The sequence below is a fragment of the Schistocerca gregaria genome, chromosome 9 (assembly GCF_023897955.1).
Source record: "Schistocerca gregaria isolate iqSchGreg1 chromosome 9, iqSchGreg1.2, whole genome shotgun sequence".
Taxonomy (NCBI): domain Eukaryota; kingdom Metazoa; phylum Arthropoda; class Insecta; order Orthoptera; family Acrididae; genus Schistocerca; species Schistocerca gregaria.
Genome location: NC_064928.1, coordinates 179,756,556 through 179,828,644, shown reverse-complemented (window position 1 = coordinate 179,828,644; position 72,089 = coordinate 179,756,556). Strand labels below are relative to the sequence as shown.

At 45.0% G+C, this 72,089-nt stretch overlaps 1 protein-coding gene across 1 annotated transcript; it reads left to right on the top strand.

Annotated features, from left to right (window-relative positions):
* The first annotated feature begins 20,897 nt into the window (after positions 1-20,897).
* On the top strand, positions 20,898-70,698 carry LOC126291740 (myogenesis-regulating glycosidase-like). The gene is made up of 5 exons (XM_049985415.1): positions 20,898-21,004; positions 26,452-27,434; positions 42,566-43,000; positions 53,321-53,477; positions 70,397-70,698. The coding sequence occupies exons 1-5, from the start codon at positions 20,899-20,901 to the stop codon at positions 70,594-70,596; spliced, it is 1,881 nt and encodes a 626-aa protein (XP_049841372.1). The 5' UTR covers position 20,898; the 3' UTR covers positions 70,597-70,698.
* Positions 70,699-72,089: the final 1,391 nt, after the last annotated feature.

The window sequence follows — 72,089 nt, the reverse complement described above, 5'->3', positions numbered from 1 at the left end:
CAAAAAGCTCCGTGCCTTGTAACCTACCGATGCAGAGTGTGTTATACTGGTACAGATGCAAAGTAGCCCACATGTGAGACTGGACATACAGGATGTGCCGGACCCCACAAGAAATCAGAACAGCGATCGAAGCTACGCAGGGAAATAAATCACCTGGAGTGGATGGACGTCCAATAGAATTTTAGTTTTGATTCTTATTGGAAACGTGTATCCTCGAAACATGTGACAAAGTTAAAAAAGGACACAATGGCGGCTTTAAGCAAGACATCATAGTCTTCGCCCCAAAACATGACTTGAACAAAATTCGTCCCAGTTCATTGTTCAACACAGACTGCGAGATTGTAGTGTTCATCATGGCAGCAAGAATCAAAAAAGTGCTTCATAAAATAACACGCACTAGTCAGACAGCGGCGGTTCCCGGACGCACGACCCTTAAAAGCTTGACCGACTGCAGAGCCATCATAGGCTTCAGCTCTGCCGGAAGTGAAGCAGCACTCTCAGTAACGTGTCTACGCCGAGCGCCTGCAACACCCGCCACCCGCGGAACGGGCCTGTAAAGCGGGTCCCGGACTGAGTAGGGGTTAGCTTTACCGCTCCCCCGGTGTACGAAAATTCTCATTCGCGGCCACTAGTCGGTCTCACGTGCCTCAGCAGAGGTCGCGATATGTAAGGTTCTACTTTCTTCCGCACACCACGTAACGGGACGTAGTCAGCAATGCATTTTGAAGCGAGTGTACGATGTAGGCCGGCGCTGAGGCACGGGAAGTGTTGACATCGTGTGAGCCGCTTCTGGTAGCAGCCGAGGCGCCGTCACGTCTACCACCTGGAAGTCTTCACCTCATCGGCATCGAGACGGTGCCCATCCAGGCTTACTCCCGTAACTGTTTTGTTGATGTGCGGCAATGTCGAACCTCCGTCTTGTGTAACTCGTCTGTGAACTGGAACAATTTTTTGACTTAATTTCTTTATTGAGGGCCTCAGAATTGGCCAGTCGAACGATGTCTATGTGTGACTGAAGAAGCGTTTTGATTTGCTATTAGAATTGAAATAAAATCGTTGTAAGTGACTTGGAACTCTCTTTTCCTGTCCACAGTCAGTGAACATAGCACTTGACGCCAGATCTTAACAAGGCCTTTGACAGGGTCAGACACTATAACCTGTTTGAATTAATCACCCATCTAGGATTTGGGGACAAATTCGTGCAGATGATTAAAAATCTACCCCAGAAAGTACATCGAAGATCAACGTAAATTAATATCTCGCAAAACCAGTTCCGGTAGAGAAATCTGTTCGTCAAGGGTGTCCAATGTCGCCGGCCGCTGTGGCCGAGCGGTTCTTCAGTCCGGAACCACGCGGCTGCTGCGGTCGCAGGTTCGAATCCTGCCTCGGGCATGGACGTGTGTGATGTCCTTAGGTTAGTTATGTTTAAGTAGTTCTAAGTCTAGGGGACTGATGACTTCAGATGTCAAGTCCCATAGTGCTTAGACCCATTCGAACCATCTGTCCAATTTCCATCACGATTTTTGTCCTTGCCATGGAGCCACTAGTGACGAGGCATAACGGAAATCTCCCTGGAGTAAATATATACGACAGTCCTATCAAATGTATCGCATATGACGACGACGTGGACGCAATGCTTAACAATTACAGCACGGTGCCCGTACGCCATACTGGTGCGGCCGCCCTGACGTTGGCGACGGCGCCCGTATACCGTACGGGCGAGCCTTCATTTGGCTCCGTAAGCGTGTTTAGCGGGTCTCCGAAGCTGTTTCGTCAACTAATGTGGAGGTATTTCATTCTTCTTCCGCAAGAGGCAAGCACTTGTCGGCTATCTCATTCTGGGAGCGGTTGTGAGCACTGCAAAGACGAAGTTACCTGCAGTTCATTCACAGGTGTTTACGATAATGAAAATACACTCCTGGAAATTGAAATAAGAATACCGTGAATTCATTGTCCCAGGAAGAGGAAACTTTATTGACACATTCCTGGGGTCAGATACATCACATGATCACACTGACAGAACCACAGGCACATAGACACAGGCAACAGAGCATGCACAATGTCGGCACTAGCACAGTGTATGTCCACCTTTCGCAGCAATGCAGGCTGCTATTCTCCCATGAAGACGATCGTAGAGATGCTGGATGTAGTCCTGTGGAACGGCTTGCCATGCCATTTCCACCTGGCGCCTCAGTTGGACCAGCGTTCGTGCTGGACGTGCAGACCGCGTGAGACGACGCTTCATCCAGTCCCAAACATGCTCAATGGGGGACAGATCCGGAGATCTTGCTGGCCAGGGTAGTTGACTTACACCTTGTAGAGCACGTTGGGTGGCACGGGATACATGCGGACGTGCATTGTCCTGTTGGAACAGCAAGTTCCCTTGCCGGTCTAGGAATGGTAGAACGATGGGTTCGATGACGGTTTGGATGTACCGTGCACTATTCAGTGTCCCCTCGACGATCACCAGAGGTGTACGGCCAGTGTAGGAGATCGCTACCCACACCATGATGCCAGGTGTTGGCCCTGTGTGCCTCGGTCGTATGCAGTCCTGATTGTGGCGCTCACTTGCACGGCGCCAAACACGCATACGACCATCATTGGCACCAAGGCAGAAGCGACTCTCATCGCTGAAGACGACACGTCTCCATTCGTCCCTCCATTCACGCCTGTCGCGACACCACTGGAGGCGGGCTGCACGATGTTGGGGCGTGAGCGGAAGACGGCCTAACGGTGTGCGGGACCGTAGCCCAGCTTCATGGAGACAGTTGCGAATGGTCGTCGCCGATACCCCATGAGCAACAGTGTCCCTAATTTGCTGGGAAGTGGCGGTGCGGTCCCCTACGGCACTGCGTAGGATCCTACGGTCTTGGCGTGCAACCGTGTGTCGCTGCGGTCTGGTCCCAGGTCGACGGGCATGTGCACCTTCCGCCGACCACTGGCGACAACATCGATGTACTGTGGAGACCTTACGCCCCACGTGTTGAGCAATTCGGCGGTACGTCCACCCGGCCTCCCGCATGCCCACTATACGCCCTCGCTCAAAGTCCGTCAACTGCACATACGGTTCACGTCCACGCTGTCGCGGCATGCTACCAGTGTTAAAGACTGCGATGGAGCTCCGTATGCCACGGCAAACTGGCTGACACTGAAGGCGGCGGTGCACAAATGCTGCGCAGCTAGCGCCATTCGACGGCCAACACCGCGGTTCCTGGTGTGTCCGCTGTGCCGTGCGTGTGATCATTGCTTGTACAGCCCTCTCGCAGTGTCCGGAGCAAGTATGGTGGGTCTGACACACCGGTGTCAATGTGTTCTTTTTTACATTTCCAGGAGTGTATGACGGAGGCAGAGATCTTAGATATTCTTTATGGAGATGCAGGATCTGAAATTGACCATTCTGACAAAGAGGATTCGTACTCTCCAGACGAAAGTACAAGTGATGATTCAGGTATGTATATGTCTCTATTGTTCATAAAGTGAAGAGTTCATAACTGCATTTTGTATTGTGAGTAATGTTCATTACTTCACTTGCATTTAGTACCTTTTAGTACCAATCTTAGCATTACTTTTTTTCTATGACGACAATGGTACAGACTATCAGTCACCATCTGTGGTACCTGGTCGTGTGCGTCTCACTGAGCGCAGAGAGCAAGATTGGTCGGAACTGGACGATAGGCCAGCACTGCCGGATTTCCAGGAAGTAGTCGGTGTAGCATCGCGCTTTTCAGATGCCACTGAGGAGCTTCGATATTTTAGTTATTTCTTTGATGACGACCATATTCAGCTCATCAAAAGTCAAACGAATCTGTACGCTGCTGAAGTTATTACGACAATGAAACGCAAAGGTAGCCTGAAAATAAACTCTGTTTGGCATAAGTGATCTGCAGTAAAATTTCAAGAGATTTATTGGTCTCTCAGTATTATTTTGCATATGTGCGTAGTCAAATTGCCGAAAATCAGTGATTATTGGTCAACAGACCCGTTTCCGCAGACAGGATTTGCGAATAAATTGTTGAGCCGCGATCGATTTAGCGCTACATTGTCGATGTTACACTTGAATGACAATGCTACGTTCATTAGCAGAGGCGAAGAAAAGCACGACACACTTCAAAAAGTGAGGCCTTTGTTTGATTTTTTTGCGAATAAAAGCAAAATTAGTTTTCGTCCAGGCATGAATCTGACAATAGATGAGGCAATGTGTACCTTTCGTGGTAGAACAAGTTTCAGAGTATACATGAAAAACAAACCCAATAAATAGGGAATAAAATTGTATGATCTTTGCGATTCATCAACCCTGTTATATGCTATACTGTAATGTATATACAGGTTCTGCAGGCAGTGTTGACAATAATATGCAGGGCCTTGTAAAAAGGTTGTGTTCACAGTACTTTGGCAAAGGACATTGCATTTATGTGGATAGGTACTACACCAGTCCATCTCTTTTGGACATGTTGTGGGAAAATAAAGCTCTTGGAGTGGGAACTGTAATGATAAACAGGAAAGGTTTGCGACGAATATTCAGAACACTAAAACTAAAAAAAAGACAGTTTTTCAACGGAAACACCATCTCTTGGCAGTGAAGTGGAAGTCAACACGACATGTTTTTTTGTCTTTCCACCAGCACTAGTATTCAAATGAGGACCAAAGGTGGAACAGCAGAAATTGTAGAGCCAGACGTTGTTATTGATTACAATAAGAATAAAGCTGGGGCTGACAGAGCAGGTCAGTTCTCCAACCATTATCCGTTTGCCCGAAAAACTTTGAAGTGGTGGTAAGAGCTGTTTTTCCACTTGTTTATCGTGTCAACTGTAGCGGGCGTGGGTCGTGCTTCGGTAGCTCAGATGGTAGAGCACTTTCCCGCGAAAGGCAAAGGTCCCGAGTTCGAGTCTCGGTCCGGCACACAGTTTTAATCTGCCAGGAAGTTTCATATCAGCGCACACTCCGCTGCAGAGTGAAAATCTCATTCTGGAATATTTAATTAATGTTCATATTCTTACGACACTGAGTGATTGTCGGAAAGGAAAGGGACCCTGCTTGGTAATAATGACTGAGGACAATGACAACACAGGTGCCCTACAAGTTTTAACTACTGCAAGTTATTATTCAAGTTATTCATACTTTGTGAAAGAAATGTTGCTGAGCATAGCCTCTACATTACTATATTTATCAGTTAACAGTCTTTCGATGACGTAGCTGTGCGGACGACGAAGAATGTAGCCCACGACAATGCTGAGCTGCCGATGTTGCTGCCGGCGCTGCTCGATGAGAGGAACACTAAGTCGTCTCCAGAGCCACTGATGATTATGGGACAGGCAACAGTTAGAATTGCAGCTTCCTCCAGCTGTCCACTCCGGCCGTGCTCTCAATACTAGCGGGTTAACGATTCAGGCGCGCCTACACTGGCGCGAGCACAGCTGCACTTCCGCTCTCTTTCATAACTCAAGCTGCTCTGCTTCCTCTCTGCTCGCAACGCGACAGAGACTCTCCATACGCAAAGATAAACAACGGCACATCTACTAACATTTTGTCGTTGCTATCGATACATTTCAATAAAGTTATCTTCTCTATTACCCAGGAATTTACAATACAGGGCGAGTCAAAAGTCCTTGGACACCTTCGTAAGTTGAAAGATGAAAGGGAAAATTCAAATGTGGTGACGGGAACATAGGTTTGATGCGGGGCTGCAACTTTTGGAGTGAATGTCATTCATGGCCACCATCTTGAAATCCGCCATATTGGATTCAAGTCTTTTTTTTTTAATGGGAAGGGGGATGTATGATACATCAAATAACACTCGGTTGAGCTCTGGAATTTATTGGTGTAATTTGTTTTTTGTCTATATTGTACAGTTAAGAGGTTATTAATATTCAAAGTTGGAAAATTACCTTCATACCGACTGCTACAACACATGTTCTACGTGTTGTCCATCCCATGCAATGCACAACTGTAGTCGCCGCAACCACTCAGACCACACACGGAGGAGAGTGTCTCCTGCAATTTGGTCACAGGCGTGTTGTATGCGTTCCTCCTGGTGTCTCAAATCACGGATGCTCTCAGCATACACTATCTGCTTAAGATGTCCCCATAGATAAAAGTCAAGGGGCGTTAAGTCAGGGGATCTGGGCGGCCACTCCACGGGACCACGGCGACCACTTCCCTGGCAGTTGTTCCTCCAACCATTCACGGACACCAATCCCAAAGTGTGGAGGGGCTCCATCGTGCTGAAAATAAGATGGGAAAATGCCGCCAGCGTTCAGTGTGGAAGGGAACACAAGGTCATGCAACAGCATTAGATACTGTGGTGCAGTTAAGGTGTTGTAAATAAAAATGGCCCAATGATGCGGATGTCCCATATGCCACACCACACCATCACCATCGCTGGGCTATGTTCCCGAATTGGGGCAACCCAGTTCGGATTGCGTCACTCCAGTATCTACAATTATGTCGATTAACCTCCCCATTCAAAGTGAAATACGCCTCGTCGCTGAAGAGTATGCCCTTGGCAAACGAAGGATCCAGTTCGTGTTGTTCAGTAGCCCACATGCAGAACTCCAACCGGCGATCAGGGTCATCCTCGTTAAGTCGATGTTGCGTCTGCAGCCTGTAAGGATGTCACTTACTGGTGTGCAATATCCAGACAACGGAGGTTTGGCTTATTCCACATGCTAGGGCCACACGACGGGTACTTCGTTTAGGACTTTTCACAAACGACGCAACAACAGCAGTTGCAATTTCCTCATTGGTGCCCTATCGTGAACAGAGGCCGTCTCCCGGAATTTGGAGATCACGTGAGCCACCGTGCTAGGCGATACTGGTTCTCTGCCTGGGTGCCGTCTATTGTAGTCAACTGCTATTGTTTGGTAGCTGCGTTCCCCTGACATAAAGATGATTTCGATCTTCTGTTCACGTGTCAGACCCAATTTAGATCACCTGGAACAAAGAGAGACATGAGTCGGCATCAAGGTAAATTTGAACATTAATAACTTCTAAACTGTACAAGATAGACAAAAATAAACTACACCACTCAATTCCAGAACTCAAGCGAGTGTTATTTGATATGTCCTACACCTCCCTTCCCATTTAAAAAAAAATTACTTCAATCCAAAATGGCGGATTTCAAGATGGCAGCCATGAATGACATTCACTCCAAAAGTTGCGACCCCACATCAAACCTATATTCCCATCATCACATTTGAAATTTCCCTTTAATCTTTCAACTTACGAAGGTGTCCAAGGACTTTTGACTCGCCTCATTATAATTACAATCAACTACAGATAGTCAAAATTAAATACACTGATACATCGATTATGTATTATACATAGTTCCTGTAATACAACTTACAGTTTCAGAATCAAAAATACAGTGCAAGTTATCTATGGATATTAAACGACAAAAATTTTGGATGGTGTACAAGGTATTTTAGCTGCATTTCTGGTTTTACAAAACCAAGACATGAAACATTTGACAATTATCCAAACGCACTACAATTAACAAAGGTTTGATCAAAAAGGTGGAAAGGAATAACACAACACGGAAATCTCGTCGCTTGGCAATGACGGAGTTAAGAGAAGAAGCATCCAGGAAACATACCCCGGATCAACGATATACAAATCACGTTGTGATCAGCAAAGGGAAAAAAAGCAAATCGACAAGACGAGCTAAACTACCAAGAAGTCTCTGACTGATTTACTTATATTTATAATTATTTAAATTTCCTATTATCAAATAAAATGGTTCAAATGGCTCTGAGCACTATGGAACTTAACATCTGAGGTCATGAGTCCCCTAGAACTTAGAACTACTTAAACTCAATTAACCTTAGGATATCACACACATAGGTGCCCGAGGCACGAGTCGAACCTGCGACCGTAGCGGTCGCGCGTTTCCAGACTGAAGCGCCTAGAACGGCTTGGCCATCACGGCCGGTTTTCTTATTATCAAATAAACTAATTTTCGTTTAGTTTTCTCTTTTTGGGCAAGTAGCCAGTTTAATTCTACAGGACGAAGTTCCATTGGCGAGGAAGGGATAGCAGCGGGCACCCGTTGAGGTGAAAAATCAAACATATTTAAAATGCATGGATGTTTAATGCCGTAGAAAGGCAGGCCTAGAGAAGCCGCCGAAACTGAATGGGCTGCCAATCAATTACTCAAAATGACATTCACAATCGCATTATTTATTTTACCGCCAACCAGTTTCAACCCGCGATGGGGTCATCTTCAGGGCAATTTACAGTATAAAGTTATAGTATTAGTAAGAAATTATGTACGTAATCTACAAGCAATTAGTCAAAGTTACATAAATAAACAGATTTTTATACCCATTTGATCGCTCGCTGGAGTCGTCACCCTGCCTGTGCACGGTTGGTAACTCTGCATGGTTGGCTCTCTGCATGAGCTTAAATAACGGCCAACAACACGTTGGCAGACGGTAACGCTCACCACCAACTGCACTTATGACAAACCAATCTGCAAACATAGGAACGGAGAGTGATTTCATTATACGAGTACAAGTGAAATGTCAGTTACATTACACTAGCAGAAAAGAAATTAGTACATGTGGAAAGACGACGTCGGTTTTGATCCAGTGACGGCATATGCCAGCTAGAGGGATAGTAGATGTACTGTTATGACTTCTACACCACTTGTTAGCAGCGGACACAGTGGCTGCGCCAAAGACTGAGAAGGCGTGGAGTTTTACAATTATTTATTGAACTTTCTTTACAATTTCTCCCTCGTTGTCACTGCCCAGCCCTGCAGATCCCTCCGCCTGTTTTCTGCTGTGTAGATTCTCCGACAATGCGCGCAACGCGTGCTGCTCATCGCACTCGGGAGCCTCAGGCCACCAGTGCTCTGCCAAAGCCAGGATGCCCTGTGGTTGAGATGAACTCGTCGCCGCTCGGCGCCCCAGTATGGGTACGCCCACGGAGCCGAGTCGCCTGCTGCACCAGCGGCTGGGAAGCCGTCAGTTGCGATGTCCTCGAGGTCCTGTCATGGACGGACCACTAGCCGTGGGGCCAGGTTGCCGTGAAGTCCGGGCGTCAGTCCCCGGCGGTGCCTGTGACCGAGACCACGCTGCGGCCGGTCCTGCTGGAAGTTCTCACTGTAGTTAGTCAGCCATGGTGCCGACCGAACTCTGGCCGACCTCCAGAGCTGAAGTTGACATCTGGCGGCGAACGAATGACTCCTGCGAGCTGGAACAGTCTTCCGGAATCGTCACCTACGAAGATTGAACATTTGGACACAGATCACGTCCTTCCTCAGATCCGATCTGCTTCCTAATGGCTTCTGCCTGTTGCTGCCTGCGGTCCACTATTTATATCCGGCAGGAGGACTTTTTTTACCCTCGGTGGTAGCTTTTTGTTATTACTCCCGCCGTATATTGCAGCATAACTTACCGTGCTGGCCTCACTTCCCCTTACTCAAAACTCTCCAGGCTTGGCTCGGCGCTCGGTCTGTGTGCGTCCTTCAGCCTGCTGGTAGACTGCTGCTGACAGCAAGGCTATCTGTGCCTGCCTACTTCGCAACGCCTCGGTCGCCGGCCTGCCTCTGTTTTGCCATTCTCCACTGCGTGAAGCAACACTTACTACATGTGGCCGCAACAGTACTGATAGTGGTTTCAAGGTCGTCCGCTGACAGATAGCGCTGTGGTATAGCTACCAGACCGGCATCTGTTTGTACTCTTTAATAGGGAATCTTCGTAGTCAGAAGGCTCATTGTGCTGCAGACGTGTGAAGCGAGCAGCCAGCCGTGCCCCGGAGACACACTTGTGCTTCCTACAGCCAATTGAGGGTCAAACTGCGGCTTTCCGAGTGGCGGGATAGTTGCTTCAAGGAATTAAAACAAAAGTAGAATGTGCCGCGTCAGTTGTGCAACGATGCCGATATCAGTGGCCGCGTAAACATTCTCAGATCCGTAGATGAGGTTCAAGATGTTCACGCAGCACAGACGCCCTCCGGAATGGTCGTATTGTAAGGTCACCAGTGGCAGATCTTACAGCTGCCTCGGCACAGATAAAGAGGGCATGTGAACCCAGGCGTGTCAACATGAACTGTGGCGAACCGGTCATTAGCTGTGGGACTACTGCCACGCACACATCTAGCCCAGCTTCCACTTACGCCACAGTACACAGCTCGACTGGTGCCGTCAGAGGATCACTGGAGTAACGCGCCATGGTCTTAGCGACGAAAGCACATGCTGCCTGCACGTAAGTGATGGACAAATGCACTTTACGAGACACCGCTCATCAGGTTTATGTGGTACGTACAAAGGGCCGTGACACACTGGCCCCACACCAAGAGTTATGATCTGCAGTGCAATAAGCTACAGCTCTCGTTCATCTTTGATGTTTCTGGAGGGGACGCTAACCAGCGCTCGAACGTGCTGAATGTTGTTAGACCCATTCAAATAGTGCAAATGGCTCTGAGCGCTATGGGACAACATCTGGGGTCATCAATCCCCTAGAACTTAGAACTACTTAAACCTAACTAACCTAAGGACATCACACACATCCATGCCCGAGGCAGGATTAGAACCTGCGACCGTAGCGGTCTCGCGCTTCCAGACTAAAGCGCCTAGAACCGCTGGGCCACTACGTCCGGCTAGACCCATTCTTTTACTGTTCTTGCAACGGGAAGGTGATGTGTTGTTCCGAAAGGAAAATGCTTCCCCACACACTGTCCGTGAAACTCAACGTGCTCTGAAATACGTCCAGCAACTTCCCAGGCCAGCATGATTTCCAGACTGGTCTCCAGTCGAGCATGTGTGGGATATGATGGAACGAGAAGTGACCTGTGCGACTTGTCAACCAATAACTCTTACAGAATTACGTGAACCGATCGAGCAGGCGTGGCATAACGTAGCCCAGGACAGTAACGTACTAATGTGGGTGTTTCAGCATGGGTCGACTCATGATAACTCAGAACGCTTGTGCTATTGATCTGTGACGTCATCATTTCATCTATTAAAAAAAATGGCTCTGAGCACTATGGGACTTCAACATCTGAGGTCATCAGTCCCCTAGAACTTAGAACTACTAACCTAAGGACATCACACGCATCCGTGCTCGATGCAGGATTCGAACCTGCGACTGTAGCGGTCGCGCAGTTCCAGACTGAATCGCCTAGAACCGCTCTGCCACACTGGCCGGCTCATGTATTCCATATGTACTGTTGCAACAATAAAACGTGAGCGAATTGAAAGCATCTAAGATGGTGTACTGATTTTTTCCGGCGGTGTATTATATTTGTTGCCAACGACCTTGCCGCAGTGGTAACACCTGTTCCCGTTAGATCACCAACGTTAAGCACTATCGGTCTGGGATAGCACTTGGATGGGTAATCACCCGGTCTGTCGAGCGCTGTTGACAAGAGGGTTGCACTCAGCCCTTGTGAGGTACACCGAGGAGCTACTTGATAGAGAAGTAGCGGCTCCGGTCTCGTAAACTGACATACGGCCAGGAGAGCAGTGTGCTGACCACATGTCCCTCTATAACCGCATCCGGTGACGGCTGTGGCCTGAGGATGACTCGGCGGCCGGTCGGTACCGTTGGGTCTTCATGGTCTGTCCGGGAAGAGTTTAGTTTTACTGCATATTTACTCTTCTTCTAATATTTTTTTGTGCAAGCGATAATATGAAAAAAAAGTATCTACTTAAGAATAATTTGATTCTAAATATGATACATTTCAACTCAATAGCATTGATAAGATTGAAATTGTCTGCCACTACTGTTTCTTCTAGTAACACATAAAATTCTGACACCAACGCTATTGTTAACTTCTTCCAAAGATGTAGATATGATGACTTCTATTACAACTGCACTATCGAGAATACCCTGAATACATTTTACGTTGTGTAATCGTCTGGCAGTAAAAGAATTGAGAGCAGAATTCAAGACAAGTTTTTGTAACTTCTTTTCTGTTAGTCAACTAAATGCGGCAATAGTTGTACCAGTTTAATTATTTCAGCATAGAAATTTCAAAAATTTAATGAAGAACATAATATTTCATTGTATCGTATAGATGTTAAATAAGTGGCGAAGGGTGGGAAAATGAAAGCAGTTGAGTGCCTAGTCAAATGTAAATAAGAAAAAGGAAATTCGTGAAAAATGTGAGGAACAGTAAGCAGTAGTTACATAACACTGCCAGCTTTGATTCAGAAAACATGAAAACAAATGTTTTAAAAGTTTGCAGTAGATTTACAAAATTCCAGTTCCTAAATTTTAACCCAGTTCACTTGAAGATGCATTACTGTTAATGAAGGTGTATACATTGTGTTCTAGAACCTTGTGGTCAGAGACAACAGGGTAAGTATTTGTTAATGATACCAAGAGAGAAATTATTTTAAAAATGTTTCTTAAATGTGAAAAGTAGATCAACTGCCCATGTTACAAGAAGCGTAGTTAACATTTGGCTGGAACTGTGGACAAGAAATATGGCAATTTCCAATATTTGCTCATGCACGACGAGAAATTTTATAGCTTCTGCAAATTTTACTATTTTCATTTGTGTACATTGTCCTTCCTATTTTTCAGTGTATGAACTTCAATTTCAAACAATGGAGGACTATCACCAACAATGATCACATTTTCTTGTGGCACTTACAACGAATTTTGATCTAGGCCTATGTCTTGGGTGGGTATAAAATGTTAAGGCTGACAGAGGACCGGACATAGCACTCACAGTACAACCATGTCTAGAGAAACGTTGACTGTTTTATAATCACACTTAAATTTACTTACAGGTCATGTTACAACTCACGTACTTAACAGGCCTCTCCATAGATTGCTATGTTCATGTAGTGTGTCTTCAAGTTATCTTTAGTTTTTTTAATCAGAGTCTAGTTGTATTTATTACTTACTGCTTGCAAACGCTCATTAAACTGTGCGTTCACGACAATTTCGTTTTCAGGAATCAAACTGAAACTCAATTGTGCTCCCTATTCACTCAGATTAAACAATTCTTTGAAGACAATTTTACAACTGCGTTTTTATAAAACTTTTAAATCAGGTAAATAGATTTCTTTTGTTTTCATAGATAACGTAATGCGACAAAGCTGTCCTTCGTTAATAAGTTTAGTGGGTAATTTCACACTTTTTTTTCCCACAGTCAGTGTCGTTAGATCCGTTAACGCACTTACGACTACAAGAACTTACGGCTTTTTATCAGCTCTCGTGCAACTTTCTAGCTGTAATTTGTTGCAAACTGTTTTAGAGCAAATAACGCAGATTCAAACCAAATTTTATCGATCACTTGAAAGCTTTCTTAACTTTATAAAGCATTGGAGTCGCCGAGCTCTATTTATACACACATCAAAAAAAGTTATGCATCACCTCGCTTTCGAGAGTTCCAGAACCTATACAGAAAATTGGAATAGAGATCAAGATAAACATCATTTCCGCCCTTTTTATTCCTCATGAAAACCACACATTGCATGTTGTACCGCCATACAGCGAGACCTTCAGAGGTGGTGGTCCAGACTGCTGTACACACCGGTACCTCTAATACCCAGCAGCCCGTCCTCTTGCATTGATGCATGCCTGCATTCGTTGTGGCATACTATCCGCAAGTTCATCAAGGCACTGTTGGTCCAGATTGACCCACTCATCTACGGTGATTCGGCGTAGATCCCTCAGAATGGTTGGTGGGTCACGTCGTACATAAACAGTCTTTTTCAATCTATCCAAGGCATGATCGATAGGGTTCATGTCTGGAGAACATACTGGCCGCTGTAGTTGAGTGATGTCGTTATCCTGAAGGGAGCCATTCACAAGATGTGCAAGATGGGGGCGCCAATTGTCGTCCATGAAGACGAATGCCTCGCCAATATGCTGCCGATATGGTTGCACTATCGGTAGGAGGATGGCATTCACGTATCGTACAGCCGTTACGGCGCCTTCCATAACCAGCGACGGCTCATGTCGGCCCCACATAACGCCACACAAAAACAGCAGGGAATCTCCACCTTAGTGCCCTCGCTGGACAGTGTGTCTAAGCCGTTCAGCCTTACCGTGTTGCCTCCAAACACGTCTCAGACGATTATCCGTTTGAGGACATATGCGACACTCATCGGTGAAGAGAACGAGATGCCAATCCTGAGCGGTCCATTCGGCATGTCGTTGGGCCCATCTATACCGCAATGCATGGTATGGTTGCAAAGATGGATCTCGCCATGGACGTCGGGAGTGAAGTTGCGCATCATGCAGCCAATTGTGCACAGTTTGAGTTTAACACGACGACCTGTGTCTGCAGGAAAAGCATAATTCAACATGGTGGCATTGCTATCAGGGTTCCTCCGAGCCATAATCCGTAAGTAGCGGCCATCCACTGCAGTAGTAGCCCTTGGGCGGCCTGAGCGAGGCATGTCATCGACAATTCCTGTGTCTCTCTGTATCTCCTCCATGTCCGAACAACATCGCTTTGTTTCACTCCGAGACGCCTTGACACTTCCCTTGTTGAGAACCCTTCCTGGCACAAAGTAACAATGCGGACACGATCGAACCGCGGTATTGACCGTCTAGGCATGGTTGAACTACAGATGAAACGAGTCGTGTACCTCTTTCCTGGTAAAATGATCTTATCGGCTGTTGCGCCCCCTCCGTCTAATAGGCACTGCTCGTGCATGGTTGTTTACATCTTTGGGCTGGTTTAGTGACATCTCTGAACAGTCAAAGGGACTATGTCTGTGGTACAATACCCACAATCAACGCCTATCTTCAGGTGTTCTGGGAACCGGGGTGATGCAGAACTTTTTTTGATATGTCTATATTAGTCGAACCGGAACTAGACTGAATAGGTATCAGAGTGACAGGCTGTAATAGGTCGCCTGAAATGTCCAAGTCGTATAAGATTGAATACAGAGAAATACGATATGGTCACGAAACAGTAGCAAACGACAAGACTTAAATTATCTAGTATAAACGCAGCTTTCCAAACGGATCACTGAAGTTGAATTACGATAAGTCAAGTGGGTTTCTTGTAGTTGATACAGCTCCCGTGGAAGTATCTGATAGCAGTCATGATAAGATTCACTGATACGTGAGTGCTGCTTATAAAAAGAGGTGAGATTGAAAACTTATCGCATTATCCGTGCCTCATTGATCACCAATTGGAAGAGACAAAGGTGAGCTACGATACTAAGCACATTATGAAGAAATTGACACGTTTCTTTTGAGGAAACTATCGAATTTTAGTTTTCAATATGAATTTAAGAGATATATATTGCTTTTTAGTTTTAGTCAGGAGGTGTAATGTTGTAGCCGTGTTACGCCTGAAAGCACTATGTAGAGCGACAACGTTTGCAATAGCGCTAGCATCTGCTTCGATTTCGAAACAGAGAAAAAATGGCAGAGATTTTTGACATTTTTCTTTATCAAAAGTATGCGGGAAGCATGTTCACTTCAGCATAACACCGATTCACTGGACGTGGTGTTGCTGAAGATGATACGTTATTCTGCATTTACGTATTCATCGTGTTCTGTAGATCCCACGAAGCAGGAGGGCAGTCACGAATATGGGATGAAGAAGAAATTCAGCGGCGTGAGGTCTGGAGAGCGTGTAGGAAACTCGATTGGTCCCCTGCGTTCTATCCACTGGCCTGGCACATTGTGTTCCAGGTATGCTCGTACGTCCCTATTCGTTCACAAAAGACAGGTAAATCATAGGAAAGTGATGCACTGAGGTGACAAAAGTCATGGGGTAACTTCCTAATGTCGTTTCGGATCTCCTATTGCCCGGCGTAGTACAGCAACTCGACGTGGCACAGTCCCACGCAGATATATATATATATATATATATATATATATATATATATATATATATATATATATATATATATATAGGGTGCGTCAAAAATATGTATACACGCTTTGAAGCGTCATAGGAAATTTATTTCCCCTTTCTACAATATTAAATTTCTGGAAATGGAAAGCTTAAAGTCCAACTGGAAAAATAAATGTACTTTGCAAATGTGATTAATGTTCAAACTGGTGGCCTTCAGCATCAATACATTTCTGAGTACGAGTCACCACTGATTCCGTACATCGTACCAATGTGTCCAATGAGATTTCTGCGCACACCGCCTGAATCTCATTCCCAAGTGTGTCCAGGTTACATGGTTTACGTTTGTACACCTCATCTTTTACTGTGCCCCCTAAGAAGAAATTCAGCGGCGTGAGGTCTGGAGAGCGTGTAGGAAACTCGATTGGTCCCCTGCATTCTATCCACTGGCCTAGCACATTGTGTTCCAGGTATGCTCGTACGTCCCTATGATAGTGCGGCAGGGCGCCATCTTGTTGGAGATTATCATTACCGTATAATGCACGAATGGCAGGGAGTATGGAGTCAGCAAGCATTGTTAGGTACGTTTCTCCAGTAACAGTACCTTCAAAGCGGAAAGGCCCAATGAGTCCCCTTGCAGACAAACCACACCACACATTTACTCCAGGCGAATTTACAGCCTTTTCAGCTGTAATGTGAGTACACACAATTGTGCCTATTGACAGTTCCATTGAGTTTGAATTGGGCTTCATCCAACCAAATTTATGCTACCCAAAAAACCCGGTTCACGTCTAACCATCTCCTGAACCCATTCACAAAATTCTGACCTTCGATCTGGATCGTCGTCACTTAGCTGTTGCACCAGCCTCGGAATGTACACACGAAACTTGCTTTTCTTCAGAATGCGTAGCACAGTACTAGCACTTACATTACTCTCACGTGCCGCTTGCCTCCCAAGATTTTTGAGACGAACGCTGGAACAGTTCCAAGACCGCAGTTGTGTAATCATCACTTGTAGCCGTACGAGGTGGCCCTGATCGAACTTTATGCACATCACACACTGTGTCATGAATTTCGAATTTGTCCTGTAGACGTATAATTGTTAACCTTGAAGGTGTTTCTGTACCATACTCACTTCTTCCAGCCGCAGCTACATTCTCAAACTTCCAGTACCACTTAATTATCTTATTCCGCGCTTCAAAGCTCAAACGCACGTCCGCCATGTTACAGTTACTTCCTTGCCACTGCTGCTACCTGTTGAAAAAAACGTAACATTACTTTCTCACAGATATTTAACCTTGTAGAATGGGAAGTAAATTGTCTATGACAGTTCAAAGTGTGTGCACATTTTTTTGACGCACTATATAAGTGCGAAAGTGTTGCCAATGCAGAATTCTGTGCACAAATTGAAATCTCGATTACGTCCTATATCGGGCGATCTGGATGGCCAAATCATTCGCTCGAACTGTCCAGAATGTTCTTGAAAATGATAGTGAGCAATTGTGGCCTTGTAAGATGGCGCATTGTCATCCATAAAAGTCCCATCATTGTTTGGAAATATGAAGTCCATGAATGGCCGCATATGGTCTCCAAGTACCCAAACAAAACTATTTCCAGTAAAGGATCGGTTAAGTTAGATCAGAGCACCCGGTCCATTCTACGCAAACGCAGCCCACGCTATTAGGAAGCAACCACCAGCTTATAGAGTGCCTTCTTAACAACTTCGTGGGGTCTGCACCACACTCAAACCCTACCACTAAATCTTACAAACTGAAATGTGGATTCATCTGACAAGGCAACGGTTTTAGAGTTGTCTAGGGTGCAACCGATATAGTCACGAGTCCAGGAGAGGCGCAGCAGGCGATGTTGTGCTGTTAACAGAAGCATTCGTGTCGGTCTTTTTCTGACGTAGTCCATCTATGCCAAATTTCGCTGCACAGTCCTGACGAATACGTTTGCCCCTCGGGCCACATTCATATCAGCTGTTATATAATACAGTGTTGCTTGTCTGTTAGCACTGACAGCTCTACAGAAACGCCGCGCTGCTCTCGGTCGTTAAGTGAAGGCCCTCGGCCACAGCGTTGTCCGCGGTGAGAGGTAACGCCTGAAATTCGGTATCCTCCACACACTCTTGACACTCTGCATTTCGGGTTACTGAATTCATTAACGGTTTCCTAAATGTAATGTCCTATCGAATAGGCTCCCAACTACCATTTGGAGTTCAAAGTCTGTTAAGTCCCATCGTGCGGCCGTAATCACGTAAGAAAGCTTTTCACAGGAATGACCGGTGTACAAAAGACGGCACCGCCCTTTTATATCTTGTGTAGGTGGTACTACCGCCATCTGTTTATGCGCATATGGCTATCCCATGGCTTTTGCACCTCAGTGTATGTATTCTGTATTTATCACCGAAACATCACTGTAACGCTTGTTGCTATTCGCGCTTATGACACCTACATTTAATTTCAAGTGGTGTTCAAGTAGATAAAGTCATGAAAGAAGAAATAGCTAGTGTACTGGGTGAAGTAAACGTGGAAATGATGGGAGCAGTTGGTATTTGGTCACTCCAAATGAAATGCACAGTTTTTTTTTTAAATCCATCTTTTATTCTACATGTTTGAAAGTTTTACAGTGTGTAGATACGTCCTTTAGGAACAATATTTTCATTTCTCCACATAATTTCCATCCCTCTCGACTGCCTTACGCCATCTTGGAACCAGCGCCTGTATACCCGCATGGTAAAATTCTGGACCAACCTGTTGGAGCCACTGTTTGGCAGAGTGCATAAGGGAGTCATCGTCTTCAAACCTTGTTCCACGAAGAGAGTCTTTCAGTTTTCCAAAGAGACCAATTTATCCCTTCCCAACATCAAGAAGTCATCAGAAAACACCATTTCTTTTCGTAGTTTTATCTCCTATTCGCACTTTCACACATATCACTATGTCATGCACAACGGTGATGAGACGTAGAGACGATACTGTACTCCCTTGGTTCAGCCCATTTTTTTCTGTTTTAACCAGTCCGTCTTCCCTCCTAATACCTTCGCACAACTTACACTTCCTTTTAGCACACCCTTTATTCGTCTCATAGTCAGGCTTTCAGTCCCCCTTTTATGAAGATATTTCTAGATCTTGTTTCGTTTCACGATACTTCTCACTATACAGGAACACTATGAATAAATCCTTAGAATATTTGTAGTCTGTCTGTTTGAAGTGCTTAACACTAAAAATTAGTTCCACTGTCGACTCTTCTGATCAAAACCCATATTGTTCCTCTCTGTCATCCTCCTACTATCTTTCGTACTTTTTTTCCAGGTTTTTGCTGAAATACCTTCATAGCACGACACATTAAAGCCGCTATGATTCTGTCATAGTTCCCTGCAGCTCGTTTTAAAATTCACACTATGATTCCCCTTTTCCAATCTTCAGGTGTCCTCCTTTCTTTACATACTGTTCTCATAAAAGGATGAAGCCACTGCACTAAGCATACCAACTGCTCCCATCATTTCCACGTTTACTTCACCCAGTACACTAGCTATTTCTTCTTTCATGACTTTATCTACTTGAACACTGACGAGCCAAAATATTATGGCCACGTCTTAAATAGCTTTTATTCCCGTCTTCGGAACGAAATACATCACTGATGCTGCGTATCAGGGATCCAACAGTTTTTCGGTAGATTTGTGGAGCTATGTGGCACGAGAAGTCTACGCATAGGTCACGTAATTCGAGCAAATACTAGGATGCTGATTTGTGTACGCGATGTAGGCGTCCAATAGCGATGGGTTCGGTCGTCGATACATCAACGTGAGTTCACTATTGCTGCAGCATGGTTCTGGCTCCGAGACACGGACAATTATACTGCTGAAAGATGACACCTCCATAGAGGAAACATCAAGCGTGAAGGGATGCAGGTGGTTCGCAGCTGTCAGCGTGTCTATCCCTAGACAGCGCAGGAGAATGTCTCCCATAGCATAACACTGCCCCCACCTGCCTGAGTCCTGGCGCGCTGCGCGTTTCTTGCCGTCGTTAACCTCGATGACGCCGTTTGTGGAGACGACCATCAACCTACCCCTTTCAGATCCACTGGATACAATTGGGTACATTAAATTTTACTGTCTCTTAGTTGGAACAGAAATATTTTTCTCCGTGAAAACTTCATGTACACATCTGTGAATGTTTCGTCTTTTTATCATGTGCAAGTGCAGCCAACTGTTGGGCTTCGCTATAAAAATATCAACAAGTCAATGTATCAATACGCAGTGAATTGTGACCACCAGATTATGCGGAAGTGGTTGGTTAGTTATATTTCTCTGTATTGGCGAATATTATTATTTTTTGTTATAATGCACGGTAATTATTGAATGACCAGTTTATTCATTATAACAGTGAATATTTGAAAATTAATTATTATAGTCCATAAAAAGAAGCCTAGCGTACGAAGTAAATTTTGAAAAGGGCACATTTTTTGTACAAATATTGCATCTAAAAGCATAAAAAATCACCTAAAATCATTACAGCGTGAAAGAAAAGTTTTCTTCCTCCAGAAACAATTCAGGTCTGAAAGCGCTAATGTAGCAAAAATATGATTCACCCGAAGAGCCGACACGTTTCCATTGATCGACGGTCGAATGCCGATGGTCGCCCACATACCGCTGTTGTAACCCAACATGCTCAACACTGTGTCCACATGTTCCCTCGGCTTGCTCGATCAACGGATCTCTCTCCTCTCGAGCACATATGCGACATCATCGGACGACAACTTCAGCGTCATCCACAAACAGCACTAACGGCCTCTTTGTTGCCCGACCAAGTGCATTAGGCATGGAATTCCAACGCACAAACTGACATCCGGCACCTGTACAACAAAATGCATGCACATTTGCATGCTTGCGCTCAACATTCTGGCGGTTACACCGGTTATTAATTACCAGCATTTCACATTTGTAATGACTTAACTCGCACTTTCATTAATCACTTAACTATTGTACCTAGACAAATATATTTCCAAATTTCATCACTTACATTAATTATTTTTGTTACTGCGACTATGTTTTTCTATCAGTGCATGCACACATATGCATTCAGGTCATGATGTTTGCTGTTTTTTTTCTGCAGAATGGGGATGCCGACATTGCTGTCACAACTGGTGCTGCTGACGACAGTGGCGGGTGACGTCATCACTCGATACGACGAGAATACCGGCCGCACTGCCCTCTCCATCGAAAGAGGTGACGTCATTCCTCCACTGCAGCTATAGAAATGATTCAACCCTGCTACTGCTTGAACAATATTTAGAGTCACACACTAGGTTTAAATAACACTGCATAGTGCAGATCACAGGGAGTTGCTACCTGCTCCGATTAGGAAATTTCAAAATTAGACCCCTACGTACATACATTCAGATGTACCTGTAGTTTCACAGTGAACTACCACAACTAGCTGTCTGCCAGTGAAACTGCACGATGTTACGACTGCTTTGTTATTCACTATTTCGCTCTAACGCAAAAGATTTATTTTTAATAAAGGACAATAAATATACACTCATGCTCATAAATTAAGGATAATGCTGATACATGGTGAAACAACGCTCTGGTGGGCGGTTTGCGAGGTTGAAATCACCTCGGAGTATGAACATGTGGTGCATTTCACGTGCGGTCGTCGCACGGTGGCGCTGGCAGCAGTCCACACACGCAGAGGTGTGTTGGTGCATGTCAGAGTACGGTGCAGCGAGTAAGTGTGCAGACGTTTTCAGACGTTCTAATGGTGACTGTGTGTTGAAAATGTATTGATGACGTTGTGAGGGGTAGAATACTAGGGCGACTGGAGGCTGGTCAAACACAGCAGGTCGTAGCCCGGGCCCTCCGTGTGTCACAAAGTGTGATCTCAAGATTATGGCAACGATTCCAGCAGACAGGAAATGTGTCCAGGCCCTACAGTACGGGACGTCCACAGTGTTCAATATCACAAGAAGACGGATATCTCACCATCAGCGCCCGCAGACGGCCACAGAGTACTGCAGGTAGCCTTGCTCGGGACCTTACCACAGCCACTGGAAAAGTTGTCTCCAGACACACAGTCTACAGACGACTGAACAGACACGGTTTATTCGCCCGGAGACCTGCAAGTTCACTTCACTGACTCCTGTCACAGGAGAGTCCGTAAAGGCTACTGTCAAGAACACAGTACATGATCATTGGAACAGTCATCCTAGGTTATGTTCACAGACGAGTCCAGGTATAGTGTGAACACTGATTCTCGTCGGGTTTTCATCTGGCGTGAACAAGGAACCAGATACCAACCCCTTAATGTCCTTGAAAGGGACCTGTATGGAGGTCGTGGTTTGATGGTGTGGGGTGGGATTATGATTGGTGCACGTACACCCCTGCATCTCTTTGACAGAGGAACTGTAACATGTCAGGTGTATCAGGACATCATTTTGCACCAATACGTCCGCCTTTTCAGGGGTGCAATGGGTCCCACCTTCCTCCTGCAGATGATTCCGCACGGCCCCACCGAGCTGCCATCGTGGAGGAGTACCTTGAAACAGAAGCTATCAGGCGAGTGGAGTGTCCTACCTGTTCTCCAGACCATCGAGCTAGTCTGGGATGCTCTCGGTCGACGTATCGCTGCTCGTCTTCAAACCCCTAGGACACTTCAGGAGCTCCGACAGGCACTGGTGGAAGAATGGGAGGCTATACCCCAGCAGCTGCTCGACCACCTGATCCAGAGTATGCCAATCTGTTGTGCGGCCTGTGTGCGTGTGCATGGTGATCATATCCCATAGTGATGTCGGGTACAGGACACAGTGGCGTTTTGTAGCACAAGTGTTTCGGGACAGTTTTCTAAAATTATCACCAATACCGTGGACTTACAGATCTGTGGCGTGTGTGTCACCTATGTGCCTATGCTATTAGCGAGAGTTCTGTGTAGTGCGACGTTATGTGGTTCCACATTCTGCAATTATCCTTAATTTATGAGTATGAGTGTAGCTGCCTCTCGTAGTGGCCTCTTATTGTTAGAGGGCCCGCGGAGAGAAACATCGCCGGCGGACAGAAACAGTAACAACAGACTTTCAAAACAAACACGGAACTACTTCACCAGACTGCATCTGACAGTGTTCCACCAGTCGGATCTCATATGACTTTCAGTTCTTTCCTGCCGACCGCAGGACACTACACTGTTTGAGGGTTATAAATAATTTAGTTGTGGCAGTAAAATCAAATGCAAGTGACTTATGTCAACCATAGGATCATCACACCGCCAAATCCATTAACGTTTAACAGTTATAAATAACTGTCAGTTATTTTTAGTACCGGTTTCCCAGACGGGGGTTCGGTTAATTCAGAACGCACGAGTAACAGGGGCCACAAGATTTCCGTACCTCGGAATCGGAATAATTTCTTCTAATGTATTTCTTATGGACAGTCAATAACCAAAAAAACTCTACACGTTATGATCAGTTCTAGTAGTGCATATAAGGCCGGAGAGATGGCATGAGCGGTATTTGCCGGTACCCTGGTGAGGCTAAAGCAGACTAAGTGGCACACAGCTTCGTAATATTGTTCGCAGCGTGTGACAGCACAGGTTTAGTCCATACTGAAAAAACGTAAGAGGCTAGAAAAATGTCAGAGTATTACGTGCCTAAGGACCGTGCAAAACGTATAGAGAATTCGGCAGCTAACCATCTATTTCTGGTTACTATGCTCCAGCCTGCACACCTTTTTATTTTTAAAAAAAGCAGCCGCCACACTAACGAAAATAAATATTTCCAAATGTAGTTGGATTCAAATGAAAGAAATTGGACCTGCTGTCTTAAAGACTAGATAATGTTTAATGAACCTGAAGACCAGAGAACGTACAACTTTATCACTGACAAAATAAAAAAGCTTTGTTTTACGGCCACAAAAATGAAAAAATAACTTTTCAGCTGAAAAGAAAAATGACCTGAAACAGATGGTGTCGTATTTGTAAGTTGATAATATAATAATATTTCGAAGAGTTAATCAATTGAAACTGCACTGTGGGCTATAAAAATAAAAGAAGGATTAAAAATAATTTAATCACAGGTTTTTGAGAAAACTGATATATGCTTGAATTTTCTTTCATTGGCAGTTACCTCGTTTTTGGTGGTACCTGTATGGCATTTAGTAAATACTGCGTTTTTCAGATTTAGTACCTATTTTCATTGATAAAAGGGAGATAACTTAAAAAAATTGCAATAGTAGACAATAAATGAAAAATACTGTAGACGTTTTTCTTTAAAATACTTTTGCAAAACAAAAAAACTAAATAACTGTGAATCAGTGTTTTTGCGCTTAGCCTGTTACACACTGAAGAGCCAAAGAAACTGGTATGCCTGTCTAATATCATGTAGAGCACCCTGAGCGCGTAGAAGAGCCACAACACGACGTGGCATGGACTCAACTAATGTCTGAAGTAGTGCTGGAGGGAACTGACACCATTAATCCTGCAGGTATGTCCATAAATCCGTAAGAGTACGATGGGGTGGCGATATCTTCTGAACAGCACGTTGCTAGGCAGCCCAGATATGCTCAATAACGTTCATGTCTGGAGAGTTTGGTGGCCAGCGAAAGTGTTTATACTCGGAAGAGTGTTCCTGGAGCCATTGTGTAGCAATTCTGGACGAGTGGGGTTTCGCATTGTCCTGCTGGAAATGGCCAACTCCGTCGGAATGAACAATGGACATAAATGAATGCAGGTGATCAGACAGGATGCTTACGTACGTGTCACCTGTCAGAGTCGTACTAGACATATCAGGAGTCACATATCATTCCAACTGCTCACGCCCCACACCATTACAGAGCCTTTAACAGCTTGAACAGTCTCCTGCTGAATTTCAGGGTCTATGGATACATGAGGTTGTCTCCATACCCCTACATGTCCATCCGCTCGATGCAATTTCAAACGAGACTCGTCCGACCAGACAACATGTTTCCAGTCAGCAACAGTCCAATGTCGATGTAGACGGGCACACACGTGGCGTAAAGCTTTGCGTCGTGAAGTCATTGAGGGAATAAGAGTAGGCCTTCGGCTCCGAAAGCCCACACCGATGGTGGTTCGTTGAATGGCTCGCACGCTGACACTTGTTGATGGCGCAGCATTAAAATCTGCAGCAATTTGATTTGCGGAAGGGCTGCACTTCTGTCACGTTGAACAATTCTTTTCAGTCGTTGTTGGTCTCGTTCTTGCAGGATCTTTTTCCGGCCGTAGCGATGTCGGACATTGATTCCTGATATTCACGGTTTACTCGTGAAATGGACGAACGGCAAAATCCCCACTTCATCGCTACCTCTGAGATGCTGTATCCAATCGCTCGTGCACCGACTAAAATTTCACGTTCTAACTCATTTAAATCTTTCTTAAGCTGTCATTGTAGCAACGGCAACCGATCTGCGCAACTGCGCCAGACACTTGATGTCTTATACAAAGTAATATCACCAGTTACAGTTACATTCTCAGCAAGTACACCAAGTCCTTTCATCCATACTTGTATTTTCTCATCATTAGATACTTTTCTACATGACCAGCTATACAGAGTAAAAGGCAGGTAGCGATGCGTTCTCACAACAGACAATTGCAAGTGTAAACCACCCACTGCCACCGGCGCACCAGCAGACGCGTGCTGCGAGTACTACTACAGCACGCATATGGGATAACTCACTCTCGCTGGTGACTGCAGAGACTAAGTCCATTATCAGCAGCTTAAGTAATCAAGGTCACCCGTTTTCTATGTAATCGGGCAGTGCACGCCAGCGGAATCATTCCGCTGTGAGCTCTATCTGCAACAGCATTGAAGCACTATGCCTCGTCGACGTGTGTATCGTCACCGCCACCACCACATGCCAGTTTACAAACACATAATCAGCCTAGGAAATAAACTTGCAGCAAATGACACTTCACAATCTGTTATTCTTAATGGACCTATATTTTTCCGTGGATGTCGAGTTAATTTTTAACTCGATGTTGCAACTGGAGCATGTAGCAGTGGGTGGTTTACACTCACAATTGTTCGTAGTGAGAATGCATCGCTACCTGGACTAGAAACTTTTGCCGACCGAGATGTCATCGCCTACAAGACCTGGCACTGTGGAATCGACCCGAAGACGCAAAGTAGACCTAGTTTTGTTTATAGTAATATGCCTTTTACTCTGTATACCTGGTCATGTAGAAAAGTATCTAATGATGAGAAAATACATGTATGGATGAAAGGACTTGATGTACTTGCTGAGAATGTAACTGTAACTGGTGATATTACTTTGTATTATAACTATTGCCCGCACCTCGTGGTCGTACGGCAGCGTTCTCGCTTCCCACGCCCGGGTTCCCGGGTTCGATTCCCGTCGGAGTCAGGGATTTTCTCTGCCTCGTGATGGCTGGGTGTTGTGTGATGTCCTTAGGTTAGTTAGGTTTAAGTAGTTCTAAGTTCTAGGGGACTGATGACCATAGATGTTAAGTCCCATAGTGCTCAGAACCAGTTGAACCATTTGAACTATTAATCTGCTTGTTTACATATCTCTGTATTTGAACACGCATGCCTGTACCAGTTTCTTTGGCGCTTCAGTGTAGATTTCTACTCTACACGTACTGTTGACTACGGATTTCCTTTAGGAATAAATAGTGTTGCTGTGAGAGAAATGTATTTTGATTTTTGCAGGTGGAGACGTCGGTTCGGTCGTTGTATTGGGATACGAGGGTGTTCCTAGTCCATGCGATGGTGCTGGCTCCAGTGGCGACTGTTTCGAGTTCCAGGAATCGAGGGTTGTCGTCGAGCATTCTGGAAGGGCGGGAGAGTGTGTCACGACTTACATGTCGTTCAACGTCTCATCAATATACTTTGTACAGACGTGCACTCCTTTCAGCGGCAGCCACCTCTACGGCGGCCCGGAGCAGTACCACCAGTACTGGCCCACAGAGTCGGTCGTGTACAGCAACTACGCGTACGTCACCAAGCAGGAGGACAACGTGGGCGTGGCCGAGCGCTACTGGCTCTTCTCCGACGGCAGGTACCTGCACGCCGCGCCCGACATGCAGCTGTTCGTCAACCAGAACGAGAACGACTCGGTGGGCTGCCTGGGGGTGGCCGCTCAGTTGGAGCCTCCGTACCCCCTGGAGGGAGACATCATCGTGCTCAACGAGACGACGTGTGTGTTCGGGGACGCGAGGGAGGCCCACGAGGACGCCGTCGAGAGGTTCCTGGGGAAGCCCTCCGGCGTGCCCGACGAGCGCATGGTCACGCATCCGATCTGGTCGACGTGGGCGCGCTACAAGCGGGACATCGACGACTCGACGGTGAGGCAGCTGGCCGCGGAAGTGGTCGCCAACGGCTTCAACAACAGCCAGATCGAGATAGACGACTCGTGGGAGAGCTGTTACGGCAGTCTGACGTTCGACGCGACCAGGTTCCCCAGCGTGAGCAACCTCACGCGGGATCTCCACGACCTGGGCTTCCGCGTCACACTGTGGGTGCACCCGTTCGTGAACATCGACTGCGAGCCGTTCTATTCCGAGGCCTTCGCCAGTGGGTACTTCGTCACCAATACAAACGGCAGTGCCAATACCTCCTGGTGGAACGGCGAAGCCGGCATCGTGGACTTCAGGAACCCTGATGCGGCAGCCTGGTGGACCGACAGGCTGTGGGTGAGTACTCTCCTGAATCCAGAGTCGTAACGGGGTATCACGTGACAATGCAATTCCTCCGATAGACTTTGAGGATTATTCAGTTATTATACCGCCAACGGGTTTCAACCCGACGTAGGGGTCATCTTCTGGGCGTTTACACTATGAAATTATAGATATCAGCCAGAAAGACTCCATTACACAACAGCTAAATTTATGTAAATTTAAAATATGTTTTCACTCTGCAGCGGAGTGTGCACTGATATGAAACTTCCTAACAGATTAAAACTGTGTGCCTGACCGAGACTCGAACTCGGGACCTTTGCCTTTCGCGGGCAAGTGCTCATTCTGGAAACATCCCCCAGGCTGTGGCTAAGCCATGTCTCCGCAATATCCTTTCTTTCAGGAGTGCTAGTTCTGCAAGGTTCGCAGGAGAGCTTCTGTAAAGTTTGGACGGTAGGAGACGAGATACTGGCAGAAGTAAAGCTGTGAGGTCCGGGCGTGAGTTGTGCTTGGGTAGCTCAGTTGGTAGAGCACTTGCCCGCGAAAGGTAAAGGTCCCGAGGTCGAGTCTCGGTCCGGCTCACAGTTTTAATCTGCCAGGAAGTTTTTTAAAATGTGTTACGCATTGGTCGACTGCTGGTGGTGTCATTCGTGTCTACATAACGGCAGGCAACTATGTGAGACTAACACTTCGTATAGGCTCAAATAGCGTGCTGAGATCACGTGAATAGACGGCAACACCGCCAGCGGCGATCAACGGCAGTTAATACAGTTTATTATATGTAATTACTAGTCACCTTGGTTTAACATAAATTTAAGTGACAGTAAATAACAGAAAACGGAACCATTCCATTTAAAGTTACATTTATAGTGTTAATTATAAAATAATAACAAATGTTCCGTAGTCAACTCGTAAAATTCGTAAAAGTATATTACATTATGTGCCATAATATAAAGTAAAAAAATTTGTGACACACAAACTGGTGTCGTCTTGTATTATAATATATCTTCTATTCGTACATTTACATAGAAAACATTTGAGCCAATTTACTAAAACGGCTAATATGGAAGGACTACAAAGCTCTCTACTCCTTGTGGTGAGGACGCCGTCTATTCACGTGATCTCAGCACGCTATTTAAGCCCATACGAAGTGTTAGTCTCACATAGTTGCCCGCCGCTATGTGGACAGGAGTGACACCACCAGCAGTGGGTAACATATTTTAAATTTACGTAATTTTTGCTGTTGTATAATGGAATCTTTCTGACGGATATCTATTATTTCAGAGTGTAAACGCCCAGAAGATGAACCCTTCGTCGGGTTGAAACCGGTTGGTGGTATAATAATAATGAATGCGATTAAGACTATTTTCAATCATACTAATCGCTGCTAATCTCCACAACCATCTTTTAAGATTATTGGCTGTACTAACTGTAGGAAGTACCAGAAGGAATGGGAAAGACAAAAATGCTTTTCTCGTGTTCCATCAGTCACCTTTGTTCGTACTGGAGGTTAAAATAGGCAGAGGAAAAGGAGGAAATGACAGTGAGAAACTTTTTTTCGGGCATTGGAATCACCTTGGGTTCAAGCTCGTGGATAGCTGCTTGCTGTGAGCGTGTGAGCTCTCTGATATCACAGCACTTGTTCAAGCACTCTCCTCGTGCATCGATATAAACTTGAACTACTTTAATGAGTCATAACATTATGACACATTTCCAATTTTTGGAGATGATAATATTCAATTTCTATTCTTCTACACTCTGTTTTTAAGATACCCCTACGAGAAAGTACCTGAATAATCTGAAAAAAAATTGTGGCTCTCGGATCACCTGACAAAATCCCCCCCTCTCCCCCACTCCAAGTCACCAAAGAAACTACACTCATGCTCATAAATTAAGGGCAATTGCAGAATGCGGTACCACACAACGTGCACTACACAAAACCGGCGGTAATAGCATAGGCATATAGGGAACACACAGGACACAGACCTGTGAGTACACGGTATTGGTGATAAGTTGAGAAAACCGCCCCAAAACACGTGTGCTACAAAACGCCACTGTTTCCTGCGCATGTACCCCGGCATCAATATGGGATATGATCACCATGCACATGTACACAGGCCGCACAAAGGGTTGGCACACTCTGGATCAGGTGGTCGAGCAGCTGCTGGGGTATAGCCTCCCATTCTTCCACCAGTGCTTGTCGGAGATCCTGAAGTGTCGTAGTGGTTTGAAGACGTGCAGCGATACGCCGACCGAGAACATCCCAGACTTGCTCGATGGGGTTTAGGTCTGGAAAACAGGCAGGCCACTCCATTCGCCTGATATCTTCTGTTTCAAGGTACTCCTCCACAATGGCGGCTCGGTGGCGCCGTGTGGCAGCATTTATCAGGAGGAAGGTGGGACCCACTGCACCCCTGAAAAGGCGGAAATACTGGTGCAAAATGACGTCCCGATACATCTGACCTGTTACAGTTCCTCTGTCAAAGGCATGCAGGGGTGTACATGCACCAATCGTAATCCCACCTCACATCATCAAACCACGACCTCCATACAGGTCCCTTTCAAGGACATTATGGGGCTGGTATCTGGTTCCTGGTTCACGCCAGATGAAAACCTGGCGAGAATCACTGTTCAGACTATACCTGGACTCGTTCATGAACATAACCTGGGACCACTGTTTCAATGACCATGTACTGTGTTCTTGACACAAGACTTTATGGGCTCTCCTGTGACCAGGGGTCAGTGGAACGCACCTTGCAGGTCTCCGGGCGAATAAACCATGTCTGTTCAGTCGTCTGTAGACTGTGTGTGTCTGGAGACAACTGTTCTAGTGGCTGTGGTATGGTCCCGAGCAATGCTACCTGCAGTACTCCGTGGCCGTCTGCGAGTGCTGATGATGAGATATCCGTCTTCTTGTGATATTGAACACTGTGGACGTCCCGTACTGTAGGGCCTGGACACATTTCCTGTCTGCTGGAATCGTTTCCATAATCTTGAGATAACACTTTGTGTCACACGGAGGGCCCGTGCTACGACCTGCTGTGTTTGACCAGCCTCCAGTCGCCCTAGTATTCTACCCCTCATAACGTCATCAATATGTGTTCTTTGAGCCATTTTCAACACACAGTCACCATTAGCACGTCTGAAAACGTCTGCACCTTTACTCGCTTCACCTTACTCTGACCTATGCGTATGTGGGCTGCTGTCAGCACCACCGTGCAACGACCGCTGTTCAAATGCACCGCATGGTCATACCCCGAGGTGATTTAAGCCCGCAAACCGCCCACCAGAGCGTTGTTTCACCATGTATCAGCATTATCCTTAATTTGGGAGCATGAGTGTATTTACAGATTGCATGAAAGCGTGAGACGTTTGGCACATTGCTCCATCTTGTTGGAAATAACCTTGTCTAAGTTCGTCGTCATCCATTTGCTTCACAAATGTGTTGAAGATGCCCATAAAAAATGTAGTGTCTGCGGTAGTATCAAAGGAAATGGTGCAAACAATCCTCAAAGCTGACACTGTGCAACCCGGTGCTTTTCGATCATGCAGTGGTGTTTCTTTGGATGATATAGGGGTTTACGCCAACCCATTATCAGCTTTGTTGTGTGTTGATGTAGCCTGACGGATGGAACCAATACTCATCCGTAAACCACGTTAGGCTGAGAATGTATGGATCTTGAATATGAAACCCCAGAAATCATTGACAGTAATGCATTCTTTTCTCACGATCTCTTTCTTGCAATGCTTGCATGATATGCACTCTGTACGGCCGCAGCGCCAATTTCTCCACGAGTTTCTGTACCACACAAGCGGCTCGTAGTGAAATTGCGTGCTTATGGAATATCGTCTCAGTTAAGTGACTGGATTTGTGATTTCCTGTCAGAGAGGTCACAGTTCGTAGTAACTGACGGAAAGTCATCGAGTAAAACACAAGCGATTTCAGGCGTTCCCCGAGGTAGTGTTATAGGCCCTTTGCTGTTTCTTATCTATATTAACGATTTTGATCTGAGCAGCCGTTTTCGGTTGTTTGCAGATGACGCTGTTGTTTATCGACTAATAAAGTCATCAGAAGACCAAAACAAACTGCAAAACGATTTATAAAAGTTATCTGAATGGTGCGAAAAGTGGCAGTTGACCCTAAATAACGGAAAGTGTGAGGTCATCCACATGAGTGCTAAAAGAAACTCATTAAACTTCAACTACACGATAAAGCAGTTTAATCCAATAGCCGTAAATTCAACTAAATACCTAGGTATTACAATTACGAACAACTTAAATTGGAAGGAACACATTGAAAATGTTGTGGAGAAAGCTAACCAAAGACTGCGTTTTATTGGCAGGACACTTGAAAATGTAACAGACCTACTAAGGAGACTGCCTACACTACGCTTGTCCATCCTCTTTTACAATACTGCTGCACGGTTTGGGATCCTTACCAGACAGGACTGATGGAGTACATAGAAAAAGTTCAAAAAAGGGCAGCACGTTTTGTATTATCGCGAAATATGGGAGAGAGTGTCACAGAAATGATACAGGATTTGGGCTGGACATCATTAAAAGAAAGGCGTTTTTCGTTGCGACCGATTCTTCTCACGAAATTCTAATCACCAACTTTCTCCTCCGAATGCGAAAATATTTTGTTGACACCGACCTACATAGGGAGGAACGTTCACCATGACAAATAAGGGAAATCAGAGCTCGTAAGGAAAGATATAGGCGTTCATTATTTCCGCGCGCTATATGAGATTGGAATAATGGAGAATTGTGAAGGTGGTTCGATGAACCCTCTGCCAGACACTTAAATGTGATTTGCAGAGTATCCATGTAGATGTAGATTAACATGCCATGTTAAATGCCTGCCTCGTGGCTCGATCAACGCAACGATTTCTTTAGTGTGATCTATAACTGTCTTCGAACATTATCAGTAACCTCTGCACTCGGTAATGTTTTATGTTGACCACTGTCACTGTTTAGTACACAAGTTGTCTACAGTTTCCTAGCAATCGGTAAAATTGTTGCTTTTGTTGGAACATCACGCACATTGAATTCTGTGTGGAATGCCCGTTTTGTTGTAACCAAAGGATCTGCCTTCCAGTATGTTTTCACAATAAAAACCATTATGTCTCTGTCCGCTAAAAGGCAGCCCGTGGCCCGAAGTAAACACTCGCCGACTTCACAATCCGCGACCAACGGGTAAACGAATCAACGAAGACGAGCCGAGCAAATGTAGCAGTGTACCGGACAAAGGACCTCTTGTGCAGAAACAACAATCAACTTTTCAACAACGGGCGGCACTTCAGATTCCCTCAGAGGTACTGAGAATACTAAAACAATATTCTCGTGTCTACGAGCTTTCAAAGGGAAGTTACGACCCACTGAAGTAGTTCAGGTCGTCCTGTACTAAGGAGGATGTTAACGTGGGCTTCCATGCGGTTGTAAGGCCGCCATTACACTTATCGTCTTTCTTTGTCAAAGTTGATGTCAAATATTTATGTCACAGAAATTTGATAGTGTAATAAGGAACTTTGTCGAATCTTGACTTTCGTCAAAGAAATATGATCAAACTAGGGCCTCGCCGTACATTTCATCATGAAAGTCGTTCGTCTTCTCTTCACTAAAGTGGGAAACGGAAACGCCTGGAGCATTGGCATCACACACGAAAAAAAGTTTTGCATCACCTCTGTTCCGAGAGTTCCGGAACCTGTACAAAAAATTGGAATAGAGATCAACATAATCATCATTTCCTCCCTTTTTTTTTACTCATGAAAACCGCACAATGCATGTTGTACCGTCATACAGCGAGACCTTTTGTGGCGGTGGTCCACATTACTGTATACGCCGGCACCTCTAATACCCAGTAGCACGTCCTCTTGCATTGATGCATGCCTGTATTCGTCGTGGCATACTATCCACAAGTTCAGCAAGGCACTGTTGGTCCAGATTGTCCCACACCTCAACGGCGGTTCTGTGTAGATCCCTGAAAGGTTGGTGGGTCACGTCGTCCATAAACAGCCCTTTTCAGTCTATCCCAGGCATGTTCGATAGCGTTCATGTCTGGAGATTATGCTGACCACTCTATCCGAGCGATGTCGTTATCCTGAAGGGAGTCATTCACAAGATGTGCACGATGGGGGTGCGAATTGTCGTCCATGCTGACGAATGCCTCGCCAACATGCTGCCGATATGATTGCACTATCGGTCGGAGAATGGCATTCACGTATCGTGCAGCCATTACGGCGCCTTCCATGACCGCCAGCGGCATACGTCTGCCCCACATAATGCCACCCTAAAACAGCAGGGAACCTCCATCTTTGCCGGCCGGAGTGGCGAACGGTTCTAGGCGCTACAGACTGGAACCGAGCTACCGCTACGGTCGCAGGTTTGAATCATGCCTCGGCCATGGATGTGTGTGATGTCCTTAGGTTAGTTAGGTTTAAGTAGTTCTAAGTTCTAGGGGACTGATGATCTCAGAAGTTAAGTCCCATAGTACTCAGAGCCATTTGAACCATTTTGAACGTCCATCTTGCTGCACTCGCTGTACAGTGTGTCTAAGGCGTTCAGCCTCACCGGGTTACCTCCAAACACGTCTCCGACGATTGTCCTGTTGAAGACATATGCGTCACTCATCGGTGTAGAAAACTTGATGCCAGCGGTCCATTCGTCATGTTGGTGGGCCCATTTGTACCGCACTGCATGGGTCGTGGTTGCGAAGATGGACCTCTCCATGTACGTCGGCAGTGAAGTTGCATGTCATGCAGCCTGTTGCACACAGTTTGAGTCGTAATACGACGTCCAGTGGCTGCACGAAAGGCATTATTTAACATGGTGGCGTTATGGTTCCTGCGAGACATAATCCGTAGGTAGCAGTCTTTCACTGTAGTAATAGCCCAGCGGTAGCCTTAGCCAGGCATGTCATCGACAGTTCCTGTCTCTGTGTATCTCCTTCATGTCCGAACAACATCACTTTGGTTCACTCCAAGACGCCTGGACCTTCCCCTTTCCGAGAGCCCTCCCTGGCACAAAAGTAACAATGCGGACGCGATCGAACCGCAGTATTGACCGTCTAGGCAAGGTTAAACTACAGACAACACGGCCCGTGTACCTCCTTACTGGTGGAATGACTGGAACTGATCGGCCTCCTCCGTCTAATTGGCGGTGCTCATGCATGGTTGTTTACACCTTTGGGCAGGTTTAGTGACATCTCTGAACAGTCAAAGGGACTGTGTCTGTGAAGCAATATCCACAGTCAACGTCTATCCTCAGGAGTTCTGGGAATGTGGGTGATCCAAAACTTTTTTGATGTGTGTATTTGCCATCCGTAGTGTGTTCGTGTGGTGTGCGTACTGTAAGACCTTCAGTACACACACCATCAGATTATTTGACTTGTCGCTCTAACAAAGTAGGCAAGTGTCAGCAATATGTCTCGTGCTCTTATCGTGGCGTGTTTACCTTCTGCCGTTAGGTCAGATGATAGAAATGCCACTTGCACACTTAGAGTAGCAGATTGACGGTGACCAACTTTAAAAGAGACCTTGATTAATTTTCATACACATTTAGTAAAATAATAAAAAATATAGACATTACGTAACTTGATTCTGGATGCTGTTTACAACTGACAATCAGAAGTTCCTTTGGTCTTGGAACGTTAATCTTATTCTCACGTATCTCTGATACTTGACAAAGTGTCTATACATTTCTCTTCATGGCTATGTACAGGAATATGATAATCTTATTAGGCGCAGACTGAAACTTGACTATAGACTGGTACAGACCAGTGCAGACTAAGGAAGACTAATGCAGACTGACTAATCGGAGGTCTGTACACTCGTTATAATACCTCGAGCGTTCAGGTATCACTGCGTGAGTGTGATCTGCGAGGAGAAAAGGTTCTACGTTAGCAGCAATCTCATTGGCTCTGTGACATATTAATACGCGGATCGGCGGAAGCAGAATTTGGTCCGTCTCTAAGACAGCGCCATCTTGTAGTGCGAAGATGGACGAGCGCTGCGCCTGCGCTGTTGTGCTTAGCGGGGCGCGCTCTAGTGGGAAATTTGTGAACCCGCTGACTACGCGGAACTATGTACACAACAGTTCGTAAACATGGATGCAAAGCTTAATTGGAATGTTCCTTCAGCACAGGGATGGAGGAGTGATCAAGGGGCACAATGCATGCTATTAATCGTGTGATGGTGGGGAGGTAGGATATGCTGCAAGTGACTTCAAAATCCAAATCACAGCTAGAGCCATCCACCTTTACATCAGGAAACACCCGGGGAGCTTATCAGCAAGCTGGAATACAGGATGACACACTCTAAAATAAATTTTCCTCTCAACTTACAATTATAGTTTGTCTATTTTTGAACTCTAGAGGACACAAGTTAAGATGTGCTTCACCTGTTTCGTACTTTCTATTAATTTTGTGGTTGTTGAAACACTAATTCTATTGATTAAATTATTCAAAAATAAAAGTATTTCTTAATGCCCACATAGAATACTAAACATTTATTTATCTTCAGATATTCCTCCTTCAGTGCTTTACACGTTTCTGAAGTTATTTTGGTTAAAGTGCACTGCGGTATTCGAGTGGATCAGTTCTCTCCTGTACCACGAAATCGCAATGAACCTGTCTTCTGCACAGTCAGTGAGTATTCTGCTTTGTAATATTAGAAGCCACTTCTCTGAGCAAATACTGAAATGTACACTTTTCCACTAGTGAGCAATTTATTAATGGTTTGTCGTCTTCCACTTGGAGTTCTCGTAACAAATTTTACTGAATGCTTTTATTATCTCGACATAAAACCGACGGCTTCATTCAAACATGTTTCCTGTCTGTTCGCGGCTTCTCGTTAAAATGCATGCACACTGTAGTTGTGGCACAAGCAGCTGCAGTGCGTAATAAGCTGTTATTGTTGTCCGCCATCTTGAACTTTGACGAAAAATATGATGACAGAGTAATCAGGGCGACCACACGTCCGGATTAATCCGGAAATGTCCTCCTTTTTAGCTCTTTGTTCGGGATCCGGGCTGATTTTTACAGTGTCCGGCTTTTTCGCAAAGTTGAGCGTAATACAGTTAAATTTACAATTCGTCCCCTTCTATTGCTCTTTTCTTACTGTAAATACTTTAACTATTGGCACAGCGTTCCGTATCTTCGCTTTGTATTGGCTTGGCATCCTGCAGCGCCCTGTGTGATTTGTGAGTGTAATTTTTAAGCGAGTGAGTTACGTAAAATATTTGGGTATGCCTAAACGAAAGTGTGCATTTTCTGATGTTCTTTCCTGGAAATATCCGGCTTTCAAGAAAGGGAGAAATGAATTTGAAGCGGAATGTAAGATATGTGGAGCTGGAACGTACGTCTCAGTGGCCAATAAAAGTAAGAAATAACTCGACAGATTAACTGTCATGGTTTTATTTCATTGTTTCATAGTCATTCAATTTATTTGTATTCAGAAGGTTAAAGTGCAGTTTACATGTCGTCAGCTGCTGCTTGAATTGTAGATGTTGGTAGCGGTGCGGCGAATGAAGGGAGGTGAAGGGTCTTACGTTTTTCGCTTTGTAAACAATTGCATGTTGTTGACATAACAAAACAATTGACGCCACACTGTCACCACAATGAATGTTTTTAATTTTTTTTATATTCCTCAGTTAACCACCATCTGACCATCAGTAACAATTAACTACTAGTTTTACCGGGAATTCCCGGCAGTCACGTGACTTGTCCAAAGCTGACGGGTGGTATCCTCATCTGCAGTTGACCCGTTTGATGTGCCCTCTTTTTTCTTCCTTTGTCCTCCTATTTGAAGCTGTTTGTCCTCGTTTTTAAACAAGTGCATCTGGTCACCCTAAGTGTAACACCCCTTTTAAGTGCCACATCAAAGATCTTTGTCAAAGATATTTGACGAATGCTTGACCATATTTCTTCGTCAAAGAAATTTGATAGTGTAATACTGGCCTAATCGTAGGTTGTGTTCCAAGAATGAAAAGCATAGGGACATAAATGATGACACTTTCTGCAGGACCTGACCATCATTTTGCAGGACAATGCTCAAGCACGTACAGCGCAAGCTGTCACTGATTTGTTTGACTGATGGGGCTGCTAAGTGCTATACCACCTACTGCACACCCCTGAGTTAAGCCCTCGTGAGTTCAACTCGGTTTCTAAACTGAAGGAAACACTTCACGGCATTCGCTTCAGAACTGTCACAAATTAGTCGTGCAATAGACCGCGCCGCTCGAACTGTCAACACAACTGGCACTGCTAAGAGTATCCTCTGACTTCCACATCGCTAGTGGTGGGTTAAACACAATGCTGGTAACTGCTTTGAAGGACAGTAAAACTTTCAAACACGTATCTATTTCGTAAAATCTGTAAATAAATAGTTGCCACTATTAAATTTCCAATCCTCGTATTTCGTGCAACATTTAAGTGGGATGGACAGTTAGTTGGGCAACTAAACATGAAGTTTTGGTGTTGTGCTAGCTTGTGGATACGTTATCTGTGTGGAATATGTTCTTTCGGACATGTCCGAAAGTGAACCTTCCTGGCAGATTAAAACTGTGTGCTGGACCGAGACTAGAACTCGGGACCATTGCCTTTCGCGGGCAAGTGCTCTACCAGCTGAGCTATCCAAGCACGACTCACGCCCCGTCCTCACAGCTTTACTTCTGCCAGTACCTCGTCTCCTACCTTCCAAACTTTACAGAAGCTCTCCTGCGAACCTTGCAGAACTAACACTCCTGAAAGAAAGGATATTGCGGAGACATGGCTTAGCCACAGCCTGGGGGATGTTTCCAGAATGAGATTTTCACTCTGCAGCGGAGTGTGCGCTGATATGAAACTTCCTGGCAGATTAAAACTTTGTGCCGGACCGAGACTCGAACTCGGGTCCTTTGGAAGGTAGGAGACGAGATACTGGCAGAAGTAAAGCTGTGAGGAGGGGACGTCAGTCGTTCTTGGATAGCTCAGTTGTAGAGCACTTGCCCGCGAAAGCAAAGGTCCCGAGTTCGAGTCTCGGTGCGGCACACAGTTTTAATCTGCCAGGAAGTTTCATATCAGCGCACACTCCGCTGCAGGGTGAAAATCTCATTCTGGATGTCCGAAAGAATAGACATGGTTTTTGGTCTGCCGCCATTATGACTCAAGACACAAAAAATTAAAGACATCAGCTGCCAGTGGCCATTGATGTAGGTCAATAGTGAAAATTTGTGCCAGATCAGGATTAGAACTGGCGTCTCCTACTGACCAGTGTGCCATCTGGCGGCAGTGGTCATCACAAGTGCGTGGACTATCCTAGCACGCGTCCCTTCAGACTCAACTTCTCAACACTACTGATGTAGCGCCCCTTGCCCTTAATCCTCATTACTCGCGGCATTTCATTGATTCCCGCAAGAATTCGAGCTTGGTGTGCATCTGCACTGAAGGTTCAAAAAATGGTTCAAATGGCTATGAGCACTATGGGACTTAACTTCTGAGGTCATCAGTCCCATAGAACTTAAAACTACTTAAACCTAACTAACCTAAGGACATCACACACATCCATGCCCGAGGCAGTATTCGAACCTGCGACCGTAGCTGTCGCTCGGTTCCAGACTGTAGCGCCTAGAACCGCTCGGCGAATCCGGCCGGCTGCACTCATGGGATCATTGCCCATCCTCGCCTTAATTGTAGAAGTGGTGTCTTGTTCTTTCGGACCACACCACGCTGAAATAGTGAGCCATCAGCTCATAGGCCCGTTTTTCAGCGAGGAAACACTGAACGCACACAAGTATCGTAGCCTCTTAACGGACCATCTTTCACGGATGCCTGAAGGCATACCTCTGCAGACTAAGAGGAAACTGTGGCACTCCATGATAGCTGCCCAGGCCATGGTGGACAAAGTACTGCAGCATGTCTTTACGAATTTTTTCCAACTCGTTTGATTGGACGCAGAGGACCTGTTCCTTGGTCCGCCTATTCCCCGTATTTGACAGCTGCAGACTTTTCTCTGTTGGGAATACTGAAAGATGCTGTTCACAAGGACATATCGAATACACCAGATTACTATTATTCTCGTGTCAGAAACATTCAGGTACATGTACGTACATTTTACACAGTTATCATTAAATTACTTTTAACCAAAACTTCGCCACTTCCAGTGTATTTCCTGTTGCTTGTTGACGGTCATCTCCTGAACAGGAGACTGGACACAATCGACGCCGGAGCGTGTGCTGGACTGTTCTTCTCCACAGTCACACCGAATATCATTTGGATCAGTGTATCCCCATTTTGCCAGGTTAACTTTTGATCTTCCATCTCCAGATCTCAGTCTGTTGAGGGACTTCCAAGTTGTCCATTCCCTGTCATGGACTGGAGAAAAGGCTTCAACAACTCTTTTCCAACCAGGGGGAAAGTAGGTCGTAGTCCCTCACAGTTGAAACCTAGCTTTTTCAGTAGTGCCCTAAACAAAACTCTTCCTTTACTTCAGTCGTTGCGGATGCGGTTCATGCCCATACAGAAGATTGGTAATTTCCTGTCCACTATCTTTCTTTCCTTGTTCGCAGCTATCTCTCTTCCAACAGGTGGTGGTGCTATTCCTGTGAGGTGGTGAAGCCATTCGACTGGAGTGGATATCAAGCAACCTGTTATAATTCTGCAGGCTTCGTTGAGGGCTACATCCACCTGTTTGGCATGAGTAGAATTATACCAGGCAGGACAGGCATACTCTCCGGCAGAATACCATAGTGCCATTTTAGATGTTCGGATGGTTTCAGGGTGACTACCCCACTGTCATCTGGCCAGGTTCCGTAGGAGATTGTTCTTGGTGGAGTCTTACCACTTTCATTTCGTGCAGTGCTTTCTAAAAGTGAGAGATCTGTCAAGCGTCACTCCTAGGTGTTTTGGAGTCTCGTAGTGCCCCAGTGCAACCCCCGACCATACTATTTTCATCTTGCGAGTAGCTTCCTTGTTCCTCAGATGAAAAACACACACTTGGGTCTCAGAAGGGTTTGATTTAAGGTGGTCTGTGTTCTAATATCTGGACAAATCTTCAAGGGCATTCGTGAGGTTGTTCTCCACTAATTCAAAATCTGTGCTCTGGGTGGCTAGAGCGAGGTCGTCAGCACATAAGAAGGTCCTGGTGTTTGGGGCTATAGGTTGGTCGTAGACATGATAAAAAATGGAAAAAAGCGTATGGCATCGTTGGCTGTGAGGCCCTTATTCGGGGAATTTCGGCTGCCAAGTGCAAGCCTTTTCTGTCAACAGGCATTGTTACATTTCAAAAGTGTATGTTTGCACAGAAATAAACTTTCTAAGTATTATTAAAATCTGTTTATTTGCGGACAATACGAACCCCTAACTACTAATTCATTTTGTGATAACCACATATCAATAGCATCTAATGATATGTGAGCCTCACTGCTTTTTTTCTTTAATTAATTTGTGCCTGATTTTAGTCTGAGAAGCTCAGAAATGTATGTAAATACCGTAAATGTAAAGTACTTGAAGTGAAGTGAAGCGCTGCTGGACAGCAAGAAACTCTTTAGCGCGCAATCTCCGCAACGATACTATTAGACAATCTTTGAGTATGGACTCTAAAAAAAAGACAATTGATTCTATTAAAAAAAGGGAATGTTTATATGTATCTTGTGGAAAGAGGACGTGTTGCTATGCCGTCGCTCAAAACGTATTGTTACATTTAATGAAAATTGATATTTTAGTGATAAACCCGAGTAAAGTATGTGTAAGAGTTGCCAAACATGTATGTATACAAATTTTCTGGAAATGAAGAATAGAAATATCTTGTTTTTGGAAAAGGAGGTGAACTTCATTGTCGTTGCCGTCTACCAATCGACAGAATTGTAAGTGTTCAAAGTTCACTAAAATATAGGAAAAGAAATGCATTTTCTATAGTGTTCATTCAATAAGCAACAACCTCTCATAATTTGTTAATTACAGTAATTGGATGGTGCTGAACTCCACTGACCAATTTTGATGTAACAGGACGTGTAGTTTGAAGGAAATTTGTGTTCCAAGCATTCTCCTTTTTTCACGAAAAGCAGATTGCTGTTTGATCTTACTTACTTACAACAGTGGTCTCTTAGGTATGAAAAGCAATGAAAACTTGGACTGAAAGCTATCCGCAATACGGCCAAGTAACTAACAGAGTAGTTTTTTAAATCATAAAGAACACTAACTTCCTCCAAATTGTAAGACGTCAGCAGATGGTGCAGGAGCTGATCATTCAAGGAGGCAGCAATCAAAATTCAGGTACCAGTTACGACTTAAAGTAAAAATCTCAATCAAAAATCAATCTCTCTCTCTCCAAACACATAAATAAATATTCATATTACGAGGGCTGTCCAGAAAGTAAGTTACGATTGGTCGCGTAATGGAAACGACTATGAAAATCCGATAAAGCTTTACACAAATGTGTTGGACAGTGTCTCTAGTATGACTCTACGTAGAATTATGTCGCTCTTTTCATTCCTGAGCTCTTAGTGAGCGCGTAAAGATGTTATAGAAAACAGTGTCTCCCGCTAAGTGCGAGGGCCTGGTGAGAATTTTCCCCTGAAGCTATGCAGCCAACATTACATAACTGTCTTGCGGTTCCTTCTTCAAGACAATTCTCAGCCTCATTCTGCAGGGGCAATGAAGATGTTCCTGCATCGTTTCAATTGGAAATGTTTGGTTACCCACAATACAGCCAGTAATGGTCTCCCTCTGAGTTTCATCTCTGCTCACATGAATCGCTGGCTATGAAGACAACATTTTGGCACAGACAACGAGCTTTAGGCCAGCGTAGAGAATTGGCGGAAAGCACTGGCGGCTGCCTTCTATGATGAGGGTATTGGAAAGTTGGTACAACGCTACGACGAATGTCTGAGTGAGAACGGCGACTACGCAGAGAAGTAGATGAAAGGTGTAGCTAACTGTTACAAATGAAACATTTCTTATTTTCGCTGTGATTTTCATTTCGCGATCAATCGTAGCTTGCTTTCTGGACAGCCCTCGTACTAAGATAAAAGTCATTTTATAAGCATTTTCCATTTCCGTAATATCTGCAGTGCAAGTTTTAGGTGGTTCACTCTGTATATCTCAATACATTTAACTCGTACAATCAGTCAACCTGACTCTAGCGTTCGTCCACGATTCTCATTTTTGTTTCCAGACACTGCGAAACGGGACTGGGATCGACTCGTTCAAGTTCGATGCAGGAGAGACCAGCTGGCTGCCACAGTTGCCCGACATAGAGCCCGTAGAACTGAGCCCGATGCAGTTCACTGAGGACTACGTGAGGACCGTCTCGCAATTCGGCTCCATGATAGAAGTGCGCGTAGCCGCGAGAACCCAGGACTTGCCGGTGTTCGTGCGCATGCTCGACAAGGACTCCAGGTGGGGCTTCGACAACGGACTGCCGACGCTGGTGACGACTCTGCTGCAGATGAACATGGTGGGCTATCCTTTCGTGCTGCCTGACATGGTGGGCGGCAACGGCTACGGCAGCGACTCGCCCACCAAGGAGCTCTTCATACGCTGGCTTCAGGCCACCGTCTTCATGCCGGCCATACAGTTCTCCTACACGCCGTGGGACTTCGACGACGAGGTACGTTCCCATCTCAACATGGTACCTTGACCAGATTTTCTATTACACTACTGGCCATTAAAATTGCTACACCACAAAGATGACGTGCTACAGACGCGAAATTTACCCGATAGGAAGAAGACGCTGTGATATGCAAATGATTAGCTTTTCAGAGCATTCACACAAGGTTGGCACCGGTGGTGACACCTACAACGTGCTCTCATACACAAACAACGTTTGACCGGCGTTACCTGGTGAAAAGTTGTCGTGATGCCTCGTGTAAGGAGGAGAAATGTGTACCATCACGTTTCTGACTTTGATAATGGTAGGATTGTAGCCTATCGCGATTGCGGTTTACCGTATCGCGACATTGGTGCTGGCGTTGGTCGAGAGACAATGACTATTAGCAGAATATGGAATCGGTGGGTTCAGGAGGGTAATACGGAACGCCCTGCTGGATCCCAAAGGCCTCGTATCACTAGCAGTCGAGATGACAGGCATCTTATCCGCATGGCTGTAACGAATCGTGCAGCCACGTCTCGATCCCTGAGTCAACGTTTTTAAGACAACAACCATCTGCACGAACAGTTCGACGACGTTTGCAGTAGCATGGACTATCAAGTTCGGAGACCATGGCTGCGGTTACCCTTGACGCTGCATCACAGACAGGAGCCCTTGCGATGATGTACTCAACGATGAATCTGGGTGCACGAATGGCATAAGGCCATTTTTTCGGATGAATCCAGGTTCTGTTTACAGCATCACGATGGTCGCATCCGTGTTTGGCGACATCGCGGTGAACGCACATTGGAAGCGTGTATTCGTCATCGCCATTCTGGCGTATCACCCGGCGTCATGGTATGGGGTGCCATTGGTTACACGTCTCGGCCACCTCTTGTTCGCACTGACGGCACTTTGAACAGTGGACGTTACATTTCAGATGTGTTACTATCCGTGGTTCTAGCCTTCATTCGATCCCTGCGAAACCCTTCATTTGAGCAGTATATTGCACAACCCCTTGTTGCAGGACCAGTACGGGCCTTTCTGGATACAGAAAATGTTCGACTGCTACCCTGTCCAGCAGGTTCTCCAGATCACTCTCCACTTGTAAACGTCTGGTCAGTGGTGGCCGAGCAACTGGCTCGTCACAATACGCCAGTCACTACTCGTGATGAACTGTGGTATCGTGTTGAAGCTGCATGGGCAGCTGTACCTGTACACGCCATCCAAGCTGTGTTTGGCTCAATGCCCAGGCGTATCAAGGCCGTTATTAGGGCCAGAGGTGGTTGTTCTGGGTACTGATTTCTCAGGATCTATACACCCAAACTGCGTGCAAACGTAATCACATGTCAGTTCTAGTATAATTTATTAGTCCATTGAATACCCATGTATCATCTGCATTTCTTCGTGGTGTAGCAATTTTAATGGCCAGTAGTGTACCTTGTCTAGATTCTCTTTTATTTCCAACTCAATTGGGAAATGCCTGCCATACAGTTTTCCTACACGGCCTCGGACTTCAATGATCAGGTACGTTGCAGTCACGAGATTGTACCTCGTGCACATTTTCTTTTATTTTCAACTCCTCTTGAAAATAAACCGGTTCGCTTGGATTTTAATGGAATGGCAACAGGGAAACTCTCAGTGCTTGGTGGCAGCTCTCTGCATATTCACGGACAGTAGAGTTCTCCAGTAGCTGGCACCACATTGTCTAGAGCCGCAGATGCGCTGACGAAGAGAACACGGCAAGTGTCATAACCCAATTACGCAGAAACTTCGCTCGGTGGATGAGGAGTCACAGTAAATGAATACAAGTCTCGGCTTATCTGTAAATACTCGACTGTTCCTGCGAAAACGACGATCATAGTTTTCTACGTAATTTAGGTGCCTTTTAGCACGCTGTAGCTTCAGCTGAAGTTGTGGCACAGTGGCTAGTCTCATGTTATCTCACTTTTGCACCCCATGTTCGAAACACGATTATCGTTTTTCTTTTCTTTTATTTATTTATCTACCTATGTATCGCCTAGATGAATGTTAGGGGATACAAGGGCGTTACATTAACTGTAAAATAAGAACTGAGTTTCACACTATGCGTCACACATTTGCTATATAACATATGAGTTTATGGTATTCTCAGGGGTTGCTTCTTTTTAACCCTCCGTTACTCGCGTGAAAAAGCGTGACACGGTCACTCGTGCGGATGACAGGTGTCATCTACAAAGCAAGCTTTCTATTTGTATACTTTGAACGGCCTTCATGACTGATTTTATGATTTTTTATTAAATCTAAATATAATACATTTAATATTCGTACACAGTATAATATATTCTAACGTTTGAAACAGTTTGACCAAACCAAGAACAATATCTTTCTTTCTTTCACTTACACTGTCCTGCAGCGATCGCAGGATCGGCGTGGTTACAACGCATTAAGGATGGCCGGATGCCCTTCCTGCCGCCACCCCATACCCCCCAGGACGGAATTAGTGTACCTCAACTGTCTGCGTCTGGTGTAATTTGTGAAATAGTGCGGACATGTTTCAAATGTCTACGACGCGAGTACAACAGGCGGAACGTGGGGACGAGCGCGGTATTCACCTAGTGGGATGTGGAAAACCGCCTAAAAACCACATCTGGCCGTCGTCGTTAATCCGACGGGCGGATTCGATCCGGGGACGGCGCCCCTAGCTGAGTCCAAGAAGCAGCGCGTCAGCGCGCTCGGCTACCCTGGCAGGTATTCCAAGAACAAAAACATCAGTGGAATTACTGGCACTACATGGTCCCTCTGGTTGCTCGCCGATGTATGGTTCTAAATTCAAAGTGTAAGCTGTTTTTACATCAACAAGCAAACACTTTTAACCCATACTTTGCTGGTTTGCTATGCATATATTGCCTGAATGGAATGGGCAGTTGGCGGCCGGTGTGGCCGTGCGGTTCTAGGAGCCTCAGTCTGGAACGCGTGACCGTTGCAGTCGCAGGTTCGAATCCTGCCTCGGGCATGGATGTGTATGATGTCCTTAGGTTAGTTAGGTTTAAGTAGTTCTAAGTTCAAGGGGACTGATGACCATAGATGTTAAGTCCCATAGTGCTCAGAGCCATTTGAATTTTTGAGTGGGCAGTTTGCTGTAAATGGCAAAAGCTGTTCGTCAACATAAGATATTCACTAGGTGAAAATTATATTTAGCAATTATTCGTGAATAGTTCAAGTACCTCTCTGATAGGAGCCAACTTGTCAATCTCTCTGTGAACACCTCTATCACGGCTATTATCAAACCTTAGACATCTAAACAGAAACCTGAATCGGTTTTCACTTATGCATAAATAACATGATTCAAGTCCGTTTACCTTTGAGTTATCCCACAATTTCGGTATACTCCTCCTAGGACATCTCAAAGATCCACACCCATATAACAAACCAATGAAAGCTCTGATATCTATCGCAGCTGTTTCTTTGGCATCCCTTTCCCTAGAGAAGTTATCATGAACTTCACTGATGGATATATTAGTGCATGTGGCGATAATGCATATTATGTTTTCATCCAAGAACAAATTCAGAATTTCTATTTCTGTCTTTTTTATACGAGCTTGATTTTTTGGTCCAGGCAAATGCGTAATAATATTACAAGGTCAGCTTCTAACAATGGTAGGATATTTATTTTTCCTCCGTTTAGTTATTCCATCTTTCTCTAAAAGAAATGCATCCTCTTGACTTAGTCCTTTCTGTGACTCATATTCATCATTCTCTGGCACTTCTTGTTCTGTTCCTGAATCATTTCCGCTTACATGAACATAGTCCTCAGTCTCTGAGTCACTATGAGCATCTACATCACTCAGTTCTTTGAACCATTCGAACCACACATTAAGCTCTCTACTAAACACTGTCCAAGGTATTTTTGCTTTTGACATTTCTTCCACAGTAAAAAAATAAAGAGGATACAAGGTAACACGGAAAGTAACTGCAGTCAAACAAATGGTTCAAATGGCTTTGAGCACTATGGGACTTAACATCTGACGTCATCAGTACCCTAGACTTAGAACTACTTAAACGTAACAAACCTCAAGACATCACACACATCCATGTCCGAGCAAGGATTCGAACCTGCGACCGTAGCGGTCGCGCAGTTCCAGACTGTAGAACTGCAGTCAGTTTCAATAAGTCCAAATTTACGCACATGAAAGATCGATTGACTCTAGAAAAGATATAAAGTAATACAGACTTTCTTTGTTTCAGATTGTGGTAGCAGAGCTGGTGCGGATGACAAGTGTCCTCCAGACTATAATAATGTTTCATGAACAATGTATCTTTCGTAACTGAAAGCCAACAATGATTGGAGCTAACTGCCGGAGAGTTAACATAAATGAACTGAAATTGGCGCGATCTCAATCTTGCCCTGTCAGACAAAATTGAGGGGGAAAGTCATTTGGATGACGAGCGTCATCGGCGCTAGCGACGGAGGCTTAAATTCTCGTATTGTTGCAATTCATTCTTATATCAATTCTTATACAGGGTGAACATTAATATAACTGACAAACTGCAGGGACGGATTCCTGACGAAGTAGTCGTAGAAAAATCCTATGAACACGTGTCTCGTAATGGACTGTGTGCGTGCAACGAGAACAAATCGCTCTGGAACACAGTACAGAGCTGCATCGCATCCACGTCACAACAGGTGTTGAAACCGGCCTCGATGGGATTGAGGTTTACAGGGATAGTAGCGGCTCTCATAGAGCATACACATAATCGGACTTTGGCTTCCATCATGTTGGCGGGCCACTTGCTGGAGCTTGTACTAGGGTTTGTCTCAGTATCCTGTAGAATCCTGTCCTCCAAATCTGCCTTCTTGCACGTTCGTGTGTCTGAAAGGATCCACGATCCCACAAGCGCCCAAAAAGGTGTGGATATGTTGCGTGATGCAGTCGGTGTCTGTGAGCGTACTTGTTTTTGTGTAGACGTGCTGCCTCTTCACCGTTTCCATTTGCCTGGCTGCACACAAACACCATCTCGGCTTGATACCGACACGAATACTTCACAATTCTGCTTCTTACAGTACGCGACGTCCATCACACAACCTGCCACACACAAAAAATTGCTCTGTGCACTATGGGACTTAACATCTGAGCTCATCAGTTCCCTAGAACTTAGAACTACTTAAACCTAACTAACCCAAGGACATGTCCGAGGCAGGATTCGAACCTGCGGTCAGAGCGGTCGCGCGGTTCCAGACTGAAGTGCCTAGAATAGCAGGTGACTTTGCCTCCACTGGTGGAAGAAGTAACCATAGATGATTCGAAGGGTTATGTGGCTCCTACATGACGGTGCTCCATCCTGCTTCGCCATTAACGTCCGGACGCATCTCAGTCGTGTCTTCCCTGGTCGATGGATTGGACGAGAGGTCCAGTTACATGGCCTGTTGGTTCACCGGATATCAACCCGTGCGACTTTCGGTTAGGGGGCCATATCAAGAGTATCACGTGTGCAGAACCCATTCAAGATGTGGAGACACTGAAGCAGTGTATTCGAAGTGTCCTTGACACTGTTCGAAAGCAGCCCAGCCGATGTAAACCTGTGAGACAGAACGGCGCGTACACGCATGCGTTGAGGCACATGGAAACCATTTTAAACACACACTGTAGCTGTGGCTGCATGGTACAGCGCGTATTAGACCGCAGTCTCTGTAACAATGTATGATTGAATAAATGATCTCTAGCATGAAAACCATGCATTCCGGACATAAGTTCATTAGACTTTTTTTGTTCCGTGTCCTCTCATCGATCAGTCCCTAGAGTTGCCGGTGAACATATACAAGCTGATATTTCCCACCCTGTTCACTCATTCTTCCCATTCACCATTTGTGAATGGAAAGGAGAAGTAACCTCTAGCGTACATTTTAAGATGACTTGCAGAGACTAGATGTGGATGTAGGCAGTTAAGCACTTACGTATTCTACCAAAAGCCTTCCGCTGCCGCTTGATGAACCTGGCACTGCGTAGCGGTAAAACAATGAGAGACAAGCGGTAAGAATCCTAGTCAGACTTACACAAATAATGTACAAGCATTCCACTGATAACATCAGCTTGGCATTCTTGATTCCACGTATCAATGAAAGTACAGATGCAGTGCAAGTGACAGTGAGGAAGCGTACAAGTGGTATACATGGCTGTTACGAGGGTGAGTCAAATGAAAACCTTAAATTTGTAATAACAAATCGAAATTCCGCGCGGTTATCCTGCAAGTTGGTAAGCGTGCTACGAACAGTGTCCAGAATGGCCTGTAGGTGGCAGCATAGTGCAGATGCACACATACCGTCGCAGTATCAGTATAAAGATGGCCGCCCCACTTGCGACTTGCACCAGAGAAGAACAGCGTTCTGTTATTCGGTTTTTGCGTAGTGAAGGTGTGAAACCTATTGAAATTCATCGACGAATGAAGGTTCAGTACGGTGATGCATGTTTGTCACAGCAGCAAGTCTACGAATAGAGTAGGAAGTTCGCAAATGGTGTGACTTCAGTGGAAGATGATTCTCGTCCAGGTCAGGCAGAACGAGTTGTGACTCCACAGAACATTGCAGCAGTTGAAGCCATAGTGAAGGAAAACCGCCATGTGACACTGAATGACACTGCAGTATGTTTACAGATTAATCAAGGGTCAGCACACCACATTGTGCATGATGTGCTCCAGTTTCACAAAGTGTCTGCAAGCTGTGTGCCACGGCAGCTGACTTCTGAAATGAGAGAACGATGTGTTGATTCTAGTGAAGAGCTTCTTCAGCGCTTTGAACGAGGAGGTGATGGATTCCTTGCAAGAATCGTTACTGGGGACGAAACCTGGTTTAACTTTCACCAACCGGAAACGAAGAGAGCGAGCAAGGAATGACGCCGTTCCTCATCACCAAAACCAAAGAAGTTTTGAACAGAACCATCAGCAGGGAAGGTTATGCTGACTTTCTTTTGGGACGAAAAAGGTGTCATTTTGGAGCATTACATGCCTAGAGGGACCACTGTCACCATTGCATCATACACAGATCTAAAAAATCATCTGTGGCCTGCAATCAAATCAAAGCGACGTGGATTGCTGTCAGCAGGTGTCCTTTTGCAACATGACAATGCAAGGCCTCACACTGCCCGTACAACAGTTGCAACAATCACAGACCTGCATTTTGAGTGTCTTCCTCACCCACCATACTCACCACACCTTGAGCCAAGTGATTTCCATATGTTTGGACCACTCAAAGACGCAACGGGAGGAAAGAAGTACCGTTCTGATGAAGAGGTACGCCACGCGGTGCATGAGAGGTTGTGTGGACTAACGAAAGAATTTTTTTCTAAAACAATTTATGCACTTTGTAATCGCTGGAGGACTTGCACTGAGTGTGGGGGAGATTATGTTGAAAAGTGATACAGCTTTGTACCACTTCTACACAACAAATAAGTCTGATATTATTATTTCATTCCTTATTTTATCCATTTTATTCCAGCCTCTTACATATATCATGAACATCATCTCTGCTGCTTGTATATGTGATTTTTTCTTTTCTTGTTACTGTCCATGACTCGCAACCATATGCAAGAGTGGGTACAGACATAACTTTATAGAGTTTCATTTGTATTTCTTGTCTTGTTTTTCTTCACAAGGTTCTTCCAATTGTTAGGCAGGTAGCTTGATATTTATTAACCTTCTACTCAATGCCTTTGTCATAGTTAAAACTAATATCACGTCCCAGATAATTTTTCGTGGGATACTCCTTCTAAAATTTTCTCATTTATTATTTTTCGATCTGATTGGATTCTTTTCTTTCAGAGTCATTATCTTTGCATTATTTGCAGATATAATTAAGTTTTAATATATTGTTTTAGCTCAATCTATTTGCTGCTCTTTGTAAATTATTTTATGTTTCCTGTATACCTATCTGGCAATCAGCATATAAAAGAGTGTTAAATGGTATGCTAGATCGAGTTTTGCGTAATTACTATGTGTATTTCGTCTTTCCAATTCGTAACTAGGTCGTCCTGAATATACATTAAATAAAGTGGGAGATAGACTGCCTCCTTGTCAAATACGTTGAGTTACTAAAGTTTCATCTGACATTTTCGATAGTGAAATTATAACTGTTTTTGTATTTGCATATAGATTCTTTACGACATTAATGTTTTGGAAAGCCTTTTATTTCTCATGTCTTTTGCCATATAAAAAACTTTCTCAAAATCTATAAATATTGAATGTTTTTCTAAGCCAAATTCCTGATGTTTTTCAATAATTTGTTTTATTGCAAATTTACTATCATCACGCAAACGTTCCTTTCTAAAGCCTGATTGTTCTTCTGAGATTAGGTACCAGAGTAAAGTTATTCCTCAGCAATATCCTGTATCTTTCCTATTGCCTTTTTTACATATCAAAATTATGTTATCTGTGTTCATTCTTCAGGCACATAAGAGTTCTTCCATCACATATTTAAAACTGGATGAAGCAGAATTCTAAAATGGTTCTTCCATATTTGATTAATTCAGAATTAATGCCATCTAAGCCAGTAGCTTTTCTATTTTTTTGTTATGTTTAAACCTGCTTTTAATTATTTTAGGTCTATTTGACCTACAGAATTGTTATTAATTTTTATAGATTAACTTTCTTCACTATCTTCATCATACCATAAATTTCTGTAATGATGTATTCATTGATATCCTGTTAAGGATTGTAGTGTCTCTCCATTTTACTGGTATGCTTCACTAATTTAAACGCTGTATTCTGGCTTTTGCGAATCTCATGTTCGACATTAACATTGAATTTTTCTCAGGATCCACTATGGTATCTTTTTATTAAATTCTTTGTTTTATTTCTTTTCTGTTGGTATATTTCACATGCTTCATTTGTTCGTGTTTGTAAGTAGATATTGTTAGCCATTTCTGTATTCCATATTTTTAGACCCCTTTCCTTAGTGCTTGAGTAGCTATCTTTAACATTTTTTATCTTTCCCTTTCTTCTTCAATATTGTCTTTAGTTTCAGACATTTGCAATTCCTGTGTGTGTTTGGCTTATGCTTTCTTCCTGTTGAAAATGAACTTTATGTTTCAAATTTTGATTTTTTTTGCCATTGTTTTTTCCTCTGTCTTGTCAATATTTCAACAATTACATAAGTCTGCAATATCTGGCACCCATACTACCTTTATACACACTTTCACTTTCCCACAGAGATCACCTGTCAGTGGAAACAGGTGTGTGTCTTGATGGGTATTACATAAGTTGATACGATTAGTTTCGAGGTTCTCCTAATCAGCAAAGTAGAGAAATTTGCGTGAGCTTTTTAGTCTGTTCCAGACGCTAATTTAAAATTGACCTGGGGTAATAAGGAGGCAAGTGTCGAGTTCAGAATGCTATTCTTCAGGTTTGGAAAGATAGGTAAATGACTATAGAATTCTGACAAGAAAAGTTTGTTAGTTGTTCAAAACAAGTAACTTCTCTGCTTCAGTGACAGTTTTATGAGTGCTGATGAGGAAACTGGCATCCTATCAGTGGATGTGTTCTCTGTAGAACTTCACAGAGTAATATCCCAGTATAGCTCTCTAATCCTTCTAGTCATACTCTTCCTACACGAATCACTTATTTTTTTAAAAATTTTAGATGAAGATACGTAATATGGGAGGGTTTACAAAAATTTTCTATGAGAGCTTTTGGATAATTTGGTCCGTAGAATTCGTTTAATTCGAAAGTGACCTTTACAAAAGCAAAGGTGATTATGGTGTCATATTGCTGCCATTTTTACTTAGCACCAGTAGTAAGGTGTTTGGACCACTTTTCATGTCCTGTATGGGTGTAACTGGGCAGTCCATTCTGTAGGGTAAGTCGATGATGATGACCATTCTGTAGGGAAAGACGATGATTATGATGATGATGATGACCATCATCATCATCACCATAGTAAACATCGACTTATCCTACAGAATGGACTGCCCAGTTACACACATACAGGCACTGAAAAGTTGTCCAAACACCTTACTACTGATGCTAAGTAAAAATGGTCATTATCATCGTCATCGTTCTCCAGCTTTTCAGTGAAGATCTGTCCACTGTCAAAATCGCTTATGTCAGAGGATTTCCTCATTAGCAGCCTGTATCATCGCTAGAATTATTCACCGTTCGTCTCTGCTTCCTTAGTGATATAAGCTGGGATAGTCTCGCGGTGTGCAGAGGTCGTAATGATCTGGGTCATGCTGGACATCCTGTGTACATATTTCACAAGTTTGTAGTCAGTTGCCTCTCGAGTGTGAATGTGAATTTTCTGTCCGCGCCTCTCTGGCTTAGTGATCCACTTCTTGCCAGTGTGGTGAATCAGGGCCTTACTGTGTGTTTCAGACGGTGGAGCTGAGTCGTAACCTGACGGCGCTGCACGCAGCCTACGCACCGCGCATCCTGGAGCTAATGGGCAGGGCCGTGGAGGACGGCAGCCCCGTCAACCCACCCGTCTGGTGGATCAACGCCACAGACGCCACTGCGCAGCTCATCAACTCAGGTGCGACTCAACGGCCTTTCTGTAGCCGCTCTCTACCCGCCGTTATACAACGAGGTGATAAAAGTCATGAGATAGCGACTCTCGCATATGTACACTACTGGCCATTAAAATTGATACACCACAAAGATGACGTACTACAGAAGCGAAATTTAACCGACAGGAAGAAGGTGCTGTGATATGCAAAGGATTAGCTTTTCAGAGCATTCACACAAGGTTGGTGCCGGTGGCGACACCTACAACGTGCTGACATGAGGAAAGTTTCCAACCGATTTCTCATACACAAACAGCAGTTGACCGGCGTTGTTCGGTGAAACGTTGTTGTGATGCCTCGTGTAAGGAAGAGAAATGCGTACACCATCACGTTTCCGACTTTGATAAAGGTCGGATTGTAGCCTATCGCGATTGCGGTTTATCGTATCACGACATTGCTGCTCGCATTGGTCGAGATCCAATGACTGTTAGCAGAATATGGAATCGGTGGGTTCAAGAGGGTAATACGGAACGCAGTGCTGGATCCCAATGGCCTCTTATCACTAGCAGTCGAGATGACAGGCATCTTAACTGCATGGCTGTAACGGATCGTGCAGCCACGTCTCGATCCCTGAGTCAACAGATGGGAACGTTTGCAAGACAACAACCATCTGCACGAACAGTTCGACGACGTTTGCACCAGCATGGACTATCAGTTCGGAGACCGTGGCTGCTGTTACCCTTGACGCTGCATCACAGACAGGAGGGCCAGCGATGGTGTACTCGACGACGAACCTGGGTGCATGAACGGCAAAACGTCATTTTTTCGGATGAATCCAGGTTCTGTTTACAGCATCACGATGGTCGCATCCGTGGTTGGAGACATCGCGGCGAATGCACATTGGAAGCGTGTATTCGTCATCGCCATTCTGGAGTATCATCCGGCATGATGGTATGGGGTGCCATTCGTAACACGTCACTGTCACCTCTTGTTCACGTTGACGGCACTTTGAACAGTGGATGTTACATATTAGATGTGTTACGGCCCGTGGTTCTACCCTTCATTCGATCCCTGCGAAACCCTACATTTCAACAGGATAATGCACGACCGCATGTTGAAGGTCCAATACGGGCCTTTCTGGATACAGAAAATGTTCTAATGCTGCCCTGGCCAGCACATTCCCCAGATCTCTTACCAATTCAAAATGTCTGGTCAATGGTTGCCGAGCAACTGGCTCGTCACAATACGCCAGTCGCTATTCTTGATGAACTGTGGTATCGTGTTGAAGCTGCATGGGCAGTTGTACCTGTACACGCCATCCAAGCTCTATTTGACTCAATGCCCAGGAGTTTCAAGGCCGTTATTAGGGGCAGAGGTGGTTGTTCTGGGTACTGATTTCTCAGGATCTATGCACCCAAATTGCGTGAAAATGTAATCACATGTTAGTTCTAGTATAATATGTTTGTTCAATGAATACCCATTTATCACCTGCATTTCTTCTTGGTGTAGCAATTCTAATGGCCAGTAGAATAGATAACGGCAGTATCGTGTACATAAGGTATAAAACGACAGTCCATTGTCAGAACTGCCTTTTATACACTGGTGATGCATCTGGGTCTAGCCAGACTCAGTGGCTGTGAGGTTCTAGGCACCTACAGTCTGGAGCCGAGCGACCGCTGTGGTCGCAAGTTCCAATCCTGCCTAGCCCATGGATGTGTGTGATGTCCTTAGGTTAGTTAGGTTTAATTGGTTCTAAGTTCTAGGTGACTGATGACCTCAGAAGTTAAGTCGCATAGTGCTCAGAGCCATTTGAAACATTTTTTGTGAGATAGGTAGGGTCGGGATTATGGCCGCATGACAGGAATTAACAGACTTTTGACACGGTATGCTAGTTGGAGCTAGATGCGTGGTACATTCCATTTCTCAAGCGTTAAGAAATTCAGTATTCCGAGATCCACAGTGTTAAGAATGTGCTGAGAATACCAAATTTCAGCCATTACCTCTCACGATGGACAATGCAGTGGCAGTCGGTCTTCACTTAACGACTGAGAGCAGCGGCCTCTAAGTAGAGTTGTCAGTGCTGGGCTATGCAGCAGTCGAGTAGCGTGACATTGCCTGTAGCACCTCTCCTGGGCTCGTGACGATATCGGTCGGAGCCTGTACGACTGGAAAACCATGGGCTGTTTAGATGAGTCACGAGTTCAGTTGGCAATAGCTGATGATAAGGTTGGAGTGTGGCGCGAATCCTAAGAAGCCATGGATCCAAGCTGTTTACAAGGCATTGTGGGAGCTGGTGTGGGCTGTGTTGACACGAAATGGACTGAATCCTCTGGTCCAGCTGAACCGATCATTGACTGGAAATAGTTATGTTCCGCTACATGCAGACCATCTGCAGCCACTCATGAACCTATGTTCCCAAACGAAGATGGAATTTTTATGGATGACAATGCGCCACGTCACGGACTGCAATTGTTTGCGATTGGTTTCAAGAACATTGTGGACAATTAGAGCGATGATTTGTTCACCCATATCGCCTGACATGAATCCCACGGAACATTCTTGGGATGTAATGTAGAGGTCAGTTCGTGCACAAAATGCTGCACCGCAGCCCTTCCGCAATTATACACGACTGTAGGGTCAGCATTGCTCAGTATTCCTGGGGGAGACTTCCATTGACTTGTTGACTCCGTGGCACGTCTAGCTGCTGCGCGATGCCGGGCAAAAGGAGGTCCGAGACGATATTAGGAGGTATCCAGTGACTTTTATCATCTCAGTGTGTATGGACTCTCTTCCTGGTCCATTCCCTCTCCTCCTCTGTCGTTCCCTCCAAATCCTCTACCAGAACGCATTTTGTAACCGTCTGTTTATCTCCTGTTTGTCCATCACTATTATATCTAACTTTCTCCAGATGTCACTTCTCTGTATGAACTTGCTTTCCTTTTGTAGCTGATTTTTACGTTTGACGCCTGTCCTGCTTAATATCAGCTTTACTGTATGATTAAATGATGATGGCGTCCTCTTGGGTAAAATGCTCCGGAGGTAAAATAGTCCTCAATTCGGATCTCCGGGCGGGGACTACTCAGGAGGACGTCGTTATCAGGAGAAAGAAAACTGGCGTTCTACGGGTCGCACCATGGAATGTCAGATCCCTTAATCGGGCAGGTAGTATGTAGGTACATGTTGAAAGGCCCTCCAGAAATGGTAAAGTTAAAATATATTGAAAAATGAAATAGCGATAATGACAGACTCAAAGACTGACCATAAGCGTCGGCAAAGACATTAATTATGAATGCCCAGTAAGGCGCAGACAAATGAACAAAAAACTTCATTCACTTTTTTTGTTACATTCTCTCGTATGTAGAAGAATGGTTAAGAGGTATTCCTCGGAGTCTGACGTTCTATTATTGTTTTGTATTATATGTGATTCTGAATAAGAGAAGACTTAATAACAGTGTTAAGTATTTTTGTTGAAGTGAAGTGGAACTAAGTTGGGAGAAATTTCCAGATGTTTTATATCATCTTGAGAGGCACGGCTGTTCCCTGGAGTGGCTGCCTGCTTCTACAGTTGAAATGTAGGAAAGGAACTCCACGGTCAAATTTTCGCAAGATCAACAAGAAGGAGAAGCTATCACAAGACGAAAAATATATATATGGACACAGAAAAAAAAGAGAAACGACGCAAGGTAATGGACAATAGCACATTTTCGTACTCACAGAACATTTAATAATGATGCCATTGTACTATTCTTTAATTTTTCCATTGTAATTACATATATATCCATCATTTTTAAATTATTATAACACAGTAGGCTAGAAAATTTAAAAAAGGAAATGGATAGATTAAAGTTAGGGAGCGCGTCGCGGGCGGAGGGTATTTAAATCTGCCGCCGCAGCGACCGAACCCAGTTCCCTCTGAGCAGCCATAGCGTACGGATCTCCGTGCCGGCACGTTCACAGGAGCTCACCGTCAGTTCACCTGATGATGGCCACATGTATGATCGTCGAAATATTCTGCCCGTTGGACACTATAGACCGGCAGTACACCCGTGGATATTTTGATTATCAAGTACGCCGGGAGAAACTCAAGAGTCATTGTATCAATACTGTTTCAGAATTATTCCTGGAGAGAATGGTTGGCAAACTGATATCATTACATACAGATATAAAGCATTTAAAAGGCTGTAAAAAAGCAAAAGATGTTGACGGAACATGAAATAACTAAAACATGTAGAAATTATTCCGTTCCATGTTGCCATGGTGGTAGTGCAACGTTTTACTGCTAGAGTTCAGAAAACAGTCGTAGGCTACAAAATATTGGTTATTAACTCAAGAACGATCAGTTTCGCCCTGATAGGGCATCATCAGGCTATGTTAAAAAATCGAAATTTTCTGCCAAAAAGCATTCGTTAAGAAGATAGAAAACTTTAGTTCCTTCCAGATACCATGTTCCTTCCATATATCGATAGCCAAAAAAGTTTTGTATTAAATTTATGACAAAATACGCAACTCCTTGAATGCAACCATTTGAAAAAAAACGAACCTCGTTTTGATATCTTGAACCGTTTATGAAATGTAATGGGTTTTACCACTACGTTATTCACGTTACGCATGGACAAACATGGGCACACTACATAAATGACCGAGTTCTCTATCGGATGAAGTTAGTGCAGATTTTATAGTTCATAATTTTTCTCTGGTGGATGGACTAGAACAACGATGATAGAATGTTGAGGTGATAGACGTGAATGGGCCCTGAGGGATGTGGATCTGTAGTACCCGCTTGTAGTTTGGAGAAGCACCACAATGCAGTAGCAACATCCACGTCCTTCTCCTAGTTCCCATACTGTCTTTTATACTACCTCATGCTGCAGGAGCAAGCTTCATTTCCGTCGGATCGTCAAAACACAGTTTTGCCACAGTAACTCAACTTCGCCTGTTTCCTCACGGGCTGCAGAAGGCGTTAGATATAGTTTCCTCCGACCCCTACTCAGTTCCGACTTACATTGGAAGGATCACGTGCGCAAAACTGCAGGGATGGTAGCGCAGTCTGAGGGGCTACTTAAAGCGAGGCCGGAATTTTACTGTAACAGATAGGTTCGAAAGAGGTTACTCGTTTCGAGATATGAGAGTTCCAGATATATGATTCACTAGTGGCTGTAATCATTAAAAGACTTCCCCTTAGGATCCAACGCAGGTATGTGCTTGAATGGGGAACGACTTGATTCCATATCCGAGACTACATTTGTAGCAGCTAGCGTAGCACTAGAAATCTGAAAAGCTAGCGTACATTTCTTACGACTTCAGTCATCACACTATCTACCGTTTGTGATACTTTTCAATCAACCACTGCCTATAGCCCAGTGGATATAACACCAACCCTCTGACATTGCGTCGAGACAATAGGCGTTACAAACTCTGGGGAAATATCTAGCGACAGTGGCGTGAGGGGGGTTTCAAATACCGGTTTCATACCAGGCTCCTTCTCCGAATCGATTTCACGAGGGTGTACCGTAGGCGACGTGTTATAGTACTGCTGGTGCGATAATATACACTGCGGCGATCACCGTCTCGGTATTTGCCTGGAAAAAACAATTAATTTGGAGGTAATGCCATAGGTCTATTTATAAAGCTCATATAGTTTTTAACGTGGATACTTGTGTACACATGTAGAACCAAGACTGCTTGTGACAGTAACACACAGTAGTTGTTGGGGTTTGGTTTTTTTAACATCCGGCTGTTTGTAAAATGATTAAACCTCACTTTCCAAGACATGGTGGTAGCACTCGCAAGAAAAACATATGAGACATGTCCACCCATAGTTGATTTTCGGTCAGTAATATTTCATATCGCCAGCGATCAGTTATTGATGAAGTATTATAGTAGTAGGGGGTGTGTGATACGTTCGCCTAAAACATTAGGCTTGTAAAAATTCAGTTTGTGTTCCAACATGTGCAAAGGAAATGACAATTTCCATTCGTAAGGAAGGTATGGGTTTGACATTGAGTACTGTGCTAGCAAGGGGAAGAGTATATCAGATCATAAGAATGGTACTGATATTTCTACACTACTGGCCATTAAAATTGCTACACCAAGAAGAAATGCAGATGATAAACAGGTATTCATTGGACAAATACACTACTGGAAATGGAAAAAAGAACACATTGACACCAGTGTGTCAGACCCACCATACATGCTCCGGACACTGCGAGAGGGCTGTACAAGCAATGATCACACGCACGGCACAGCGGACACACCAGGAACCGCGGTGTTGGCCATCGAATGGCGCTAGCTGCGCAGCATTTGTGCACCGCCGCCGTCAGTGTCAGCCAGTTTGCCGTGGCATACGGAGCTCCATCGCAGTCTTTAACACTGGTAGCATGCCGCGACAGCGTGGACGTGAACCGTATGTGCAGTTGACGGACTTTGAGCGAGGGCGTATAGTGGGCATGCGGGAGGCCGGGTGGACGTACCGCCGAATTGCTCAACACGTGGGGCGTGAGGTCTCCACAGTACATCGATGTTGTCGCCAGTGGTCGGCGGAAGGTGCACGTGCCCGTCGACCTGGGACCGGAACGCAGCGACGCACGGATGCACGCCAAGACCGTAGGATCCTACGCAGTGCCGTAGGGGACCGCACCGCCACTTCCCAGCAAATTAGGGACACTGTTACTCCTGGGGTATCGGTGAGGACCATTCGCAAACGTCTCCATGAAGCGGGGCTACGGTCCCGCACACCGTTAGGCCGTCTTCCGCTCACGCCCCAACATCGTGCAGCCCGCCTCCAGTGGTGTCGCGACAGGCGTGAATGGAGGGACGAATGGAGACGTGTCGTCTTCAGCGATGAGAGTCGCTTCTACCTTAGTGCCAATGATGGTCGTATGCGTGTTTGGCGCCGTGCAGGTGAGCGCCACAATCAGGACTGCATACGACCGAGGCACACAGGGCCAACACCCGGCATCATGGTGTGGGGAGCGATCTCCTACACTGGCCGTACACCTCTGGTGATCGTCGAGGGGACACTGAATAGTGCTCGGTACATCCAAACCGTCATCGAACCCACCGTTCTACCATTCCTAGACCGGCAAGGGAACTTGCTGTTCCAACAGGACAATGCACGTCCGCATGTATCCCGTGCCACCCAACGTGCTCTAGAAGGTGTAAGTCAACTACCCTGGCCAGCAAGATCTCCGGATCTGTCCCCCATTGAGCATGTTTGGGACTGGATGAAGCGTCGTCTCACGCGGTCTGCAGGTCCAGCACGAACGCTGGTCCAACTGAGGCGCCAGGTGGAAATGGCATGGCAAGCCGTTCCACAGGACTACATCCAGCATCTCTACGATCGTCTCCATGGGAGAATAGCAGCCTGCATTGCTGCGAAAGGTGGATATACACTGTACTAGTGCCGACATTGTGCATGCTCTGTTGCCTGTGTCTATGTGCCTGTGGTTCTGTCAGTGTGATCATGTGATGTATCTGACCCCAGGAATGTGTCAATAAAGTTTCCCGTTCCTGGGACAATGAATTCACGGTGTTCTTATTTCCATTTCCAGGAGTGTATATTATAGTAGAACTTACATGTGATTAAATTTACACGCAATTTGGGTGCATAGATCCTGAGATATCAGTACCTGGAACAACCACATCTGGCCGTAATAACGGCCTTTTTTGCCTGGGCATTGAGTCAAACAGAGCTCGGATGGCGAGTACAGGTAGAGTTGTCGATGCAGCTTCAACACGATACCACAGTTCATCAAGAGTAGTGACTGGCGTATCGTGACGAGCCAGTTGTTAGGCCACAATTGACGAGTCGTCTTCAGTTGGCGAGAGATCTGGAGAATGTGCTGGCCAGGGCAGCAGTCGAACATTTTCTGTATCCAGAAAGGTAATACAGGACCTGCAACATGCGATCGTGCATTATACTGCTGAAATGTAAGTTTTTGCAGGGATCGAATGAAGGGTAGAGCCACGGGTCGTAACACATCTGAAATGTAACGTCCACTGTTCAAAGTGCCGTCAATGCGAACAAGAGGCGACCGAGATGTGTAACCAACGGCACCCCATACCATCACACCAGGTGATACGCCAGTATAGCGATGACGAATGCACGCTTCCGATGTGCGTTCACCGCGATGTCGCCGAACACGGATGCAACAATCATGGTGCTGTAAACAGAACCTGGATTCATCTAAAAAAATGACGTTTTGCCATTCGTGCACCGAGGTTCGTCGTTGAGTACACCATAGCAGGCGCTCCTGTCTGCGATGCACCGCCAAGGGTAACCGCAGCCATGGTCTCCGAACTGATAGTCCGTGCTGCTGCAAACGTCGTCGAACCGTTCGTGTAGATGGTTGTTGTCTTGCAAACGTCCTCATCTGTTGACGCAGGGATCGAGACGTGGCTGCACAATCCGTTACAGCCATGCAGATAAGATGCCTGTCATCTCGACTGCTAGTGATACGAGGCCTTTGGGATCCAGCACTGCGTTCCGTATTACCCTCCTGAACTCACCGATTCCATATTCTGCTAACAGTCATTGGATCTCGACCAATGCGAGCAACAATGTCGCGATACGATAAACCGCAATCGCGATAGGCTACAATCCGACCGTTATCAAAGTCGAAAACGTGATAGTACACATTTCTCCTCCTTGCACGAGGCATCACAACAACGTTTCACGAGACAACGCCGGTCAACTTCTGTTTTGTGTATGAGAAATCGGTTGGAAACTTTCCTCACGTCAGCACGTTGTAGGTATCGCCACCGGCACCAACCTTGTGTGAATGCTCTGAAAAGCTAATCATTTGCATATCACAGCATCTTCTTCCTGTCGGTTAAATTTCGCGTCTGTAGCACGTCATCTCCGTGGTGTAGCAATTTTGATGGCCAGTAGTGTATTTCCAGAGCGACGGAAGTCAACGGGGTATATTTCCGATACTTTGCTCATTGTCAAATGTTGTTCAACTGAGGCGGCGATCGTAGCATTTAGTTGTAAGAACAGGGATAAAATATACGTATATGTGACCGATTTCATAGGATGGTGATTCTACCTGTGTGTGCTTGGCGCGCTGCGCTGGTGACCTGTGCGGGGATGATTCACATTTCCCGTTAACGGTAGGAGCTGTCTGAATGCAAAGGTCTCTTGGAATGTAGGAATGTAGCTGAGTTAACTGTTTCGTCCTCTAGACGGCAGAATAGCGAACTGATACTTAGTATGTGTTGGGCAGCTTTCACGATCGCGTGGAAATTTGAGAAGATTGAATATGGAGGTGGGTTTGCACTGGACTGTTATTCCCTCCCATGTAGATTGTTTGGTTGACTGCTTCTGATATTTCGCGCTTTTATTTAGTTGAGGGAACATCGATTGTTGTGTGTGCATCTAGTGAAAGACACGTTTGCTGGTTCTCTAGGCATGAGAAATGTCTTAGTTGACTTTGTAAATTAGAGGGATGATTTTGAATCTGTTACATCACCGACTTTGGTATTCACGAGTGGAAATATCATTTTCCTCTGTTAGTTTCGAGTTCTCACATAAAGGTCTTCGCAGATGGGACAAGTTTCTAGTTACCCAGTGGTCTAGAGTGCACTCCACCTTGCTCAAGTTGGGGGTTGGTAGAGAAACAATTTCCAGTCTATATCTTAGGAATTATGTAGTGTGAGCGAGCGGTAGGATGCTGCCGTGCTTGATATCGAGAAGTACCACGAAAATGGTATAATATTATTGCAAACCATGCTAAAATACAAGTGTTGTTATAATTCACGAGTCTGGAGATCGGTGTAGAAAAAGGAGCAAGCAAGCATGTTCGGATCCAGGAACAGTAACACGTTTGCGCCGAGGGGAAACGAACCCGAATTTGTAGAACAGTTCTGAGAGTAACGTCGATCCGCTGAGGGTGCTCTGGTCACCTGTCGGGATGGATGACTGCCGACCTCACATGGAATTATCTAGTGCTGACAGGGGTATATACGGTGATCTCTGTCTTCGCGATGTATGTATGAATGATGTAAAAGGGATGATTTTGTATGGTGCAGGATAGGAAATGGTTGTTTACTACATCGACATGGTATGCAGTGATATATTGCAGGGTTGGACATTGGTTTCACACTCTAATAATCAAGCTCCTGTCCTTAGTGGAAGAGCAGTGTAATTGAGTCTTTCCGTATTTGACGATATGTAGGGCCACTTTGCATGGTTTAATTGTTGGTGCAATTTGGAGATCTGTGTAAAATGTTTCTTTTTGCCGCTGAAAGTCTCGCCTGCAGAAAGAAAGAAAAGGCGGACGGTGCTTCCACATTATCTGCATCAGTAATTTAGAGGGTTAGTTCGATAAGAGCCAATCGTAATGCTTGATTCATTCACATAACATCCTTTGTGCTAGGATATAGGAGTCTCTACTTAGCAATGAGAAGATCTGCATATGTTCAAAGTAGGAAGGATAACACATGATGGTTGGGGTGCTACATTAGGACCACGAGGAAGAATGCATTCGAGGTTATTCTGAGCTATTTTTGTAAATAGATTCTGTTAAGGCAAGGATTTCCGTGCAAACAAGCTGAGACATCGAGAAAGCGAGCATTAACTATTTCTGGGACACTATACAATTTCCAGGAGGTCGACTCGGTTCTTATTTTACAAACCCATGTGCATCAGTATAAGATTGGTAACCTTGGTAGATGCTCTTACGATGGTTTCTAGCTATGCGCAGCGATGCAACAGTACGCACATCACACAGGTCGCGAGCAGTGGAACAGTTTTTCTAGAGCATGATCTATGATGTCACTATTCACATCACATACATGTCGCAAGATGTGGAATCAGTTTTCCATTGTATGATCTGTGATGTCAGTATGTGGGTCACACACGTGTCGTGAGTGGTGGAACAGTTTTCGACAGCGTTTAAGAGGGTGAGTCGCTGTGCAAATAGGTCTTCACTGGACTGCAGGAAGAGAGAAAGATGATGACATCGGCAGTGGTGAACACATGCACGCATGGTCCAGAGGATGACTTGACACTTACTTAGATAGACATGTGATGTCAGTATATCAGTCAAACGACTTTCACATGCTGTGGCTTGTGTTGGCTTGCGACTGGTGGCTGCTCACGCGCTTGGAGCATCGGCGCTCTGCAAATAGGTTTTCGCTCCCATCCAGTCGCATCAGCAATGCAATCACGTATTTCCACAGGAATTTCTCAGGTGTCAAGTATGAAAGGGATGTCGCTGCATCATACGTGCAGGCACCTGTGTGTGGTTCGACAGCTGCTGGTGCATCTCAACTTCTGCAAGCCTGTGCAGTCCAGTGGTCAGGGGGCAGCAGTGCCCGTGCACGTTGTTTCCGTGTCTGTTGCATTATTTTGTGAGCAGGTCTGTAGGCTGTGATATGTGTTATTTGGACAGTTTACGAGCTGATTTCGTGTCTGCACATCAGTGTACTGCATTATTTAAGAGGAGTTTGCATGACTGTACTGAAATTATTTCTGTAATTTAGGAGTTGTTTGCATGTCTGCAGAGCATTATTTAGGAGTAGTTTACAGGTCTGTGGGCTGTGTGGCGTGACCGCAAGCAAGTCAGAGCGTGTGTTTTGTATCAATGTGATAAATACACTATCTCAAATCCATTCATAAATAAATTGTTCCAAAATAAATAAAGTACGCTCCTTCCTCTCTCTGGCAGCCCAGCTCAGGGTGAGTCATTTCCCTCACCAGCCAGTCATCTTGGGTTATGTCATGGAACAGATGACAGTGGTCTCCCGTGACAGTAATGTGTACTAGGTCCAGACCTCAAGGTGGTCACACTGTTTTCCGCCATTTTCCCCCATCTTCTTGGGTTACGTCACGCTCTCTGGTGGGAGTACTGTGTACTAGGTCCAGACCTCATGGGAAAAACAGTTTCCCACCATCTTCATAATGGTACTTGTGTCATCAGCTGAAGTCATGGCCGCCATCTTGGATTACGTCATGGAATGGACGACAGCACCCTCTGGTGGTGGTACTGTGTATGAGGGGCGTTTGAAAAGTTTGTGAAAAATATAAATTACTTCTGTGTTTGGGGTAAAACTTTTTTATTTTTTCACATAGTCACCTATTACACTTATACACCTCATGTTGTGGTTAGCAAGCGAGCCAACACCGTGTTATTAAAGGAGACCGAAATGCACGAGTTTTAGATCACGCAGGCCGGCGTGAGGTCTGGAACATGACAAGGGAATTCGAATTGAGAAAAACGAACGTAGCTGGTGAAATACTTAACTTTAATCCATTAATGACGGACGGCGCTCTTGACGGAACCTGATTTACAATATCAATAGAAACTGACCATGGCGCCTTGCTAGGTCGTAGCAAATAACGTAGCTGAAGGCTATTCTAACTATCGTCTCGGCAAATGAGAGCGTAATTTGTCAGTGAACCATCGCTAGCAAAGTCGGCTGTACAACTGGGCGAGTGCTAGGAAGTCTCTCTAGACCTGCCGTGTGGCGGCGCTCGGTCTGCAATCACTCATAGTGGCGACACGCTGGTCCGACGTATACTAACGGACCGCGGCCGATGTAAAGGCTACCACCTAGCAAGTGTGGTGTCTGGTGGTGACACCACACTTCATCCAACGCTGTTCTAATTTGTTGATCCCTTCTGAATAATAGGAATTGTCCAAGTCTGCAGAATAGCTATTAGTTCCTGCAATCATCTCCTCATTTGAAAAAAAATGTTTGTCCCGAGAGCCATTTCTTCAAATTGGGGAACAAATAGTAGCCTGAGGGAGCCAAGTGTGGAGAACAGGGGGATGTGAAACCAATTGGAATTCTGTTTCCATTAATTTTGCGACCACAACTGCTGAGGTGTGTGTTGGTGCACTGTCATGATGGGAGAGGACATTTTTGCGGTCCAATCGTTGGCATTTTTCTTGCAGCTCGATTTTCAGATTGTCCAATAATGATGAATAATATTCACCTGTAATAGTTATACCCTTTTCCAGGTAGTCGATAAGGATTATCCCTTGCGAATCCCAAAAGACAGTCGCCATAAAGTTTCTGGACGAAGGAATAGTCTTCACCTCTTTTGGTGCAGATTATCCCTTGGTAACCCATTGTTTGGATTGCTGTTTGGCCTCAGGAGTACAGCAATGTATCCATGTTTCATCCACAATGACGAAACGACACTTAAAGTCCTGCAATTTCTTACTGAACAGCTGCAAACTATCCTTGCAACACTTCACACAATTCCGTGTTTGGTCAAGCGTGAGCAATCGCGGAACCCTTCTTGCGGATAGCTTTCTCATCTCCAAATGTTTATGCAAAATATTTTATACCCATTCATTTCGATTGCCCACAGCACTAGCAATCTCACGCACCTTAACTCTTCTGTCATCCATCACCACATCATCTATTTTATCAATGGTTTGGGCTTTATGGCATGTCAGAGCATGTTCTGTATCACTGCGATAAATATACTATCTTTGAAAAAGCATCCCTAAATAAATCGCTCCAAAATAAATAAAGTACACTCCTTTCTCTCTCCTGCAGTTCAGCACAGGCTGAGTCATTTTCTCTCCAACCCCTAGGAAGAGACAGCAGTCGGGTAACTTAGGTTAGTGGAGGTAGCCCAGTTGAGCTATTTTCCCGCCATTTTCGTGGTGTACTGCATTATCCTGATGGAATTTGAATTTTTCCAAGTTAGGTTAGTGATGATGCCAGAATTGCCCTTCTTCCCGCCAAAATCCGCCATCGTGAATGACATCATGGCAGCAATCTTTAGACACAGAACTTTTGGCGCACCCTGTGGAGCACAACTCTCCTGGGGTGGGGGTGACATCATCGCCGCCATCTTGGATGACATTATCATGATGGAACTTTTGGGACACCCTGTGGGGTAGAATCTTCGTCTCAATACTATTATTGTTGTGTAACCACTCTGACACAGGCCATGCATAATTAACAGGGTACCAGATCATGTTGAAAGATGCAATCGCCATCCCTGAATTTCTCTTCAACAGTGGGAAGCAAGAAGGTGCTTAAAACATCAATGTAGAGCTGTGCTGTGACAGTTCCATGCAAAACAACACGGGGTGCAAGCCCCCTTCATGAAAAGCGCGGCCACACCGTAAAACCACCTCCTCCGAATTTTAGTGTTGGCACAACACATGCTGGGAGTTGACATTCACTGGGCATTTACCATACCCACACCCTGTCATCGGGTCGCCACATTGTGTACCATGATTTGTCACTCCACACAACGTTTTTCCACTATTCAATCGTCCAATTTTAACGCTTGTTACACCAAGGGAGGCGTCGTTTGGGCTTTACCAGCGCGAGGTGTGGCTTATGAGAAGCCGCTCGACCCTGAAATCCAAGTTTTGTCACCTCCTGCCTAAATGTCAGTACATGCAGGGGATTGTGATGCAGTTTGTAATTCCTGTGTGTTGGTCTGGATAGATGTCTGCCTATTACACATTACGACTGTCTTCAACAGTCGGCAGTCTGTATCTGTCAACAGAAGAGGTAAGCCTGTACCCTTTTGTGCTGTACATATCGCTTCACGTTTCCACTTCACTATCACATCGGAAACAGTGGATCTAGGGATGTTTAGGAATGTGGAAATCTCGTGTATACATGTATTATACAAGTGACACACAATCACCTGACGACGTTTCAAGTCCATGAGTTCCATGGAGCACCCCATTCTGCTCTCTCACGATGCGTGATGACTACTGAGGTCGCTGATATGGAGTACCTGGCAGTAGGTGGTAGCGCAATGCACCTACTGTAAAAAAGTTTTTGAGGTGTTCGGATACTTTTGATCACATAATGTACATTTGCAAAGGTATTTGTGGTGTTCTGTCAGACATATGTAACAGAACGGATACCATTCATGATGAAGCAGTTAGTGCTTTTATAGTTTCACAGAATAAACATATACAAGCGGAACAATAGAATAAAGAAATATTAGAATAAATAAGCATTATTAGTCTCATATAAGACTTTTACACATAATACAATAAAATATTGTCATTATTGGGGTTTGAGCTTAAGAGCGCTGGTATGACGATCCAACGCTCTACCAACTTCCCCATGGACCACTTAATCACAGTTATGCTTGTCCAGCGCTCCATAGTTCTGGTGTTAGTTTTAGCTAAAAATAAATGTGTAAATTTCTGAGGGACCAAACTGATGTAGTCATCGGTCCCTAAACTTACACACTACTTACAGTAACTTACGCTAAGGACAACACACACACCCATGCCCGAGGGAGGACTCGAACCTCCGGCGGGACGGGCAGCGCAATCCGTGACATGGCGCCTCTAATCGCGCGGCCACTCCTCGCGTCTAGTTTTAATTAGAGTTTACCCATGTTCTACTGGACGAACGAAACTGAAATTTTGATTAATACTCTATCGACATACAACGTTCGGCACCGATCTGAGTATCTGACATCTGGAGGTTTGGGTGTATGTGCCTGAAATCGACAAAGAAATTATAATTCTTTTATGCAACTGGTTTCTTATTGCCAAGAAGAACACAGAATTTGGCGAAAAATAGCTGCGAACTTTGTCACGAAATAAAATGATTTTTTCCTGACCCTAATTATTACGAGGGTCACTCCAAAAGAAATGCACACTAGTTTTGTAAAAATTCAGTTTTCATTCTGCATGTGTGAAAGTTTTAAGTGTGTAGATACATCCTTCCCGCTCGTTTTCAAACTTAGTTCAATCTGTTCTCGTGGGTGGGGCCGTCACAGCATGTCTTCAAGATGGTTGCTACACTTGACGTTCGTCAGAAGCAACGTGCTCTCATAGAATTCCTGTGCTGTGAAAACGATAGTGGGAAACATCCACAAGAGGTTGAAAAAGGTGTATGGAGATGCTGCTGTCGATCGCAGTATAGTTAGTCGGTGGGCGAGCAGGTTACGCGATGAAAGCGGGCACGGCAATATTGAGGACTGTCCTCGCAGCGGCAGGCCTCGTACTGCACACACTCCAGACAATGTGCAGAGAGTTAACGAATTGGTGACTGCCGACAGACGCATCACAGAGAACGAATTGTCACGCTACGCTGGGATAGGGGAAGAAAGGGTTTGCAGGATACTGAAAGTGTTGGCGTTAAAAAAGGTTTGTGCCAGGTGGGTTGCTAGGATGTTGACAGGGGCTCACAAAGAAACAAGAAAAACGGCATGCAGCGTACTTTTGGAACAGTACGAGAATGGTGGAGATGAACTTCTTGGAAGCATTGTGACAGGTGATGAAACATGGCTTCATCATTTTTCACCAGAGACAAAGAGGCAATCAATGGAGTGGCATCATGCAAATTCACCCAAGAAAAAAAAAAAAAAAAAAAAAGAAACCATACCTTCTACTGGAAAAGTTATGGCTACGGCGTTTTTCGATTCCGTAGGTCTCTTGCTTGTGGACATCATGCCAAGTGGAACCACCATAAATTCTGATGCATATGTGACGTCACTGAAGAAACTTCAAGCTCGACTGAGTCGTGTTCGACCACATCGGCAAAAGCAGGATGTTTTGCTGTTGCACGACAATGCACGACCACATGTCAGTCAAAAAAGCATGGAAGCGATCACAAAACTCGGATGGACAACACTGAAACACCCGGCTTACAGTCCTGACCTGGCTCTATGTGACTATCATCTCGTTGGGAAACTGAAAGACTCTCTACGTGGAACAAGGTTTGAAGATGATGACTCCCTTGTGCACGCTGCCAAACAGTGGCTGTAAAAGGTTGGTCGAAAATTTTACTCGCGCTCGTTCCAAGACGGCATAATGCAGTTGAGAGGGATGGAAATTATGTGGAGAAATGAAAATATTGTTCCTAAAGTATGTATCTACACACTGTAAAACTTTCCAAAATGTAGAGTAAAAGATGGGTTAAAAAAAATAGAGTGCATTTCTTTTGGAGTAATCCTCGTACAAGTGGTCTCCGAGTACAAGGAAAGGCTTTTCCGTCGCAGAGTTCCTGCTGGGCGAGGACTTGCTGGTGGCGCCAGTGCTGGAGGAGGGCGCCGTGACGCGCGACATCTACCTGCCCTCCGGCCGCTGGAGGGACGAGGCGGACCCGGACCACCCGGTGCTGGAAGGGCCCGCCTGGGTCGCCAACTACTCCGCGCCTCTCAGCGTGCTGCCCCACTTCACGAGGCTTACGGACGACTGAGGCCGCTGACCCCGCCCTCGAAGGCTCTTCACACCCAGCTCAACCTCTGAGTCGGTGGAAAATATTCGACAGGAATGAATTAAATAAACTTCACTGAGGACATTGGATAATTTTTCATATTTCGTCCTGATCAGTTGCACTGATATACAGGGTGTTACAAAAAGGTACGGCTAAACATCCCTCACTCACAAATAAAGAAAAGATGTTATGTTGGAATGAAGCCTCACCCGTAAAGAGAACATTTGCACTGAAATGAGGATTGACACATTGTTGGATGGACCATTCGCAGAAGTGTACCCGTGGAGGCCAATCAGCTGCTGATAGTGCCTGCACACGCTGTACATGGTACGGAAACAACTGGTTCTCCCGTAGCACTCTCCATACAGTGACGTGGTCAACGTTACCTTGTACAGCAGCAACTTCTCTGACGCTGACATTAGGGTTATCGTCAACTGCACGAAGAATTGCCTCGTCCATTGCAGGTGTCCTCGTCGTTCTAGGTCTTGCCCAGTCGCGAGTCATAGCCTTGAATGTTCCGTGCTCCCTAAGACGCCGATCAATTGCTTCGAACGTCTTCCTGTCGGGACACCTTCCTTCTGGAAACCTGTCTCGATACAAACGTACCGCGCCACGGCTATTGCCCCGTGCTAATCCATACATCAAATGGGCATCTGCCAACTCTGCATTTGTAAACATTGCACTGACTGCAAAACCACGTACGTGATGAACACTAAGCTGTTGATGCTACGTATTGATGAGCTTGATGCTAGTACTGTAGAGCAATGAGTCGCATGTCAATGCAAGCACCGAAGTCAACATTACCTTCCTTTAATTGGGCCAACTGGCGCTGAATCGAGGAAGTACAGTACATACTGACGAAACTAAAATGAGCTCTAACATGGAAATTAAGCGTTTCCGGACACATGTCCACATAACATCTTTTTTTTATTTGTGTGTGAGTGATGTTTCCTGAAAGTTTGGCCGTACCTTTTTGTAACACCCTGTATAATACAGTTACCAGTTTCTGCCCGACTCGCTCATTCTCAAAGCATACACCTAAATATTACCAAGTACGTGTCTTACAGTAATGTATGTCCATATTATAGGTACTCATATGCTTATAGACATATCTTGCTATTAACCGTAATTATGAATCCAATATGGTGCCAAACGAGACAGCACATTATACGGTGGGCAACAAGTTCCCAAACTAGTTTCAGCAACAATATCACCACGTCAGTGATTTCCTTAATTCTAAAAAATAGCATTCTTATGTGAATATTGTAATACTGTTTGCTTCCAAAATAAACGTTCTGTGAATCGTTTCATAATACCTTATTTACTTTACGCCACGACATTTTTTTTTTACGTTTGTTACCGCTGTTTTCGGCATATTTTCTGTTAGCAAAGAAATATGCCGTAAGTAAAGAAATATGAAAAAGTGGGCCGGTCGGTATGGCCGTGCGGTTCTAGGCGCTTCAGTCTGAAACCGC

Coding starts and splice junctions, on each gene's coding strand:
- LOC126291740 (XM_049985415.1), top strand. CDS start 20,899: ATGCCGACATTGCTGTCACAACTGGTGCTGCTGACGACAGTGGCGGGT. Junction 21,005..26,451: donor TGCCCTCTCCATCGAAAGAG/GTGACGTCATTC, acceptor TGATTTTTGCAG/GTGGAGACGTCGGTTCGGTC. Junction 27,435..42,565: donor GGTGGACCGACAGGCTGTGG/GTGAGTACTCTC, acceptor TTTTGTTTCCAG/ACACTGCGAAACGGGACTGG.